The sequence below is a fragment of the Myotis brandtii genome, unplaced genomic scaffold, assembly GCF_000412655.1.
Source record: "Myotis brandtii unplaced genomic scaffold, ASM41265v1 scaffold374, whole genome shotgun sequence".
NCBI classification, from domain to species: domain Eukaryota; kingdom Metazoa; phylum Chordata; class Mammalia; order Chiroptera; family Vespertilionidae; genus Myotis; species Myotis brandtii.
This window is the reverse complement of record NW_005364372.1, coordinates 3,172,011-3,235,383: the sequence shown is the minus strand read 5'-3', so window position 1 is coordinate 3,235,383 and position 63,373 is coordinate 3,172,011. Positions and strand designations below refer to the sequence as shown.

Here is a 63,373-nt window from a genome sequence, read left to right as displayed (position 1 = left end):
TTTGCAACCATAGTAAAACAAAGACTTATATTTTTGATATTTATTTTATATATTTAAATGCCATTTAACAAACAAAAATCAACCAAAAATATGAGTTCGTGTGTCACCTCTGACATGCGTGTCATAGGTTCGCCATCACTGGTCTAGGATATAATGACCTGCAGTTAGACAACAACTGAAATTGCCTATCTAGGAAGGTGGAAACCACATCATATGATCAGCAGTTAGTAGTGTAAATGTTTTTCAGATACTTGCAGAATTATAAAAGATGGATTAGTTGTCTCAATCCATATAATGCTGATGGGTAGCATAATATATCATAATATATGACCTGGGTCAAAGTTACTAGGCTTAAAATTCTGAGGAAGTGAATTTTGGCTTAATAAAAATGAAAAACTAAAGAATTGGCATTTTAAAAAAATGTGGTTCTGTGAGTTAGTGCCTTGCCACTAAAATTACTCAAGGACAACAGGATGATTCCACGCTAGGTGTTCTGTCAAATGTATTTTGTTACTGCATTAGAATTTTGGCTGGATTATATCCAAGTCCCTGATTATCTTACCTGGAGGCCCGGTGCACGAAATTCGTGCATGGGGGGTGGTCTCCTCAGCTCAGCCTGCACCCTCTCCAATCCGGGACATCCCTTTCACAATCCTGGACCACTGGCTCCTGCCTGCCTGCCTGGTCACCCCTAACTGCCCTCCTGCCCCTGCTGGCCTGACCGCCCTGCACTGCCCCCCAAACTGCTCCCTCCCTGCTGGCCTGGTCACTCCTAACTGTCTCCCCTGCTGGCCTGGTCACCCCTTACTGCCCCCCTGCCAGCCTGGTCACCTCCAACTGCCCCCCCTGCCAGCTTGGTCACCCCTCACAGCCCCCCGCCAACGTGGTCGCCCCACGCAGCCTGCTTGTTCAGTCATTTGGTCGTCCCCCACTAACCTCCCTGCTGGCCTGGTTGTAGGCAGCCATCTTGTGAGGGTGTGATGGTCAATTTGCATATTACCTCTTTATTATATAAGATGTTCTCTTATTTGAGGAGTCTTGGTTCTGAATTCTTTCCTAGCCAGAACTCAAGTACCGAGGTTGCTGAACCCAGGTCTAGTGTGACCCACAGGTACACCCAATGGGTCAATTTGCATATTACCTCTTTATTATATAAGATGTTCTCTTATTGTTTGAGTCTTGGTTCTGAATTCTTTCCTAGCCAGAACTCAAGTACCGAGGTTGCTGAACCCAGGTCTAGTGTGACCCACAGGTCTAACACCCAATGTCCTTTCAGGGTGGTGACCTCTACTGATTGATCAGTGCTAGGTGAGGGGTCATTAGTCCACGCAGCTGGTCCTGATGTCAGCAATGGCGTCGCTTGGTCTGGTTTTGCCACATGTCTGGGCCTGGAGCTAAAACACAACTGAGGCCTAGACATTAACTCTAGTTCAACCAAAACTCTATGTCTGTGGTCAACAGACCTTAGGCTTTATTCCTAAGACTTTTTGACGCTGATCAGAGCCTCCTTGTCCTGAGTACTGAATGTTTATAGGACTGGTAGTGCATGGGAGGAGGAGGCAGGTGAGTCAGGGTGCTGATGGGTCCAGTTTGAATGGGCCAGCTGTCTCACTTTCCCCATCCCACTTGCCAAGGAACTTTCTTAGGTTTTTACTCTCCTGCCTCAATATACTTGCCCTCCTGTCCCCGCGGCCCCAGCTCCCTCCCTTCCCCGCTGCCCCGGCTCCCTCCCTTCCCCGCCGCCTCAGCTCCCTCTCTTCCCCGCTGCCTCGGCTCCCTCCCGTGTCCTCTGCTTCACCTCCTTCCTGTGTCTGCCGCCTCGCTCCCTCCCTTCTCCGCCACTTCGCTCCCTCCTGTCTGCACTGCCTCAGCTCCACTCCCATCTCTGCTACCTCCGATCCGTTCCCTTCTCCACCACTTGGCTCCCTTCTGCAGTGCTTGGCTTCCTTCTACACTGTCTTCAGTCTTCGCTGGGCACCTGTGTATGCAAATTAACTGTCATTTTTGTTGAGTTAATTTGCATACACTTCTGATTGACTGGTGGGCATAGCGAAGGTACGGTCAATTAGCATATTTGTCTTTTATTAGTGTAGATGTTTCTATTCCTCACAATCAAAGAATCTCTGGAATAACTAAATGTGCAATGATGAGTGTTTGCTGAAATAAATTACAAAGGAGTTTGTGCTACATGCTCCAATTTTTACAGGTAATACACACACTCATATAATTAAAAAAGAATCTGGATGTATAAATCCCAAATATTCAACTTCTTAATTTGTAGTGTAGAGGTATGATGATAAGGAGAAGTTGGGAGGATTAAAGAAATAATGACGGTGCATCCTAAGCACAATGACTGGCCACTATTAAATGATCAATAAATGATCAATATAAATGATCATATCTAAATAAATGATCAATAGTATATCCCTTTTTGAGTCTGTGATCAGCACTTTAGTTATAATATGCATGATTCAGCCTAATTAAGGCTGTAAAAGCTAAACTTGGGAGCAGGAGCATATGACCTCCTTGAATAAATAGCAAGGTGGAGCCCTGGACTTAAGAGGAAATTTTTGGAAAAGAGTCTGAATAAAAACTGCAGAATGCCTTGGCCCCATCTCTGGGAATGATGTTTTGTTTTGGTATTATTAGCATGATTAATTTCAACTCCGCTTCAAGGTACTGTTATTATAAGCAATCAACACATATAAACATTTGATTCAGCTTAAAACACATATTTCAATATAGTATCCTCTTAAAATATTTTATTGATAAAATTCACTGTATATGTGCACTAGGTATACTGAGATACAAGTGTGCAATTTTATTTTTCAGTAGCAAGAATTAAAATAGGTTCAACACAAACTGGTTGTTTGAAGTAATTAGTAAAATAGAGTGCTTCTGGGGGAAACACATGTTTAAAATTTGCCTAATGGGTTTGGAAAATGAAAAAACAAACAAATATCTGAACACAACACAAATCAGTATCCACCAACTATTGGTTGATGCAGACCCCTTGTAACTCACAAATACGCCAGCAGATGGCAAACGTGAGCTTTAAATTGGTAAATTTCACTTTACCGGAAGTACTGTAGGAATGGCAAGAATTCAGGCAATTATTTACTGACGACTTGTTTTGAACTACAATCCTTCAAAAGAGGACTTAGGATCAACTTTTGACTCTGAAAGCCCTTCTCACTTCCCCATTAGATTGTTGAACTTAGAGATGTATGCCATGCTCACAAATGTAGAAAAGAAGTATTACATTTTATTAAACAGGCTGTTACTGGAAACACACAGAAATGAAATAATTCACATGTGTCTGTCTATAAGATAAGACCCAACTTCTTTCATAAGGTTACGTTTTCTTGGTGGTGCTCAAAGTCAGGTCCCGGACCAAGGTCCTGGGTATCACCAGGGAAGTGGTTAGAAATGCACATTGGCAGGCCCCTCTCAGGCTCACTGACCCAGCACCCTGTTCACCGAGCCCGCCAGGCCATTATACTACCTGCTGAAGGGCGAGGACCAGCACCTAAAGGGTCCTGACTTACAGGACAGGGGCCCTGAGTTGATCGTTTTTATTCAGATTGATGTAAATGCAGTGATAATGAACAATGCAGTTGATTATTTCTTTCATATAGTTCAGGGTGCCAACTCAGTAAATTTTGCAAAATAAGGAACATAAAACACTGCACAATTTATATAGACTCAGAAAGGTAGAATGCCATTATGTAATTTCCACACATTTCTTATGCTGAATGAAGAATTTCACTTTGTATTCCCCTTTGGAGTACACAAAAAGGGTCCACATTATGGTAAATTTTGCATTAAAACTTAATGAAACAAGTAAAACTAAGAAAAAAAATATGATTCTTTCCAAGGAGTATAGAACAATCTTCAGGAAGGAAAAGAATTCTCTATAACACATGTGTTATTCTCATTTGTACTTGCACACGTGTATGTTCTACTCTTTCTTAGGCGTAGCCAAATCCTCCTATAATTCTTCTGTCACTGAAATAAGACCAACGACTGTTTTCTATGAACAAAAAATGCTCAGGCCACATTTCGCTTGTAAATAAGAGAAGGTATACAACAACTGTTTACCTATGTGGTAACTTTATCCTAAACACTACTCTTTTTGCCTCAATTATCTTATTATTTAAAATTTCCTTTTTATTCAGAATTTTTCAAGGAACACATAACCTACCAGTTCCCATCAAAGTGTTTATTCTTCTTCAATCCAGAAGCAACCTTTCCTCTTGTCCATAATGTGTAAATACAATTTTTACACAGTTTTAATAAACTTTAAGACATGGACTTTGATAAAATCATACCCATGTTTTAGCTTCACCTGAAGTTGCAAGTATCTGTCTAGATATCTATCAATCAAGGAGGCAACTACATAACCCTTTTGGATGAAAGAGTCTAATTTAAAAGGATTAGCTTAAGTGATAAAATCAATTCGGATGTTCGTTTGTGTATGTGCACATGTACATTAGCTGTGAGAATTAATGGCGGTTGGGAAGGGGTAAAGAAGGTATCAGAAGTGGGTGGGCCATTTTCTGAGGTTATGATGCCATCTTTGTTGTTGTTAATCCGCACCTAAGGATACGTTTCCATTGATTTTTAGAGAGAGTGGAAGGGAGGGAGAGAGCCAGAGAGAGAGAAACAATGATGTGAGAGAGACATATCAATTGGCTGCCCCCCACACAAAAGTCCCAACCAAGGCCAGAATCGAGCCTGCAACCGAGGTATGTGCTCTTGACCGGAATCAAACATGGGACCCTTCAGTCCACAGGCTGATGCTCTATCCACTGAGCCAAACAGGCTAGGGCTATGATGTCATCTTTATGTAGTTTACTAGTGGCCCGGTACACGAAATTCGTGCACATTAAAAGGGAATTAATTAGAGGAAATATTTTAATATTGCTATTTGCCCTTTCTCTATAATAGAAGTGTCAGTGATGAAATAAAATTAGTAAAATGTATATGAAAATTTCCCTCTTGTCAGAGACTGGGGCGTGCCGCAGGACCCAGAGTCAAGTCCTCGCCCACCCGCGCACGCATTGAAATCGTGCGAGACCCAGACCCGGCTGGCCCCACCCCCATCAAGCCCAGCAGGGCGGGGGGTGTGCAGCCTCAGGTCCCCCGTCAAGCCCCGCCAAGTGGGGGGCGCAGCCTCAGGTCCCCCAGCCCAGCCTCAGCTCCCCTGGCCCGGCCTCAGGTCCCTCAGCTTCAGCATGAGGGCTTGAGGGCATGATGGCACGAGGGCGTGATGAACATTTGCATATTAGCTCTTTATTATATAGGATACTGTCCTTTTTAAAAATATATATTTTTATTGATTTTAGAGAGATGAAGGGAGAGGGAGAGAGAGATGAAAACATCAATGATGAGAGAAATCATTGATCAGCTGCCTCCTGCACATCCCCCACTGGGGATCCAGCCTGCAACCTGGGCATGTGGGCCTGGCCAGAATCAAACCCAGGACCCTTCAGTCTGCAGGCTGATGCTCTATCCACTGAGCCAAGCCAGCTAGGACCTATCCTGTCCTTTTATGAAAACTGGGGTCAGCATTTCTCATCAGGCCCTATTTCCTTCCCAATTAAATCTGACTGCAATGGAGTTCCAACACCCCTCTTTCAAGGTTTTCAAACTCCAGGAATCTGGCCAATAAAATTAACCATGGTACTTTCAAGGGTGCCTGTGAAAATTCTCATTTACTTCCATGTCTCTAGCTCAGTGCAGCACAAAAATAGAAAACCATTTTCTTTTTTATTTTTGGAATATTACTTTAAAGCTGGAGTTTAATAAGCCACCTGCTGGCTGCAGAGTTTGTGTGGGTGTAAACTCACAGGTCCTTGACATTAAATGTATTCCAAAGAACATGGTATGGGAAATATGAGGGTGAAAAGTAGATATGAAATTTAGACACAGTGCATTTGGATATATAATTCCTTCTCAAGTCATTAGACAAAATGCAAATTAATGGATCATATTCTAGACTCCCTCATAAGAGTCCACAGGGTGTTCTTAATACTTCTGTGCTTTGGAAATTATTACAATAATGCATCTATCTTTATCCAGTAGCAAAGACTGGACCTTCCCAGTCACAAAAGAATGCAACAGCCCGGGCTGTGTGGCTTGTTGGTTGGGTGTAGTTCTGCACACCGAAAGGTTGCCAGTTCAATTGAGGTCAAGGCACATGCCCAGGTTGCAGGCTCGATCCCAGGTTGGGAGTGTGCAGGCATCAGCCAATTGATGTTTCTCTCTCTCATGGATGTTCCTTCTCTCTCAAAATCAGATTAAAAAAAAATTTTTTTTTTAAAGAATGCAACAGCATGCAGAACTTGACCAGGGAAGACTAGATGAAAGCCACATTTGTCAGTAAAATAAAGGTCTAGAACCAAGAGTCACACAAAAAGGTATCAGCCTGCAACCTGGGCATGTGGGCCTGGCCAGAATCAAACCCAGGACCCTTCAGTCTGCAGGCTGATGCTCTATCCACTGAGCCAAGCCAGCTAGGACCTATCCTGTCCTTTTATGAAAACTGGGGTCAGCATTTCTCATCAGGCCCTATTTCCTTCCCAATTAAATCTGACTGCAATGGAGTTCCAACACCCCTCTTTCAAGGTTTTCAAACTCCAGGAATCTGGCCAATAAAATTAACCATGGTACTTTCAAGGGTGCCTGTGAAAATTCTCATTTACTTCCATGTCTCTAGCTCAGTGCAGCACAAAAATAGAAAACCATTTTCTTTTTTATTTTTGGAATATTACTTTAAAGCTGGAGTTTAATAAGCCACCTGCTGGCTGCAGAGTTTGTGTGGGTGTAAACTCACAGGTCCTTGACATTAAATGTATTCCAAAGAACATGGTATGGGAAATATGAGGGTGAAAAGTAGATATGAAATTTAGACACAGTGCATTCAGATATATAATTCCTTCTCAAGTCATTAGACAAAATGCAAATTAATGGATCATATTCTAGTCTCCCTCATAAGAGTCCACAGGGTGTTCTTAATACTTCTGTGCTTTGGAAATTATTACAATAATGCATCTATCTTTATCCAGTAGCAAAGACTGGACCTTCCCAGTCACAAAAGAATGCAACAGCCCGGGCTGTGTGGCTCGTTGGTTGGGCGTAGTTCTGCACACCGAAAGGTTGCCAGTTCAATTCTATCTTTATCCAGTAGCAAAGACTGGACCTTCCCAGTCACAAAAGAATGCAACAGCCCGGGCTGTGTGGCTTGTTGGTTGGGTGTAGTTCTGCACACCGAAAGGTTGCCAGTTCAATTGAGGTCAAGGCACATGCCCAGGTTGCAGGCTCAATCCCAGGTTGGGAATGTGCAGGCATCAGCCAATTGATGTTTCTCTCTTATGGATGTTTCTTCTCTCTCAAAATCAGTTAAAAAAATTTTTTTTTTTTAAAGAATGCAACAGCGAGCAGAACTTGACCAGGGAAGACTAGATGAAAGCCACATTTGTCAGTGAAATAAAGAGTCACACTGAAAAAGGTATTCTGGGTGAGGGGGACCACTAATTAGTGAAAGCAGCTCCCACTTTCCCTTGACATTTCTCACTGGGATCCCTGCTGTCTTGTACCATATCCATTTAGTGTGGTACTCAGAGTGTTAGTTCTGCTTGAATAAAACCTTTTCCTTTGATGTCTTTTATGCAGGTAGGAAGACTAAATTAGGCACTTCAATAAAAAGAGACAGGTATTACAAGGAGTAATCATATCTCACATACAAAGGAAGAATTTTGTTCATGACAAAATTAGTTTTCTCTATAGCTTACTGACCCGATTCCCTTCTGAAGCCCAAGGTAAAATGGTCTTGCCCCAGCTTCTAACTGACAGCTCCTGCCTATCACCAAGGATCTCCTAGACTTTCCAACTTTTTCTTTTTACACTAGGGGGATAGGAAGCTCAAGTTTTCTCTTTAGTTATCTGAGATCCTTCCTTTGAATTCCTATTTCCGATTTGAGTTCATGCCTGTTTGCAGGTGGCCAGCATTGCTGGAGCTGATCCTGTCACTGGGTGCTGCTGGCTTGGTGACCAAGGCTGGACTTCCCTGGCTGATGCAGGTGGAAGGCAGCTGTGAAAGTCCTGGGTGCCTGGAGGAAAGTCAGTGGGTGTAGTGGTCAAAGCTTGGCAACAAGAGAGATAAAGTCTCAGGTTCAAGTTCCAGAGGCCAGAAACTGAAATCAAGACAGCACCACAGAACCAGAAACTTGGATGTAAGGCCAAAAGAAGCAGAACAAGCAAATATGGGATGGAGTTGTGGTTTGTTTTTTTGGACCTAGGTGTATACAAGGTGCATGGTTCGGTTGAATGGCTTTAAAATACATGCCTACAGCCAGAAATTAGTTCACCTTTTAGGTGAAATATTGATGTCTTCCCACATTTTCCTTATTTCATATTAAGTAAATGTTATTACTATCATAAAGGGATATCTACACTTATAGACAGACAACGTATGTTAAAATAGCACTTGATAAATGCTTATGCTTTATCTGCTGCACCACCATCCTTTTTACTGATAGATAACAATAAGCTAAAAAAATAAAAATAAAAAGGATAACAATAAGCTAAAATTACCACTATTCACTCTACCTTCACCTGGAAACTTGACATTCTCTCCCAAAGTTTGCTTTATTTGAGAGAACATAGAACCTTTATTTTATTTCATTTTTCTCTGAGGTTGATGTAAAAGTATTACTATACCTAGAAGGCAGAGAAGACAGAGAATCTCAGATTTCAAAAGACTTTGAATTGTAATGAGGGCAGTGGACATCTAGACAGCATAGGGCCTTTTGAGTATCCTATATAATAAAGAGGTAATATGCAAATTAACCCTCATGCCCTCACAAGATGGCTGCCTATGACCAGGCCAGCAGGGAGGTTAGTGAGGGACGACCAAACAACTGAACAGCAGGCTGCATGGGGCGACCAGGCCAGCAGGGGGGTTAGTGAAGGACAATCAAATGACTGAACAGCAGGCTGCGTGGGGCGACCAGGCCAGTGGGGGGCCATGAGGGGCAACTAGACTGGTGTGTGTGGGGGGGAAGTTGGGGTGACCAGGCTAGCGGGGAGGGGGGCAGTTAGGGATGATTAGGCTGGCAGGGGAGGGCAATTAGGAGTGACCAGGTCGGCAGGGAGGGGGCAGTTGGGGGTGACCTGGCAGGCAGACAGGTGAGAATTAGGAGCCAGGGGTCCAGGATTGTGAGAGGGATCCCAGAATGGAGAGGGTGCAGGCTGGGCTGAGGGGACCACCCCCCTCCCGTGCACGAATTTCGTGCACCGGGCCTCTAGTGTTTATATGATAAGGTTGAATATTACCTCTTTGCTTGGCTAATTTATTATGAAGGACAGAGTGAGGGATAGTATTGGCTGGTAAAGCCACCCACAAAGAAAAATTTAGCTTTTAAAAAAAATCTGGGCAGTGACCTTGGAGGGCCCAAGACATGCATTTCTTCCAGCCCTCCTTACCTCTGCCTGAGTAAGGTGGGGACCAATAGATTAATAAAACAAGGAACAGTCATGAGTCCTGATTCCCTGTGGTTAGAGAAAGGTTTTTTGCAAATTTGAAAAGATTTTAGCTTCTTCTGTAAAGCTTCAGCCAAGATCTAGAGGCAATTTTCAGTAATATAGCACATTTTGAATTGTTGGGGTAGGGCTTGCAATATATTGTATGGCAAAGAAGCAGAACTTTGGGTGTTAATGAAGAAAAAATTTTGAAATCAATAGTTTGTAGTTGATGTGAAATAAATAAATATGGATCCTGGTTCTTAAAGCTTTCCAATTAAATAAGGGCTATCTGCCTATAATTAGTTGATATAGATAATATTTAACTGTTAAAATATTGAAATTTTTTTTTATTAGTTCTGGAGTTTGACTTTTCAAAATATATTGCTTGGGAAAAACATTCTTGATAAAAAGACTCGTATTCAGTAAGTAATTTTGCTGGCAAAAAGATTTTAAAAAAATCCTTCTCTGTAATTTTATGAGGCATCTACATTTCCAAGCAATTTCTGAATTGGTTTCCTCTGCTATCACTAACCGACAACCTGTGATTTATGGATTTGGAATAATTGAATTTCTTGGCTGTCACATACTTTGAGTAAGAAATATTACATATGTTTCCAGAAAAAAATGATTTAAGGAAGAAAAGATTGAAGAGACGCCAAGTTCTGAAACTGTATTTGGAAACTGTGTTCTAACCAAATGGTACTTAAGATGCTCTCTCTGACTTTCTGAAACATGTTTGCTAAATAATCTTTGAATAATTTTTGAAAGTAGGTTTGAACATAAGGTTTCTAAGCATGCTACTTTTGAGCTAAAATAAAGAGCGGAGAGCAGCATATTGTTGTTCTCACCTTTCCAAGCGCAACAAATGTAGAATTTTTTCAATAACGCATGGAAATGGGCTGAATAAATTTCTTCAAAAATTGGGGCTACACATCTCTTTTTACCTGTCAAACACAAAATATTTAGTGATTTAGTGAAAGCTTGCCATGAATATAATTTTTTTTAAAAAAACATGAACCCTCTAATGCAACTTCTCAACTTTATTGTGGTTTTGGTCTAAACTGTATTTTTGTGAGCTCAGTCCATGGATTGAACTGGTCCATCGACTTCAAGTTCCATGGAGTATCTTTTCATACGTTCTATTATAGGAGTCATTGGTTGACAGTGGCAGAACCTGTCTAAGTCCTGAAGGTTAGGAAGCAGTTCCCCTCTAGTGTTTTTGACTAGCATTGTCCCACAGGACTTTCTGAGATGATGGAAATCTGCTGTAACTGTTGTCCATATGTGGCTATTCAGCCCTAAGAATGTGGCTAGTTGAACTGAGAAACTGAATATTTGCTTTGTTTTAATTACTTTATATTTAAATAATCACATGAGATAAGATAGTGGCTATTGTATCAGATAACATAGGTCAACCTTAGAACAGTGAGTTTATGACCCTGAGCAGTTCAAGTCTACTTTTGTGGGTAGCATTAACATTGGCTGCTCTGGGTAATGTTCAGAGGTTTCCCTGGGTGATTCTAAATTATGGGGCAATGGTTCCCTATCAAAGAGACAGGTCAAAATTTGCTAGGACATTTTTGGCTGTTACAACTGGAGAATCCTCCTGGCATTAGAGGGTGGGGCCCAGAGGTGATTAATGGCCTGAAATGTATAGGACAGTCTGCCGATGAATTACTGTCCACCTCAAATGCCAGTAGCAACCAATTTGACAAACCCAAATAGATTAGCAGAGTCCTCTAAATACAGACATTCCTTGACTTATGTTGGAGCTACATCACAATAAACCCATCATAAGTTGAAAATATCATGTGAGGAATGCATTTAATATACCTAACCTGCTGATTATCAGAGCCCTTAGCCTAACCTACCTTAAATGTCCTCAGAATACTTAGATTATCAGGACATAACCCCACCGTAAGTCAAGGAGCAGCTGTAATTGCCTTCCTCTTTCTTCTCACCAGAAGCAAGAGACACATTGGGCATTTTGTAAACATGATGGGATGAAAAACACAAAGCATAATATCTAAAAACACTGGCAACATAGTCCTACACTGTAGAGTATTGGTTGTTTACCTTCAGAACCACGTGGCTGATGGGGAGATGAGGGTCCCTGCTGCTGCCCAGAGTCTCCAGAGAGGATCTTCCTGCTACACTGTAGAGTATTGGTTGTTTACCTTCAGAACCACCTGGCTGATGGGGAGATGAGGGTCCCTGCTGCCCAGAGTCTCCAGAGAGGATCTTCCTGTAGGAGAAGGGCAACATTCAAACCTCGAAGTACAGTTTCTAACGAATGCCTATAGCTTTTGCACCATCGGAAAGTTGAAAAATCCAAAGTCCAACCATTGAAAGTCAGGGACCATCTGTACTGTGGTTTCATTTGTGAGCTCTCCTATGATCTCAGTCCTACCTATAGGTCATGCTATCTCTTGTGATCCGATCTTGTTTTCTTCTGCCTCCTCAGGGACCTCATTTTCTAATTATGCTCATTTTGTCTTCTATATCCAACCACTCCCTCTCTATCTCTAGCACATTCTAATCTATCCTATCTCAAATAATATCTTTTCTTACTTCCATATACTCAGGCTGGGACCATCTCTGCCTTCTGTCCCCTGCCAGCCTCAGAACAGAACATTTATTCACCTAGCTATCTGAGGAAATTACTCTTTTGTTGTTGTTGTTAATCCTCACCAAGAGGATATTTTTTCCATTGACTTTTTGAGAGAGAGAGAGGAAGGGAAGGAGGGAGGGAGAGAGAGAAACATCTATGTGAGAGAGACACATTGATTGGTGCCTCCTGCACACTTGCCCTGATCAGGGTGGGGAACAAACCTGCAACCCGGGTACGTGCCCTTGACTGGAAATTGAACCCAGGACCCTTCTGTGAGCAGGCTAACACTTTAGCCACTGAGATAAACCAGCCAGGGGTAGGAAATTACTTTTTGTATTGTGATGAAAAGAAAGCCCACACCATATGTAGTTTCAAAAGATGCCATTTTTATTACATAGACATATCAATAGAGTCATCATACCATATTCTACTTTTAAACAATTGTATATATTTGTGTGTAGGTGTGTACACATACACACACATATATGGTTAAAAAATTTAAAGATGAGTCCACTTTTAATCTTCTATGCTTATAATAACTGCACCTTTTGCAGCTAGTCTCTACACCACCACACCAGTTTCACATATTCTTTTTCTATTTTAGGATCACATTACTTTTTCCCAAGGGTAGGCTCATAGTAAAGCTGTAATGCAGTCACTTAAAAACACTCTAGTTCATAGTTCATTGTATTGTGAAAATTAAATTTTCAAGTACTGCAACAATGTCTTCCTAACCCCTATCTCAAAAAGAATGACTACACATCCCAAATATATCACTCTAAGAAACTGAGACCTGAAAATGTTGGGTTAAAATAACTTACATTTAAAGATATAGCTCTCCTTGGTTAAATACACTGTAGACTATTTGGAAAATTGTGATGATTGTATTTCTTCTTAACTCTATGTCAAAGCAGTGGGATGCCTACTTTTGTCCTTTAAGTGTGATTTCATAAATTATTTCAAAGGCAAGAAAAGATCTTACTGATGTATTATAACTGCGTATTGTGCAAAGATGTCTATGAAGAAATGTAACCTAAAGTTAGAGTTGGTGATTATTCTTTCAGTACAAGACTGTATCCTTGGATAAATTCAGTAGGACCACATACACACAAAATATCTGCATTGTATAGTTTAGATTTCCAGAAACAAAGATCATGCCTGCTTGTGGCATCCAATGAACAGTGCTAATGTTGATTCACTGTCTGAGGTTGCATTTATGGCAACTTCTATAATCTACTGGATAATGAAGTTATCCAAATGAGTTGGGAGACTTCAAAAACTACACTGCACAACCATAGTCCAGTTGTTTCTTTGACTGGATACAGCCAGACATTTTTAATGAGCTGATTTAAATATGGTAGGTCATAATTATGTTGCTCTAAAACTAAAAGACCCTCAGATTTCCATTAGCTGGAATTATTATTTTCTTAGCACAATTAAAACCCATATTTTGCTTTTAATTTATAATATGTTCTCATACTAGATATTAAAGGTGTTAATTTACCTAGGGTTCAGTAGGCAAGTCATTAAAAAATCAGTTGAAAATTTATTAGCTTTGGGGAAAAATAAAAGTATGCAATACAGTGAGAGTTGTATATTTTAAAATATGAGTTCTTTATCTGCTGCCAGAGGTTATGTTCTCATAAATATTTTCAAAAACCATGCTATTTTCTTGCCTATACATATTGTCTCAGGTTGCTATTTTAACATTCCATCATGGAAATATTGAATCTTGCTATGTAAATGTGAGCCTATCCTCTTATTTTCTTCTACAGAGAAGTCTTTCAGGTTCTTTGGATATATGTGTTCTTAAGAAAGGTTTGTCTGTATTATTCTGGAATTATAAAACAAACAAAACACTAAATTAAATTATGGCAAAGCTAATTGTAACTTCATCATTTGGGCATACTTCTCCCATCCTTTCATATAATTTAATTGGGCTGTAAAATGTTTAAAATGTAAATATCATGAATAATCAACAGTAATTATGTGGAAGTACATAATTTAAAGTTATGCTTATAAATCAGTATTAATAATTGTTATTACATAAATACCATAATAATAATAAAATAGCCAAATAACTAAGTAATTTATCTTTATATTACACTGTTCAGATCACTCAACTCTATAAATCTCAACCGCAATAATTTTTACAGCAGACATAATAAAAAGAATGAAAATGAACAAATTAAGTAGAAATTAAAATGTGATTTTGGGGTATAGAAAAGCCTTGAACAATTGCTTTCCCACCTCTGTGGGAATGGAATCTTGATAACACCCCACAATATCACAATTTCTTTTCTACTACCTACTTACATTCATGATGCTATACATATGTGCTGTATATATTTTCAATATTTACAGTATACAGTATATACGCACATACACACACATAGTTTGTTTTATTCTTAGGCTCATTCATGAACATGCAGATCAATCTGCACAGTATGATCAATACATGTTTATTTGCCTTAAATGATATTTATTCATTTACAACTTTTCACTCTTGTGCAAAAATGCAAAAATATCATACAGATTAGTGTTCTCTCTCTAAAAAAATCTTTTTTTATGGTTTATGTTATTTTGTCATTTACAAATAAATTATGAAATATAGTTCATTCACAAGTTGAAAATAATTACAATGTTTTTACAACAAGGCATTGCTGAGGTTTTGAATCATGGCTTTCTTGAAGCCACTGTCTTTCAAAACAAAGACATCAACAAGTTATTGTTATTTTTGATACTTGCACTTTTTGAATACTTATACGAAATAGGTGATAACAAATCTAACACTCATGCTAGTCAAATAATGTTTGTATAGAAGAGGAATCTTTCAGTTTCATCTTTTCCTCTTTTTTCCCCACTGAAAAGTCTTTTTTAGAACCATCTGGAAAGTGTTGAAATTACTGTCCTAGAACATTTCTGGACAGTTTTCACCTAATAAAAAAAGCTGAAGACACAAGAGAGGCAAAATAGAGAAAGAATAATTGTAGTGGGTGCTCGGGAGAGATAACAGCAAATGCAAGAACTGTTTCAGTTTCATCTCCTAGTCCTTTGGTATTTCCTTGCCTCGTGAAAATCCTAAAAAATGTTCAGTTCTTTACAACATTAATTATACTCTTCCGTTAAATATCAGGTGTGGTCCTCCATTGCTCATGTTGTCTGTCATTTCCTGTTAGGAAAGCAACATGAATTAATTAACATTTCTTTCAGAGTAAGACATTGATTTGATTAATGGGTTTGCAAAACAGACATTTCAAGCCATTGAAAAACTTGCTGAGTTTTGGGGAAGGTCGAGGGTTGATATTGGTGTTGCGTTTGAGGAAATGAAATTTCATGGCATCTCGGGCACATGAAAATGCTGAAGTGACAGCCTCTGAGACCAAAGTCTTCTGCCCTCAAGAACAGTTCAGTCTCTCCCCGGCCCCGTTTCCCCGTTCGTTCCTTAACTCTCTTTTGGAAAGGCCTACCTAGAAAGAAGAAGATGATTATATGCCCACATTTCTCCAGTGCAGGCTCCTTTGCTGAGCATGTCAACAAAGGGCCAACGAGGGTTACCTTCATTCTATAGAAAAGTGCATGGCCTTTTTGCTAAGAACTGAGAAAGGCCCACGCGGGGACTGAAGCTTATTTGTGATTGTAAATCACAGTGGAAAGAGTATGTTCACAACACTGTTACTCATTCAGTTAAAAAAATAAAATTCTTAATATGTGTTTGTAGGGATCAATTATTCATAAGGAAAACTACATGGGAAGGCAGTAACATTTAAATATAAAAGATGACTCAACATAATAAGTTCCATTTGCAGTGATAGAAAATATGTTAATTTGAGAAACATTTGGAAGCTTTCAATTTGTGTTTTATTAAACATTAAACTCTTCCCTACACAATAAAAGGTAGTGAGGAGGTGTAAGGCCCATTCACATTTATAATGGCTAATGCACCAGATTATAAAGAATATTTTGGCAAAACTATCTGAAAGTAGATGACGACATCTTCCCTCATTTGAACAAGCCTATTTGCAACAACGTGGTAAAGAATAATTCAAATGGAAATTATCTTCTCAATGATTTCAAGCCTATCAGTTATATCAACTTTTGGTTTGGATGAATTAACAATTACGAAGTAAAGCGTTTGCTATTATAAACTTTAGAAATTCTTTCAAATATTTATTTGAAAATGACAAGTCATCCATACCTCATTTTTAGTCTTTATTTCTTTGAAAATTCAATACAGAAGGTAAAAGAGTGAACAGGCTTGCTTTTTTGGATTGGGTGGTTTTGAAAGATGCTTAGGAGGAGCAATGAGGGTCTTGAAGTTAGGAATCGGTCTGGTGTTTGAATCTTACTTTTGAAAACTTTGCTGTCTTTTAGAGGATGGGTATAGAGTTTCTTCCAAGAGGATTGTGGGAAAGGAGACACTAGGCATTGGGGACCTTGCCTCTCACATCAAGACCTGTCTTTGCATGTAACATGGCCCGGCCCCTTCCAGGCTCTAGGGGGTTGGTTATCTTGTTCCTGGGCAGCCATTATGTCTCCCCCAGTAACATGGCAAGAAATTACTAGAAAAAAAAAGCCTAAAAACTCAAACTCCTTTAGGATAAGGCTCTGATAGGAAGTGGAGAACATCCCTCGAGCCAGCAGCTAGCCTCTATGGTCTGGTGATGGTTCAGCTAATTGAGGGGCTGGCTCTGTTAGTGATATATGAGGTGGAAGTAGGTCTAAAAATACACTGAGATTATTGAGCTGTGGTTAAGTTAGTAGATAAGAAACCTGATTTGAGGCTTCATTCAAGAACTCAGTGTTGGTGGCAAGATAAGTAGAACTAATCCCTACAAAACAAAACAATCTTTAACAAAATTTACTCATACACCTTTTTTCTGCTTTTCCTACTAGAACAAAAATACAATTTCCTAATGAATTTATAAGAACTAAGTTCCTTAGATTTCCTATCTTCTCCTAAAATGACTTTGAATTAAAAATGTAGCTTCAAAACTATTTAAAAATTTAATCTAATTATAATCTTTTATTGCAGGATTTAAAAATCCAGTTTTTAGAAATATTACCAAAAAAAAGAATTTTCTTAACTAAATTCATCCTAATACAGATACAATAAAATTATCGATAAAAAAATAACAGTGAAAATCAGTTTTTAACTGGATGAGTATCTTGAGCTTATTTGTAAGTAGGCACATCCAACTTAACAAGATTATACTCTAACTTTGGGCCTGACCAAATGGGAGTATTTGCAAATGGACATACTTTCTGCAGTTGGACCACGGTAGCTATGTGACCTTCTGTAGTTCCAATTCTATTGTTTAACCAAACCAAGAATGGCGACTGCTTTCAGCAATCCAAAGGGAGCTAAATTTGAAATGCATCACAGCAGATAATTTTACAAGAAGAAAGTTTCCCTACAGAATGGTTACTGTCTTCGTGCCAGACGTATCTGCTCATGCAATGTTGGCAGGAGGCCGATGCAGTTTGTCTTTATCAGATCCGTCTACGATTAAAAACAAAACTCTGGTCTGTGAAGGATGAGACTGAGTCGGAATCATGATGTAGCAGAGAATAAAGGAGTCGGGAATCATCCAAGCAGCAAGGTGTTTGGATGCTTAGAGGAGGCTGAATATTTTAAATACTCAACCAAGTTTCAAGCTGCAAAATCTGCCATGTAGGTTATGGCAGGTCCTCAAAGTCGCTCTCATGAAAGCGGTACTTTGAGGCACCACATCCAGCCTCAGTCGAGGCTGATCTGCTGACACCATGGCTTCCTGGAAGAGGCAGCACTTTGGGCAATGACATTACAACATGGCAACTCCCTAGAAATTCGCGTACCTTGTAGGTAACTCTGGTGTCGGGGGCACCACCGGGCAGCTGGGCAAGTCGGTTATTTCAATAGCCCTCAATCTCTAATATAAATATAACAATTATACAGTAAATATTGCACACACATATACACAAAAAACTACATCACACTAGCATAAAAAATAGAGCAGGAGACAGCCACTATCCAAATCTATACTAATAAAAGGATAATATGCTAATTAGACCAGGAGATCTTCCGGGAGACTGGCCAGGGAGGGCAGTTGGGGGCCATGAGGCCGGCAGGGGAGGGCAGTTGGGGGCCATGAGGCCAGCAGGGGAGGGCAGTTGGGGGTGAGAAGGCTGGTGGGGGGGGCAGTTGGGGGCGAGCAGGCCCACAGGCAGAGTGGTTAGGGGCGATTGGGCAGGCAGGCAGGTGAGCAGTTAGGAACCAGTGGTCCCCATGGGATCGGGCCTAAACCAGCAGTCGGACATCCCCCTAGAGGTCCCAGATTGGAGAGGGTGTAGGCCGGGCTGAGGGACACATCCCACCCCCCATGCACAAATTTTGTGCACCGGGCCACTAGTATATAATAATAATCTACTTTGAACAACCCATTTCTGTACATGACCAGTCTTACTATTAACTCTTTTTTGAAGGACACATGTAAATCTGTTTAAAACTGCTTTCTTGAAACAATTTAAGAGCATTTATTCAGCTTATCGGGATGTAAACAAAATAGAAACACATAAAACTACAGAAGAAATACCTTTTCTTCAAAATAACATTATATAGAAATACCCAGCACTAATTCTTGCAATTCTTTCCTCTATTCTGTGGTCTTGCAGTTTTATTTCCCTGATATCAAGTAAAATATGATGTAGCCATTATCTTAGTGAGTTTATGTCACAGATACTTGACTTTCCCTTAATAAATCCAGTAGCAGGAAGTACATTTTAAAATATATGCAAATATAGTAGAAACACAGACAGCTCACTATATCATTTGTCCTTTTCTGTGGTAAATGTAACTTCCTGATTGAATGGGTTTCATGAAACAATTATGCAAGGACCACTGTTTAAATTACAGGCAAAGCTACCCAAATATGCATGAAGTGTAGATGAGAATTAAGTGAAGCTTTATGTGAATTGTAATTTCTGCACTGATAGGCAAGGCTTTTTGTCGCCTTATTAAAAGGCCCTTTTATGCTTGAAACCCTAATTTACATAATCAAATGCATCTCCTTACAAGCACAAGGGTGGGCTAGAAAGGCGAATTCATCCGCTTTCTAAAACTGGCGTTATTGAGTTGAGAGTGTATTTAGTGTTTTTCCTCAGTACAACACATAAAAATCCTTATTTATTAGGCATTGAATATTTTATGAAATCGTATTTTAGGAGCTGTGTTTTTTTGTATAGAGAGGCTACAAAAGTAGGTTGAAAATAAGTGTATCCAGAATTGCAGAGAAAAAAAGTAATAAATTCCTATCCTTAATCCAATGGGACCAACATTTCACAAAATCTAATTTCTCACTTTCTCATCTAAAGCAACCAGTTGGTTCACCTAGATTTGCCTGCGGTCTTCATCACATAGCAGCCGCGAGAGAAAAAGGTACGAGACTCACTTTCTCAGCCATCTCATGGGAGTGATGCAGGGAATGCTCCCTCTCCGAGAACATCCTCCTCTGTTCATAGCTGGCCAGGCGACAAGTGAGCCATGAAGAGAGGGTGCAGCCCCCGATCCCAATGCACGCAAGGGACATGGAGGCCAGATGCAGGGGGTAGAGGGAAGAGGTCTTTCTTGTCACAGCCCGAAGGAACTGAAAGTTCAGGATGCCCCCGATGAGGCCACAGATGCAGCAGGCGGAAAAGAGGATCATCTGGTGAGAAGAAGGGAGTGTTAACGTTGAGAAAGGATGGTTGAACTACAATAAAGATGTTTTTGGTGCTTCTCACAGGACAGGAGCTGTGCTTTCACCAAGATTCTATGTCATCGGACTGAATGGAGAGGGTATAGATCACAGTGTTCCCAGAATTAAGCGCTGACCATACAGAAGCCAGGGACACATCTTATGAAAACTCTGAAGTAGCAGAACTGGTCTTCTAGGTAGATTCAGATTTAACTAATATTGATTTAATATCTACGATGTGCTACTATGCTAGGAACTTGAACAGATACCTCAATGAACCCATCCAGAAATCCTCTGAGAGAGGCAGGTAACAATCTTACTCAGGGACTGAGCCTATATTTTCTGACTCCAAATCCAGTTTCACTATGTGAAACCCCCTCGCCCCCAAAATATCTAAATACCTTTTCATTGAACTGCCATTAGTTCCACAGGCTTCAGATCTTTATATTTCTTTAGTTTTGTGATCTGAGGAAATTGAGTTGACTATTTAATTTATAAAAATTTTATTGTGTGTGTATTTATTTCCCCAATAGGAGCTTCAGGGACTCCCCGTGAACTGACCCTTCATCTTACAAAACTTGTGTTACTATGTGGCACCACAGTGAAGCCTACACAGTAGGTATTCCCACAATACACTTGAACTGGCTGCTTTGGAGAAACTCAGTATGTGGTTTTGCTTTTGATCCTCCTATTGGCTTGATGTGGGTCTCTATTAATAGAACCAAAGTGTTGTTGTTTTTTATTCAAAGTAAATATCACAAGGTCTCTGGTAGAACTAAGTATAATGCCTGCTGTGTAGCAAATGTTTTGTGAATATTTAATAAATTTAATAGAATATTCTAATAGCTTTAATAATTTTATTTTATTTTGCACGAGTATCTAGGGTTTTCATGATAACTTACAGTATGATGCTAATTTAATTATCTAAACTTATTTCCATATTCTCCTGGCATAGCGCCTATTCTTGTCACCTCTCTTATCCATCGATATAGCTTGTACATTCCTACCTCAACAATATGTTCATTTCCTGATAATAACTTTGCCTTTTTTCCTTGGACTCTTAGATGGAAGGCCCAAATCCTGTCCTATTTCTCAGAACATTTCCATGACTTTACTGATCTCCTCCTTTGGCATAAATCCTCAGAGCAAACAGCTGTACAACTGACTTGAGCATTTAATTCTACAATATCAGGTGTTTTGGCTGTTGACAGTTGAATCTGGCAAGCACGTATTGAGCACCTAGCATCTGTTAGGTCTTGAGTGAGGTAGCAGTTGGCATTATAAAAAAGAACAGCTCATAGTTATTCCCCTTGAGTACATTGCAGTCTTGGAGAAGATCCAACATTTCCACATGGAGGTGAATGGGTTGCCCTCAGAGTAGGGAGCAGGGCAATTTAGCCCAACCGGTGGTTTCAGACAAGACTTCCTTGACCATGTGTCATCTAAGCTAAGTGCATGCAGTTCCTAGTAAAGGGTAAGGCCATGGATGCATGAAATAGCACAGTAAAATAGCATGATAGGCAGAAAGAACTACAAGTAGTTCCTTTTATTTCTCTAACTTAATTCAGCATTCCTTATTGTCTGTCTCATGGTACTTATCAGCAAGGCTAAAAATCTAGTGATGGATGAGTAAAATATTTTATAGCGATTAATTGTAATACTGAGTATCAATTACCAAATAATTGAATCATCCCAAGTGGGAACCTATAGCTTCCAATTCAGGTAGAACCAATCAGTTATATTTCATTTTTAAAGTATATTCAGGAAATGCAGTTTCTTGATAATATATTTTCATGTTTAGTCATTCTCAGAAAACATGAAAAGATATTAAATTTTACCTTTTTATGAAGTCATTACTGTTAATTAAGAAAAATGGCAAATTCAATTGTCTATTAGAGGAAAAGATATTTCTTCTGATGTTTTTCTTAGTAATCCTTTAAAGGCACCAGACTTTATTAACAGGCGCAGATAGAGCATTCTCACCTAGGAATTAAAATGTAAAACCTATACCCAAATTTATGCACATTTGCATATAAATTCTTTGGTTAGTATCATCCTGTCCCTCACCACCCCCTCTTCCTCTGAGATTCAACAGTCTGTTCCATGGATCTATTTTGTTCATCAGTATATTTTGTTCAGAGTAGGGAGCAAGGGAATTTAGTCCAACCAGTGGTTTCAGACAAGACTTCCTTGACATGAATGAGATCATGTGATACTTGTCTTTCTCTGACTGGCTTATTTTACTTAGCATAATACCACTCTTCAGGTCCCACATGTCTAAGCAATGGGGCCTTCAACCTTTTTGTCCCAATAGATATTCTCACAGAGAAAGATGTGATTAGAAAAGGAGTTAAAAGAACTGCACTACTGCCTCTTCCTTGTCCTCCTCAGATAACTGGTCTCCGCGTTCTCACAGAGAAAGATGTGATTAGAAAAGGAGTTAAACAAAAGAACTGCACTACTGCCTCTTCCCTGCCCTCCTCAGATAACTGGTCTCCGCTTGGAAACTCCTTTTAGGCTCAAAGATCACTTCCTAGGGTCCATGTATAGTATTCATTTCTCCAAATTTTAAAGGTATATTTTCCTATTGTACTCAATGAAATACACCATGCCTTTTCCTTCTTTCCAAACTCTCATAAAATGCTGTGGAAGGCAGCGGGGAAGCCACATTCGAGCACGCAGAAGCTGTCCCCCAGCCAACATCGGAGTTAACTGGGAGCGTGTTCCATACCCCGAAGCCCAGGATACACCATAAAGCATCTGAAAACACTTACATTTGCATTCACAGCAATAAAAAAATAAAAGAAACATCTTTGTGAATTAACTGTCACTATAACAACACAGCTGTTTTGCTGCTTTGTAAAATTAACTTGACAGTCAAACAAAGCCAGCAATGCTTAGGCCCAGTTCCATATTTAAACAGTTAAATTTCCCATGAACTCAAGTTATGTCTTTTTCAGTTTATGGAAGGATTCATGCGAATGTTTAGGAGTCTATAAATTGGAAAAGTGGATACTGTCATCCACAGAAGTCATAAAGGCTGCATATTCATGCATTTAAAGAGTATATCAAAGCCTTTCTTTTTCTCTCTTTCTTTCCTTCTTTCTTTCTTTACTCATAATCTATAATAGTCTTTTTTTTAATCCTTACCCAACGATATTTTTCCATTGGTCCCTAGATAGAGTGGAAGGGAGAGGGAAAGACAGAGAAATATCGATGTGAGAGAAACACCTCTATTGGTTGCCTCCTGCACAAGCACCAACCAGGGCCTGGGCCTGGGGAGGAGCCTGCAACTGAACCATGTGCTCCCAACTAGAATCGAATCCGGGACCCTTTGGTCTGCCAGCCGATGTTCAATCCACTGAGCAAACTGGCTGGGGTACTAGTAATTGTGATGTTTTTCTTTGAAAATAAAAAAGCCAGGATTTATTTGTCAGTCCTTTTGCTACCCTGTGAATGAGTCACATTCAACATATGAAAGTTGACTAGTCACCATTTCCATATCTGAGTTCTGACATTTCAAATACTTCAATGCACAACGCAAACAAGGCAGAAACTTACGATAAGTCCAGATTTTTTTTTGGCGCACAATATTCCACATATGCCACAAAGAAGAAACTGAAAAGGAAAAAAACAACAATCATTTCACATCCAAAGGTAAAAGAACGCCTAGTTTTTAGCTTATAGTTCACTCATGACATTTGCTCCAGGGAAGCTGGAAAAATTTATGCTCCCATTTAAAGCTGAAAAGGAACATCCTCCATTCCAGAATAGGAAGGGATAAAAGTGTAAACGCTAATGAAAGTTTGGTTTTGTCAGATTGATATGGGTAATTGTGGGATCTAAGCAAAACTTGAATCAGTTTTACCACCAGCCAAAATTAGGAAGTAAATGAACTTAGAGTCTGTTCCTCCTGTTTCCATTCATTGTCTTCTTGTCCTTTCCCACTTTCTCAGGGGGAGGAGAGGTGTGATACAATCATTCCCACTAAGCAATCAGAAACCAATGGGCTATCCTACAGGTAGGAAATCTAGCACTAATGAAAAGATAAGGCATCAGACAGGGACATGTTTTTCTACAGAGACATTCTTTATACCTCTCAAACTATGTCAGGTAAAATAGCTACCCCCTCCTTCTGCCAGAAATACTGTCCTTGGAGATATGTCAGAAGAACACAGGGGATGAAGCTACAATAGCCCCCCCATCCACTGGGGACACATTCCAAGACCACCAGTGGATGCCTGAAACCGCAGGGTTCCAAACCCTATATATACACTTCATTTTGTCCTTTTCATACATACCCATAATAAAGTTTCACTTATAAATCAGGCGCAGTAATTTATAACTAATAATAAAAGAGAACAATTATAATAATACTACAGGCCCAGTGCACGAATTCATGCACTGGTGGGGTCCGGCCAGCCTGCCCCAATTGGGGCCAATCAGGCAGGGCTGGCCAGGGGGAGGGGCCGAAGGTGGTTGGCCAGCTGGCCTTACCCCCTGGTCAAACTCCTGGTTGAACTCCCAGTTGAGGGGACAATTTGCATATCAGGCTTTTATTATATAGGATACTGTAAAAATTATGCAAATGAAGTCTCTTTCTCACTCTCAAAATATCTTATTGTACTATACTCACCTTTTAACTTAAAGGAAGCACTTTATAGCTTCTCTTTGGCATATCTGAATTGCCAGCATCACTACTCTGGTGCTTTGGGGCCATTATTAAGTAAAAGAAGGGTTAGTTGAACCCAAACCTTTGATATCACAACAGTTAATGTTATTTCATCACTTTACTCAGAATGAGGTGTAGATTAAATTTATAATCTTTTTACTTTTGGAATTTTCCATTTAATATTTTCATACAACAGTTTTCCACAGGTAACTGAAAGAGCAAAAAGCAAAACCATGGATAAGGGGGGGAATATTATATTGATGGCATCTAATTTCTTGTAAGAAAATACATGGCTGACCTATTTGCTTTGCAAAATTAACTGCATCAATTTACCTATCAATGACAGTTGTCAAAAAACGGTAAATTGTTTAAGTTAGATAGAAACAGGGCCATTTAAATTGCACATTTATGTATAATTCTGGTTGAGAGGAAACCATGTAAATAAAATAATCATTCATTAATAAATAGTAAGCTTACTAAGGGCTTTCAGATTAGCAAAGAAAGCTTTGAGTTATTTTAAGACAGCTTATTGAATTTGTTCCCCACATAACGTTTACCCACCTTAGATGAAATAATTTTCACTGAAATTTACTTCTACAGAAATACACTCATTAGTGAATAGAAACGAGCTTACATTTTCCCCCTCAAGATAATGAGCTGAATCTCAAATGAGCTTTAATACTTTGATAACCTTTAAAGATTTTTATATGATTTTATCAAAACCAGTAAATTTTTTAAAAAGAAGCATTATGCTAAGCGAAATAAGCCAGTCAGAAAAAGATAAATATCACAAGATCTCACTCATTTGTGGAATATAATGAACACCATAAACTGATGAACAAAAACAGATCCAGAGACAGAGAAGCATCAATCAGACAGTCAAACCTCAGAGGGAAGGCAGGAGAGGGTGGGGGGAAAGGGGAGAGATCAACCAAAGGACTTGTATGCATGCATATAAGCCTAACCAATGGACACAGACACCAGGGGGTGAGAGCATGAGTGGGGAGTGTGTGTGTGTGTGTGGGGGGGGTATTGAGGGGATAAGGACACATATGTAATACCTTAATCAATAAAGGAAAAAAAAGGTGTAGAAAAATAATAGGAAAACACAGACAAATGTTAAATGTTGACTAATCGATATGGGAGAAATCTATCTCTGGTTCAATAGTGCATTTTCCTGTGTCTGGATTAAAAGTTTGGTGATTTACTTTGCTACCACCAATTCTTGAATGTTTTTATTCTACTTCAGTCACCGGTTAAAATGACAACTGGACTCTTTTAAAGGTGTTATTTTGTAGTTTAGTTCACAAAATGCCAGTGTGCTGAGCAATTCCTTTTTTTCTTCTTCTTCTTCTTCTTCTTCTTCTTCTTCTTCTTCTTCTTCTCTTCTTCTTCTATCATGTCTCTAGGGATTCCAAATATAAATTATCTGTGTAAAATGGGGCAAGTTTATCAAGTTGGAAAGCCTGCCTGATGACAGTGATTCTTGGCTATGTATTAGCTTTAAAAATTCCTGATACCTTGACCAATTAAAAACCAGAATTTCCAGGTTGGGACTCAGGCATCAGTATTTTTAAATCTCTCCAGTATTTTAAAACCTTCAGTGTGTTCTTAACGTCAGCATTGCATGCAGGGTGCTCGCCAGTGCTTTATCAGCAGAACTGCTCACTTCAGAGCTCACCGCTGAGGCATCAATGTTCCCCTTAATTACTCTCAGCCAGATATGAACGAACGCGAAGCTACGTAAAGTGCTCTTCAAGGGAGAAACATCAAGTGCTTGTTTATGACATAAGGTCAGAGTGTCAGAACTGTTTGGTCTCTAATGGATCTTAAAAATAGAGATCCTTATTTCATTATCTTTTAACTTATTCTACCCAGTGCCCTGCTTTCATCATTGTAAACAGGTTTTCCCCCTAGGCCCCTAATCTTTTCAAAATTTTTAGTTAGTTAGAACTAGAATTGGGCAGGACACACTATTATGTGGAAGAATCTGGCTAAATTTATATTGGGAATTGAGAAAGTAGGCATAAGAAGTCACATATACAAATAATCATCATTGTAACAAGTATTGGAAAGGAATAGATTGACATCAAACAAGATCAACGACAAGGAAATAACAATTGAATTAAAATATGGGCAAGAGGTCTGAACAGACCTGACTAAAGAAGATCTGCCAATGTCAAATAGAAGAAAAAATATTCAACATCATTTGTCATGAAAAATTATGGATTTAAACAACAATGAAGTGGCACCACACACCTATTAAATGGCTAGAATACAATAAAACAACAACAAACAAACTGGCGATATCAACTGCTGGTGGTGTAGAGCGACAGGAATTTTCATTCCTTGCTCCTAGGAGTGGAAAATGGCACAGGTACTTTGGAAGTGAGAGTGGCAGTTTCTTACAAAGCCAAACACAGACTTTCCATATGACCCAACAATTGTGCTTTTCGGTATTTATCCAAAAGATATAGCTGCATGTCTGCAAAATGATCTGTGTCGGATTATTTATTTTAGCGTTGTTAGCAACAATGCAAGGGGAGCAATCCCAAATGTCAATCAATAGACAATGGATTAAATTCAATGGATTTCTTTGTATCTATTAAAAAATGTGAGAAAACTCTCTATACACTGATCTGGAAAGTTCTCCAACCTATCTGGTTAAGTGATAAAAAATAAGCTGTAGAACTGTATGTGTAGCAAGTGGGCTTTATGTGTAAAAATGCAAATATAATTTACATACATATTTGCTCTTACATGTATAAAGTAATTCTGGAAAAATATAAGAAACAATGAGCTGTGATTACCTTGTTTGGAGAAGTGCTGGAAGCTGAATGAAGGTGGCTAAATTTTCATCGAATACTTTTGGTAACTTATGTTTGAGCCATGTATAAGTGTTACTATTCAAAAAGTTCAATGAGTAGCCTTCTGTTTGTTCAAGACAAAACTATTTTTGAGGTATTAGGAAACAATTGCCCGTCACTATTCATCCTTACTAGTGAATGACTCCCAACCTTGTGTATAGGCAGGCAAGATAATGGCCTTAGGGCTGAGATTGAAGAAACACCAGCAGAACTCCTTGACTCCAAAGTACAGGCTGCCGTCGTCTTGGACACATTCTGAAAACGTATAGATTGGTGAATGACTCAAAGTTCCATACTCCTTGTGGGTATTTACAAAGAAAAAAACGAATGAAAATTCCCTACTCTATATGTTTTTATTTATTTTTTAAAATATATTTTTATGGATTTTTAGAGAGGAAGGGAGAGGGAAAGGGAGATAGAAACATCAACAATGAGAGCTAATAATTGTTCTGCTGCCACCTGCACATCTCACACGGGGATCGAGCCCAAACCCGGGCATGTGCCCTGACTGGGAAGTGAACCGTGTCCTCCTGGTTCATAGGTCAATGCTCAACCACTGAGCAGCACTGGCTGGGTATCTGTTTTTAGAATGTGTCTTTGGAAAGGAGGTTGGCCGGACATATTCTGGCTGTCTAGGAGTTCTGCTTAGTTTTCTTCAGTCCCAACATGTAAGGCCATCACCTTGTCTGCTTTTACACAGGTTGGTTTTGCATGTTTAATGGAATTGAGTTTGGAACCTGCTAGGGGCAGAGCTTTCAGGCACAAATCCAAAAGTGCCATAGAGTAGCTTACAGGAATTGAGGTCATCCTTCTGGAATAAACAGAGCTTATCACGGTGAATTGAGATTGAAAGCTGAATGTGGTTTATTCTGATTTAAATATGACAAATCATAAACCACTACATATTAAAGTAGATGTGGCTTCATCTTCCATGACCGACACACTTCATCTTTATTCAGAAGAGATTTTGTAGTTCTACATGTTCATGATAGTAGCAGAAATAAAGCTTTTCTTGTCCAAAGCATTTTAAGTCCCTCAACTCTCTGGAAAAAAAACAAATGAATTGAAAAAGGAAATTTTACTCCATGAGGGGCAAATCAATGAAGAAAATAAATTTTGGAGCAAAGAAACACTTTTGAACCTCACATTACACAGAAATACAATTGAATGTATTATTTCATTTGCCATAATTGGTACTGTTATGGTGAGAGAACTTCTATTTTCATATCTAACTTTGCCACAGCTACTCAGATAAAGCTGTGCTGTTGAAATAAAGTTTCTAGATGACATAATGGAATTTGAAACTGAATGAATGAGTTAGTAGATGGATGGATGAATGTGTTTACAATATACGTGGGGAGGGAAAGAAATTAATCAAATTTAGCCAATTTCAAGATACATAACTGGCTGTAATTAGTCTTTTCACTGAATAAAATCCAATTAACTTCTTTTTTGTTTTTCTGAAGTACTATGGTTGATCAGATTATGCTAATTCTCTTCTCAATGGTAGCATTTTAAAATAATTTGAATGGTATTGACCTTTTAAATGTCACAATCATAGCTTTACGGGTTTCAAAATTTCCTTCTCAAACCTCAGACGCTCTTTATATGTCAGCATTAGACCTTTTGAAACAAAAATCACTGAGAAAGATCTTACCTTGGCACTGAGTGATCATTGACACATTCTTTTTGAAGGTGAGAAGTCACTTCCCAAACTAGAAAAGGTTATGATCTTTTAAAAAAAATTTTTAAAAATTTTACTGAGGTATAATTGATATACAACATTATGTTAGCTTGTGTTCTTAATTATGTGAAACAAGATGACTTGGGAAAGTAACCTATGGGTATATTTCCCAGCTGTCGATTCATTTTCTCTGGGAACACCAGGATTGGCTTCAGAATAGACACAAAATAGCCTTTTCCACTTCCTGAAACTAGAAATTGGGCAGTGTCTCAGCAGCACTCTCCTCTGAATGCTACTGCCTCGCATTGGCTGTTCTGCAGTAACTGTGCTTAGTGACTATAGTTCCATCTCCCCTATAATCACCCTTTAACCTTGATGCACGCATTACATCCCAATCCCACTCAGAAATTTGATCCTGGAAGAAATCCAGGTACTTTTTATTCAGTCAAGATCAAATAATGTAAAACCAATCACTAAAAGCTTTAGGGCGTTAAAATGTCAGAATACAAATTTTTAAAAATTGCTTTGTTACTTTGTGGGTGTGTTTTTTTATTTTGTTTTGTTTTGTTTAAGCCATTAGGTACTATACTTGGCAAATCAAACCTGTCTGAAAGCATAGGACTGACTTACTTTTCTAGTTTGGCTTAATGAGCTGGCTCCACCATAAGCTGCCTGGAGGTGGGACCCACCACAGGAGCAGCAATGGACATCTGATATCAGACCTGAACACCAGGTGTAGCTGATGAACCCTGTGTTTTCTCTTTCCTGGAGGGTTTAAACTCTCCTAGAAAACACTGATTTCTCCATCCCCAGGGACTAAGCCAGTTAACAGAAGCACCCTAACAGAAGTAAGAGTGTTTTGTTCATACATATTTCCATCAACCACAGGAGAGGAAGTTGATGTTAATTTTTCTGGATCCTATTGTAGACATTTTATGCCTTTGCCTGGCCAGTTTTACGTGTTTTATCTCTGACAGGTTCATTTTCCCATCATAGCACTGGGGGTATATTTGGGCTTTAAAGATCCTTTAAGCTTTTTTTTCCCCCCTTTGGTTCCCATGAGGGTGAATCATTTTTGGTGACCAGAACACCAAGATTTATAAGTGAAGGTGGGGCTACCAGTATTCCATATGGAGCCTCCAAGGAATGAGAGAATTGCTTTTCTAAAGGGTGTTAACAAACGGGAAGTTTTCTTCCCCAAATGTTTCTTAGTCATCTCATTCTCTCTCTGCCTCCCTCTATCTTGTAAGAAAATCAGGACCAGTTGATCAGAGTCTTGCAAAATAAACACAGAAAATCTTTAATTGCACGGTGTGATTCAGCATTATAATTTATATTAGTTAGCTAGGCTTCCTCTGTTCTCAACAGTTCTTATAATAAATATTTTGGATCAGGTAGAACATTATAGTTTTCTTTTTGAATATATTTATGCCAGAGCCTGTCAGTACACATACGGGGACTGTGAAAACCAAGAGGTTGGAAAGAGTCAACCAGAATAAGGTGTTTCCAAACACCAGGGGTAACCAAAGAGTTGCAGAACATTATTCATAAACTCACCTGAAATTTCCTAAGGGAAAAGTGTCCCTTCTCTCCACAAAGCTATTTACTAGTAGTTAAGTTCAAACTGGTTTTAAACAAGGGCAAACATGCATTGCATCTTTCCCGTACCTGGTTCAGGTAGATTGCCTAAAAACTTGACAAGGCAAATAGAGAGACTTGTAAGTCAAATCTCAAAAAAGGTCATTGGAAAACTTATAAAAATTGAAACTGATCATAAATTTCTCATTGCCTTAATAATCTGAAAATATCTTACAAGAACATGAATCAGGCTGTTAAAACAAGCATATTCCGGGAAATGAATCTGGAGAGAGGTTTTTGAGGCCTAAGTTTTGGAAGCAATCATTGTAATTGAAGTGCCATAGTGGTGTGGAAGGTTTATAAACGTAACCTGGTAAAGGGTCCAGGGGGGATGCCGAGTTTCTGATGTGTTCAGAATACCTCTGAATGGTGGTTTCTGAGCCTCATTGATTTGTGTTATTCACACGATGGCTTTCGGCTTTCTCTGGATAAAGAGGACCATCATAAACAATTGGAACCCACCTTCCAGGCTTCTCCTGATTCATTACTCAGCAACTTTATTATGCCAGTGTAGCTGTATAGTCACGTATATGATTTGGTAGTATTATGGGATGATACTACAGTGTATAAAAAATAACGTCTACACACAAAAGAGCCAGACAACCTGCTCTGGCACTTAAAGGAGCAAAAAGATTTAATCTGACAGGTTTCCTATTTCCTGGAGTTAAGGTGTGCTTTTACTGAAAACCGCACAAAGATTTCAGGAAGAAATAATAATGTGGCAAAAAAAAGGAATTTTGGAGCATAAACATACACTTCGGATATAGTCCTTGAAGAAAGTATGAAATGCTGCACTCTCCAGCACAAAGAATATTTGCCTTCCTGGAAGAACATGCACAGGAGGTCTTAGTAGATGGGCCTCTCCCTTCACCATCCAGTCCCTTTTTTGATTCTTATTTACTGTAAAAATGTGACTCTCTGCAACTTATCTCTGATGAAACAGAAGACATTTTCATTTTAGGCTCCTCGGTGTCCGGGGCTATTTTTCCAAACGGAAACACTTTCTTAAGTATTCTGTTGAGATCAATTCTCAAATTTCCGCAGTTTACTTTTGCAATAGTTTGTAACATTTATTATTTGGGTTATCCCTCTCAGTATTTCTGGGAAGGCTGGAAAAAAACACCCTCTTTAACATTTCCACTTTGTGGATACAGGAATGTGCCAAAAATCACACAGCACGTCAGTGGCATAAGTTCAATGAGAGCTGAAGATTGGGGTTCCCAAATTATTGCTTGTTTTGTGCTAACACCCTGTTTCACAACAGCTCTCCGTATATTAGGAACATCTCACCAAAAATATTCTTTTGATAGAGAAGACATAAAATGTTCCCAAGGAAACGCTTCCAGAGAAACCTTTCTGGAGAGAAGAACAGCTATACTAGTGTGCCTGTCACCTGAGTTTTAACCTTCCCCTTGAAATTCTGTTCTGTCTTTCCTCACAGTCACTCTCCTCCTATTCAGCCTCAGGTTATGGGCTGTATCTCCAGTTCCATTGTGGATAAAGCCTAACATTAAATAAATCCTTTTCTGTTTATCTCCTCAAGACAACTAAGATAAGCTGACATTATTAAAAAAAAAAAAAAGCTTGGTAGGGGTATGACAGCAAAATTAACAAAGAACGTGTAAGATGCAGGGCGATGGTCCCTTCCCTGCTGCACAACTCACCCAATATGCAGGCTGTGTTCTTACCACGTCTTGTCTGAAGGACCCAGTACTGATGGTTTCAAGAGGATATCAAACCTGAGGAGACAAAGGGCCACAGGCCTCCTCCAGGATCACCTGCTTCCAACTGAGATCATCCTTTGGAGTATTCCATGAGTTGATTTAATGAAAATGGTGACCTCATTGCTTTTCACTCTGATCTCTATCCAGATTTTAAAAAATTGAGTACCTCACAGTTCTTTATTTTTATTGATTTTAAAGTGCTGAGAACATAAAAATACCTGTCCATTGATCACATGATTGGTCAAAGATAAGCTATGCAGAACAGGTTACCTTGTGTGCTGTAGCGTGTACCAATTCATAGGATGAAGGTAATAGTACCAAAAGTTGGGTTCTTTGGACTATCTGGGACATGGGGGTAGTCTAGAATGTTGACTATTGTTCTTGGATTTATATTCTAGAACTAAGAATAATGCATATGAGTTACATGGAGGGAAATTTTCACTCATTACCAGGAAAATTTTTCTAATGAATAGACCTGTCCACAAAGTAGCTTGGGGGCCTCATAAAATTAATGAGGTCCCTTTGGAGGTGTTCAGGGAGTGACCAAATGACCACCTCTTGGGGTACAGAGGACAGGTTGGTATAATTCTGACAAGGGGCTGAAGTAGGATCCTGTGAACTATACTGATGTTCCGGTTGAGGGTAATATACCGCATGGCTAGATGATCAATTTTCAAAGAATTGGAGTTTAGTGACAAAAATGTGACTCTAAGCAATCCATCTCTGATGAAACAGAAGACATTTTAATTTTAGGCTCCTCAGTGTCCTGGGCTATTTATTTTTCTGACCATAAATTAGTCAAGACAATATATAAATGTATGGAAGTACTGCTTAATTGAGGCTGCTGAAAATAGAATGCCAGATAACAGTTTACTATCACTGCAAAAATAGCCTTGCTATTTTTACCTTTCCTTTTACTTAAGGTTAATAATAGATGACACTTTATGGTTCCTAGTATATAAAATTATAGTTGGCATCCATATATGGGTTTTATTTTGCAGGCAACTTTCCAAAGAATTAATTCATATTCTTTAGAGCACAGTGTGAGTTAGGGGAACTAAAAGGGGATTTACTAGTAATTGCCTTGCCCAGAACCTCAGTAGAAAGTAACTACTGCCAGAGCTGATTGAGAATGTAGAGGGTTTTTTTGTTCCTGTCTTCTCTCCTTAGTTCTTCTCTCTTTGGAATTAGAGAAATCATATAATATCCCTCTTACGGTTGGCAAAGTTTGCTGCTGTGTTTATTTTACTTTCTTAGCTCCTACCTCTTTAGGGTTCGGTTGGATTGTATTGACAATTATTGTATTTACAATAAATATTTAGGTTTAGGGAATGTAAATGTAGTGTAATAGGCATGGTAATAAGAATGGGCTAGCCTGGTAGGTGTGGCTCAGTGGTTGAACATCAACCTACCAATCAGGAAATCACAGTTCAATTCCCAGTCAGGGCACATGCCTGAGTTGTGGGCTTGACCCCCAGTAGGGGGAGTGCAGGAGGCAGCTGATGAATGATTCTCATCATCGATGTTTTTCTCTCTCTCCCTAGCCCTTCCTCTCTGAAATTAATAAAACTATATTAAAGAAAAAAGAATGGCCTAATATTTACTGAGCACTTGCTAGAGACCAGGCCCTGGGCTAAACACTGTACATACATCATTTAATTTAATCCTCATATTCTACTTAGAAAACGGATCCTGAGACCAATCGTTTCACATTATGCAGCTGATAAGCGGCAGACCAAGTATCCAAGCATTGGCCTTTCTAACTCTAGAGATGGAACTAAATTAGGATTCTCCAATCATTGTTTCACCTCCAAGTCTCTCAGCATTCATTGCAGTCACGTTGCTTTTTCCTTTCTGTACTAGAGGAAGCTCCTGAGACAAAGATCAAAATAAGCCTTCGATTTCTCTTTTGACAGGAGGATATTTTGGCAGCGTGGTAACAGAAACCAAAGACAGCTTTCCATTTAATGAAGATCACAGCTTGGGCGGATATGACACAATGGGAAGAAATGGAATAAGGGTGGGTCCACCATGTAATCACTAAATTGTGACAAGGGAACTTTCCCCCCAAAGGCTATGGATTCCAGTCTCTAAAGAAGCATTTTCCTACCACTTGGTGGCAGTAATTACCAATTAATATACAGGATTGTTTTTCAATTTACCACTAAAATACCGGTCTTTATCTCCTCCAGCTGGGAGAGATTTTAAAAAAGATTTCTCCCTTCAATTAATCAACCTTTTAATGAACCGCATTTACTTCTATGAGTTCCTCTCCCATGCATATTTATAACGCCCTCCTGCCTCTCCTAAGTTAAAGTCCTCTGCTTTCTCTCTAGAATAACGACCATACATAATTACAATAGAAAAGTTTCTGCCATTCAACCTTATAGCTTTAGAGGTGTTGATTGCGTGGCTGACCAAAACATGGTGATGAGAGATCTTGGGGAAAAGGGATAGGTGAGCTTATCAAGGCATAAACGGAAGAGAATTTATACTCATTGAGTACTAACTTATAAGTATTGGTTTATAATAACCAAGGAACTTCAAGAATGTTGTCTCAATCGATAAAACCAGTTCATTTTACAGAAGAGGAACTAAGGTTCAGAGAAAAGTAAATGATCTTGTCCAATATATACTTGGATGGTGTTCATAAATGGCAGAATCAGAATTTAAATTCAGATCCGTCTGACTCTACAGCGTGTGCACTCTCTGCTGTCTCATGCTGACTCTCTAATAATGGTATTATCATGTCAAAGGAAAGAAGCAGTTAAGAAAGACATCTAATTTTCAAGCTCGAAAGGGAATATCAACATTCTAAGGATGCTCAACTCTCTAATGCAGAGACATGAAGAAATGAGTTTATCTTGATAAAGAATACATTTTGTTTAGCTTTGAGGTAAGGTAGGAAGTTGGAGAGGTCTACTAAAATGAGAAAAAGCAAATATTTTTTTAGGAGGTATAGATTGTATGGAAGTATCCTGAAGAAGAAGACTGGGCTAACTAACTAAAATTTAGTCTTTAAAATCATGTTTTCTTAGAATGTGTTAGGCTATGATAAAATGCTTATAACACTTATGTTATAAACACATTTTAATGCCTATAACACTTATGAACACATTTTAATTTTAACATAACAGAATACAAAATATTATGTACTTTTTTATATTGCAAAAATTATTATTTTGATACTAACAAAGCTAAGGCAATATATCACAACATAAACAGTGATTATCTCTGAGTAGTGGAGTGATTGCTGACTTTAATGTTGTTTTTGCTCTTTTTTATTTTCCCAATTCTCTATAGTGAACTATATAAAATAACAGAATATTTCATTTACTATTTCGAGAACTTTGTTCTGGTTACATTATATAAACCAATGATTATGGCTTTAGCCTTTAGAGGAATTAATGAACATGAACAAGATGGAAAATAAGCCAGCAGAGACAACCCTTCTTAAAAACACAGAAGGACATAAAGTGTAATATGGAAAGAACTAATCAAATATTTCCCTCTCTGGTTTTAAGTTCCCACCATGTGAATATATATTTGAATTAAGTCACAGAATCCCCAAAGGGCATTCACTTAAATTCCAACATATCAGTTGGGTGGGTTTTACACACACAAAAATTAGTATCCATGTGGGGGAAACAACATTTTCTTGTTTATGTGTACGTCAGAACCTTGGTAGTCATCCAGGGCAGTGCTAAATGTCCTAGAAACTTCTGTTTCCAATGAAAGAGAAGGTCAAGGGGTTTGGGGAGTTGGCTTTGTATTCATTAACTGCTCCTCCAGATTCTTCTCTTCCATTTATCTTCCTTCCTTTGTCCTACTCCCTGTTCCTGCTTCCAAATAAACAACATTCACAAACAATTCTCCTACTTAGTAAGCTAGGATGTCAGTGACTCATAATGTGACCAACATCACTATATTATTTGCATATACTTGACAAGATTCTGCAGTTTGGATCAATCTTGTCCATTAAGAAAGGCAGTCCTGCCCTAACTGGTTTGGCTCAGTGGATAGAGCATCAGCCTGCGGACTCAAGGGTCCCAGGTTTGATTCCGGTCAAGGGCATGTACCTGGGTTGTGGGCACATCCCCAGTAGGGAGTGTGCAGGAGGCAGCTGATCGATGTTTCTCTCTCATTGATGTTTCTAACTCTCTATCCCTCTTCCTTCCTCTCTGTAAAAAATCAATAAAATATGTTTTTAAAAAAAGAAAAGAAAGGCAGTCCTTTTCATCTTTAAGTAACTCTGATCATCAGAAAGTTCTTTCTTCTATTAAGCCGGAAGCCTTTATCTCTGTATCTACCCATTGTCCACATTTTAAGGCAAGTACGCCTTAACCTGTGTTTTCTCTGGGGCAAACATGCCCTGGTTTCTTGGCTATCTTCATGATCACTCCCGAATGTTCTGTTGTGTTTCTCCTTAAGAAAAAAGTAACTGTCTGGAAAGCAAATAAATAAATTGGCAGAACTTTTTCTTTCAACAAGATACTTCTTTTAGGCAAATTTCCAGATCATTGAGGTCCCTAATGATCACTATGTCTAGTCCATAATATTTACCCTCCTTAGGGATATTTGTAGAATTAATACGTGTCCTAAACTAGTGGAAATTTGCTGTTGGCTGATAGATATTTTTAAGCAGTGGCCTTCTGTTGTTAGATATTCCAGGCCACTTTCTACTCCCAAATAGGACAACAGAGGTTAAAATATATGAGATCTACAATGTTTAGACCTTTATAAACAAATACCATCCATTATCCAATTCCCTTCCTTTACAGATTGTTCTATACTTTACAGAACTCAATCAAATTAATGTCATTCCCTCGGAAATAAAGTGAGGCTTGCACAATTTACACCCAAAATACAGCTTCAAAATCTCCAAAGGAGGAAATATCGTGTATTATATTATTTTAAATATTTGTTTTAAAGGTTACAGTTTCCCAAAGCTCATTTCCTTGAATAATGTTTTGTTTTCAAAGGTGTCTGAGAGAAGTAACTCTAATACTTAAAACAAGGTGAGGAGAATGGTTAAATGTGCAACAAAATTTTAAGTTTTACACTCATTTCTTGGGGAAAAATAAGGAGGCATCTGAATAGAGAAAAACAACATCATCGTTATTTTGGGGTTTAGGGTAGAACTAGGAAGAAGCAGGTTGGCATGTTTTTTCCTAATAAATCATATGAAGAGGAAACAGAAATATTGGAAGGAAACATATAGCAGACAGATAGCATGGTGGTTGTGCATTGACTAGCAGATGAGATTAAAATGGGAAGAAGGGGACTCTTCACTTTTCAGGTAGAGCTGCTGGCTACTCTGAAGCCTTAGAGGAGCCATGTTTATGCTTCAGGTCACTTCTCACCCTAAATAAAGGTCAATCTATGAGTGCTGTCCACTAAGTCCTGGGTTGTAGAGCCAGCTCTTCATAGACAGGATTTAAAAGAAATGAATCCCGTCCTAACCAGTTCGGCTCAGTGGATAGAGCATCAGCCTGTGGACTCAAGGGTCCCGGGTTCGATTCTGGTCAAGGGCATGTACCTTGGTTGCGGGCACATCCCCAGTGGGGAGTGTGTAGGAGGCAGCTGATCGATGTTTCTCTCTCATCGATGTTTCTAACTTTCTGTCCCTCTCCCTTCCTCTCTCTGTAAAAAAAATCAATAAAATATATATTAAAAAAAGAAATGGATCCCTATTAAAATACCAACAGCATATTTCACAGATCTAGAACAAATACTCCAAAAATTTATATGGAACCAAAAGAGACCCCAAATAGCCACAGCAATCTTGAGAAAGAAAAACAAGGTTGGAGGGATCACAATACCAGATATCAAGTTATACTACAAAGCCACTGTAATCAAAACAGCCTGGTACTGGTATAAGAAGAGGCATATAGATCAGTGGAACAGAACAAAGACCTCAGAAATCAACCCAAACCATTATGCTCAATTAATATTTGACAAAGGAGACAAGAGCACATATTAGAGTAAAGACAGTCTCTTCAATAAATGGCGTTGGAAAAATTGGAGAGATACATGCAAAAAAATGAAACTAGACCACCAACTTTACACCATACACAAGAATAAAGTCAAAATGGATGAAAGACTCAAATGTAAGTCACGAAACCATAAAAATCCTAGAAGAAAACATAGGCAGCAAAATGTCAGACATCTCTTGTAGCAATATGTTTGCTGATACATCTCCTAAGACAAGGGAAACAAAGGAGAAAATAAACAAATGTGACCACATCAAAATAAAAAGCTTCTGCACAGCAAAAGAAACCATCAACAAAATGAAAAGGGAGCCCACTGTATGGAGAACATGTTTGCCAATGATACATTTCATAAGGAGTTAGTATCCAAAATATATAATGAACTCATATAACTGAATAAAAGGAAGACAAACAATCTAATTAAAAAATGGGCAAAGGGCCTAAATAGACACTTCTCCAAAGTGGATGGCCTAGAGACATAGGAAAAAATGCTCAAAGTTACTAATCATCAGAAAGATGCAAATTAAAACAACAATGAATTATCACCTCACACCTATCAGAATGGCTATCATCAAATCAACAAATGACAAGTGCTGGCAAAAATGTGGAGAAAAGGAAACCCTAGTACATTGCTGATGGGAACGCAGACTGGTGCAGCCACTATGGAAAGCAGTATGGAGTTTCCTAAAAAAATTAAATATGGAACTCCCATTTGACCCAGTGATCCCACTTCTAGGAATATATCCTAAGAAACCCTAAACACCAGTCAGAAAGTATATATGCACCCCTATGTTCATAGCAGCATTATTTATCATAGTTAAGATCTGGAAACAGCCCAAGTGCCCATCAGATGAGTGGGTAAAAAAGCTGTGGTACATTTACACAATGGAATACTATGCAGCAGTGGCAGCAAAACAAACAAACAAACAAACAAACAAACAAACAAAAAAGGACCTCTTACACTTTGAGACAGCATAGAGAGACCTGGAGAGTATTATGCTAAGCGAAATAAGCCAGTCAGAGGGAGACAAGTATCACATGATCTCACTCACATGTGTAATCTCAAGAACAAAATAAACTGATGAACAAAATAGATCCAGAGACATAGAAGTGTGGAACAAAGTGAGGAATCTCAGAGGGAAGTCGGGGTGAGTAGGTGGGTGGGTGGAAAGGGATTAACCAAAGATTATATATGCATATATGCATAACCCATAGACACCGAAAATAGTGTGGGCAAGGCCTGGGGCAGGGGTCAGGTGCAGGCTAGAAGGGGTCAAGGGGGAAAGGAAGGGGCTTCTGTAGTACTTTCAACAATAAAGATAAATTTTACAAAAAGAAATGGATGGAGGACAGCTTAACTGTAAAGAGTACAGACTTTGGAGTCAGGAAGGCATGGGCTTTAAATCTGGCTATGCAACATATTAGTGGGGCTTCAAGCAGCTCCTTAAACTTCCCCATCGATAAAATTATACACTATAGGTATCCTAATACTTATAGTGCTATTAGAAGGATTGAACTAATGCTCATATTGAACTTGTTATGATTTCTAAATACCCAATAGAGCATATATAAATGAGTTACTCATAATTATAAAAACTATAATATTTTTGAGCATCTGATAGATACAGACCAGTGTCTGAATTACTGAAAAATTAAAAAATATATTTTATACATTCTTTTTTTTTCTTATTTATAGAATCTTGCCTTATGCCAACCCATGTGTATATTTGATTACATTGTCTCCTTCATGGAAGTGGGTTGTTTGACATCAAATCAATATGTATCCAGGGATTTGGGTATAATAATTCCCTCCAGCTTCTTCTGGCCCTGCTATGCTGAGCTGCAATGATGAAGACTTTAAGGCTTATAAGTGGACTACACTCTCTAGAAAGTAATGATCAAATGTATTAATTTCTATTTGATACAAGGGAAGCCTTTCAAGTGGTCCTGATATTACTTGCCTCTAAATGTGATATTTCAAAGCAAAATGTCATGTGCAAAGTGGGTTCATGTTACAAGAGACCAGAGAATGACACAGGATGTTGGTCATCATGAAAGCTTCGTCTATTTTTAGCTCAGCCTACAATCAGGCTGCAATTCAGTGTGCTCGCAGCCAGAAGCTCAGCGTCACTGAATAGATCCACAGGGATTACTGTCAGTTCCAAACACTCAGAAAATAACTCTCAAATCTGCTTCTACTCATGACTTTTTATTACTCTTACTACTATTCTCTCAAAACCTCAGAGGCACTTTGGATTCTGCCCCCCTTTCCATAGCATTCCCATCAAATCAATGATGGTGTGCCATTAATTCTACATCCACAGCGACCCTGTTATTTCGTTCAGGCCCTCACCAGCCCTGGATTATTTTAGAGACTCTCCCTGGCTTCAGATTCCCCTTTGTCATTCTAAGTTCATTCTAAGCATGATTTTTTCCTTCGTTCATTCTTTTCAATGTCTGTACACGCTTCTTGGCCTGTAATCAGGGCCCAGATGGCTGGGTCATAAACATTTTCCCTTTTTATTCCCATTCCCACTGGAGTTACCCTTCATTCTGATTCTAAATTTTAATATGAAAGATGCACATAAAACCCCCTGGCTCTAACTCTTTGCACTGCTGACTAGGCAATTATTCCTAAAATACTCATGTTACTCCTATCCGCAAAGCCTTTAAAACATGTTTAGTACCTGTCTATTTCTTTAAAAAATATATAATTCAAATTTCATAGCATAGTACTCAAGCTCCTCACAGGTCAAGCCTACCTCTCCGGGCTCTCTTCCTCCTACACATTCTGTGCTCAGAAACCGACATGCTCTTTACCATTCTCAAGCTTTCCGCGGATCATGCCTCCACCCACCTAAAATGCCTTTCTCTCCTCACCTCCCATCAGTCCCTCTCTACTTCATTTTCTCAAGCTTGCCCCCAAAGAGGCATCCTCCATGAAGCCATCTGTCCCCCTCTTCCCTTTCTTTTGTGCATCCATGGAATTAGCATACATGACGTTCTATATTTATTTGTTTTTATTTTCTTTACGTTAGTGATTAAGAGAGGCTGATCTAGAGTCCAAGTGGCTGGGTTTGAGTCATGGCTCCATCATTTTCCAGCTGTGTTACTTTGAGGACATTCTCAATTTATGGTATCATGGTGTTCTCTTTAATTAGGTGCATGAGAGTACATCCCTCATAGAATTGCTGTAAATATTAGAGAAAACAACAGATGTAAAGCACTTAGGAGAATTTACGTGCTTAATATGCAAGATCATTTCCCCCACCGGCTATAAAGACCTTAGAGTCAAATTCCAGCATATGATCTATCTTCACATTCTTAGCAAAGTGCTGCATTTAAAGTTTACCATCACTATCTCACTCAGATCAGTCCTGCTAAAGGAACCACTAGGTAGGAAAGCAATGAAAAGAGAGGGAAGAGCAGCAGAATTTTTAAAAAGGGGAGATTATGTGATAAAAGTGTTAGTAATATTATAATTGCGACTCTAAACAGTAGAACACAGAAAGGAATCTTGTACAAGCAGCTGACAAGGCTCTGGCTACACACTATTGAGAAAAAAGTTCTGCACTGTAGAGCGGAACCCCCAGGCTCCCATTCAGCCTGCCTTTGCCATTTACTTACATTAGGCCAGTCCATGGGCTTGATCTTTAAAAGGAGGGAGTTGGATGGATGGGGTTTGTGAGGTCCTCCCAGCCCTGACATTCTCTGATCACTGATCTCCATGGCCCTGTTTTCCTCCTACTCAGACATTTCTCTAGTATCTCCCCTGACACATATCATAGTGCTGTGACACTAAATACATATTTATTCCTTTTATACAAGTGAGGAGATTAATTCAAATACCACACGATTATGAATTTAAAAGAGGCAACCACGTGAGAGAGCTTAGCTTTGGCTGTGGGACATGGCAGCTGCCAATAAATGTTTACTTTTTCATTCCACTTGAAAATTCTTTTTTTTCCTATTTTGAAAATTCTTTCTTAAACATCAAGATCCAGTGTAAATATTAACTTTTTTTGTGAAGCACTTTTCAACTTCGCTATACATTCCTAGTCAAAACCTAACAAAGTATATGATACTCATGTCTGTATATTTGTCACTCCATAAGGTATTTTTTTTAAATCTTTAATACTTTAGCACTAACACAGGACCTTGCATATATAAGAAGTTCAAATGAATATTTGTTGATAATCAGATAAATGAATGAATGAAGTTCAGGTTAGTAGGAGAAGTGGGGGAAAAACCTCTCCTCTCCCAAATGCTTTTGGTACTTGCAAAAGGACAACTGAAATCCTGTTTTAAAAAAAGTCAAGCAAAGGCCCTAGCCCAGTAGTCGGCAAACTGCAGCTCGCGAGCCACATGCGGCTCTTTGGCCCCTTGTGTGTGGCTCTTCCACAAAATACTGACTTCTGCGCATGGGCCACGAAATTTCAATCGCACTGTATATGCGCGCCCGCACGTGGTATTTTGGGAAGAGCCACACTCAAGGGGCCAAAGAGCCGCATGTGGCTCGCGAGCTGCAGTTTGCCGACTACTGGGCAGTTTGGCTCAGTGGATAGAGTGTTGGCCTGCAGACTGAAGGGTTCCAGGTTCGATTCCAGTCAAGGGCACATGCTCGGGTTGTGGGCTCAGTCCCCAGTAGGGGGCGTGCAGGAGGCAGCCAATCAATGATTCTCATCATTGATGTTTCAATCTCTCTCTCCCTCTTCCTTCCTCTCTGAAATCAATAAAAATATATTTTTTAAAAAGTCAAGCAAAGTACAAATATCACATGATCTCACTTACTTGTGGAATCTAATGAACAAAATGAATTGACCAATACAATAAGACCCAAAGCAGGGAGGCAAGGAACAGACTGACATACTTTGATGTGGGGTTAGGGGGAAGGACTTATATACCTACTAGAGGCCCAGTGCACGAAATTCATGCACTGGTAGGGTCCCTAGCAGCTGCTGGCTGCCGGCCGGGTACTCCCTCCCTTCTTTACCCCCTGGTTGAACTCCCGGATGACCTCCTGGTCTAGGGGACAATTTGCATACTACGCTTTTATTATATAGGATAGACATAGCCCATGGACACAGGCAATAAAGTGGTGAAGATCTGGGGGGCTGGTTGCGGGGAGTAAATGAGAGGTTAACGGGAAACAGCTGTAATACTATCAACAATAAAAAATATACCCCCCCCCCAAAAAAAAAGAATCTGTATTTTAAGCCTTCCTGAATTTCCTTCAAAACCTAAATTGATCACTAGTTCTGTGGGTTTGGAAACATTCGCAAACTTTAAAAAATTAGCTTCAATTTCTTTGGAAAAGCACCGTAGAGAACACACGACTATTTTTGTAGAAAGTTGTTTCCTTGAAACGCCAACTGGAAGGAAACCCCTCAAATCTGTTAAAATGCTTATTATATCTCTGTGATGGCTTAGCGGTGCCAGTAATTTGAGATCATCCTTATTCAGTTCGGGGCAGCAGCCAAATAACTGCATTTTCCTTTTGGCTGAGCACTTATTTTAAGGATCTGTAATATTTTGAGGCATCTGTGGAAATCATGGTGGACCAGGACTTGGACTCGTCCCGGTTCTGTATCAGCTGTGCTAGTTTCTGGGCTCCAGTTTGCTTATCTGTGAAGTGATGAATTCTGAATAAATTATTCCTAGGTCACGATCCAGATTTATTGTGCAAATTATAATTCTCAACCGAACAGGGAAAGAAACATTTTAATGATATTTTCCTCAAACCCGACTTCTATTTCTTCTTTGCCCTAGCTATCAGATCTCTGATGAGTCAGAAAACACAGGGGCCATCAGAAAGGCCTCTCACCACTCACCCTGAAGTGTGAAAAACTCCACATCTTTACCATATTCATCTTGCTCTCTTTTTATTACAATAGAAAAAGATAAAACTTATCAACATGAAACCTCCACTTCAGCTCTAAATTCAATCACACTTCACCTACTCAGAGTTCCTCTCTCTTTGTATTTTCACTTTCTACTCAATTATTCACCAGCGTTCAAAGTGTTCCAAAATCTCCCTTAAGTAAAAACCTTTCTAGATTCCAAGTCTTTTTACATCTGGTGCTCTATTTCTCTGCACAGGCCCATCTTCCCTTCACCAGGAGGTGTCTACACTGAGCTATTTCCATGTTCTTATTCCCATTCTCCCTTTAGCAGACTTCAGGCTGCTTACACGCCCATTGTTTTATTGTAACTACTCATGCTAAGGTAGGCCATGACTTCCACCTTTCAGTCCTCATCTTACATGGAAGCCCTCTCCTTTGGGCTTCCTGACCACCATACTCTCTTGGTCTTCAACGTATTTCTCTGGTCAAAAATTCCCAGTCTCTTTAGTATCTATATTCTCATCAAAACTTTTAAATATTATAGCAACAAAAGGCTTTGTCTTGGGTGGTTCAATTAGTCACATGGTTCTAAATACATTTACATGGCCTGGCTGGTGTGGCTCAGTGGTTGAGCATTGACTCATGAACCCAAAGGTTACTGGTTTTATTCCCAGTCAGGGCACATGCCCAGGTTGCGAGCTCAATCCTCAGTGGGGGGCTTGCAGGAGGTAGCTGATGGATGACACTTCTATCTTTCCCTCTCTCTCTAAATATCAAGAAAAACATTAAAAAATACATTTACATGTATTTAATGTATTTATACACTACTCCCATGTTCCTATTTCCAGCATAATCCTGTCTTCTGAACTCTGGACCCATCTAACAATCCACAACATCTCTCCATTTGGATATCTCACAGGCACCTTTAACTTAATAGATCCTTGATATCTCCTCCCCTTGTACAGTCACCCCCACCCCGACTCCACACACACACATACACACATAGGAGTTTTACCTTCTCTAAGCATCTAATTTTCAAAAGAGTAAATGGCATCCTATCAGTTGCTGGGCCCCAAAATCTGAGACTCATTCTTGCCACTTTACAATGGCATCTAATCAAACATAGAGTCTTGTCAACTCTGTGTCTCAAATATCTGTGTTTTCTCTATTTTTATCTTATTCTTTCACTCTTATCCATGTAACCATTGTATCCTACATCCTAGTAGCCTCCTAACTAGACTTGTGACTTCTTAACTTGTCCGACTCTAAAATGTTTTTCTAAGCTGCAGCCCCAAGTGGCTCCTATTATAATTAAGGGGAAAATGAAAGTACGGTAGCATGTGTCCTATTTGAGTGTTTCCCATGGGCCTCCCCACCTCTACTAGGGCCTTCTATATTTTCCTGCTTACTTGCCATGTTCTAGCCACCCTAGTCTTCTTTCAGTCTCTCAAACACACCAAGCTTTTTCTATCTCAGGGTCTTTACCCATGCTGTTCCCTTTGGTTACAGTGGTTCTCAACCTTCTGGCCCTTTAAATACAGTTCCTCATGTTGTGACCCAACCATAAAATTATTTTCGTTGCTACTTCATAACTGTAATGTTGCTACTGTTATGAATCGTAATGTAAATATCTGATATGCAGGATGGTCTTAGGTGACCCCTGTGAAAGGGTCGTTCGACCGCCAAAGGGGTTGTGACCCACAGGTTGAAAACCGCTGGTTTAGAACATCGCTCTTCCTCCTCTTAATCTGGGTAATGCCTCATTCTCCTTCAGAAAGTATTGTTTTCTTAGCAATGCTTCCCCTGCTTCTCTTATTATTAATACAGTTAAATTCTTCATAAGCCTATATTTCTCTTGTTTAACAAGTCACAACCTGTACTTATTAATTTGTGCATTATTTGTTCATTGTTTATATTCTTTTTTAAATTAAGCTTTAGAACGCGGTTCTCAACCTGTGGGCCGCGACCCCTTTGGGGGTCGAACAACCCTTTCACAGGGGTCGCCTAAGACCATCAGAAAACACATATATAATTACATATTGTTTTTGTAATTAATCACTATGCTTTAATTATGTTCAATTTGTAACAATGAAATTGGGGATCACCACAATATGAGGAACTGTATTAAAGGGTTGCGGCATTAGGAAGGTTGAGAACCACTGCTTTAGAAGATCAGGGATCACGATTATTGTATTCACTGCTAGATCCTCCAAATCTAACCCAGAGCATAGATTATATGCTCTGAGGAATAATATTTGTTGAATGTATTATGTCTTTAGTCTTAGCCCTGGGAGTCCTGGGCTCTGAGCTGTACTATCTCACAACTCAGCTCTTTGGATTTGTTCTGCCTTTGTTATATTTATTGCTCTCCTCAGTGGCCTCTGCTCTCTTCTAATTGGATCTCCTATCTCCAATTCTTCTGTCTTTTTAGCCTAGTGTTTATCTTAAAAAGAAGTAACTTTTTCCTAAGTAGGCACTTCTCCAAAGAGGACATACTGATGGCCAAGAGACATATATATGAAAAAAATGCTCGACACCATTAATCATCAGAGAGATGAAAATTAAAATGACAATGAGGTATCACCTCACACCTGTCAGAATGGTTACCATCAATAAATCAACAAACAACCAGTGCTGGTAAGAATGTAGAGAAAGAGGAACCAAAGTACACTGCTGGAGAGAATGCAAACTGGTACAACCACTGTGGAAGACAGTATGGAGTTTCCTCAAAAAATTAAAAATGGAACTGCCATCTGACCCAGTGATCCCACTTCTAGGAATATATCCCAAGAAACACCAATCAGAAAGGATATATGCACCCCTATGTTCATAGCAGCATTATTTACAATAGCTAAGATCTGGAAGCAGCCCAAGTGCCCATCAGTACATGAATGGATAAAAAACAAACAAACTGTGGTATATTTTCACGATGGAATACTATGTAGCTTTAAAAAAGAAGGAATTCTTGCCATTTGAGACAGAATGGAAGGACCTGGAGAGTATTATGCTAAGTGAAATTAAGCTAGTCAGAGAAAGACAAATACCAGATGATTTCACTTATTTGTGGAATCTAATGAACAAAATAAACTGATGAACAAAATAGGTCCAGAAACAGGGAAGCCTAGAGCAGACTGACAAATCTCAGAGGGAAGAGGGGAGGACTGACGGGAAGACATTAACTAAAGATCATATATGCATCTATGCATAACCCAAGGACACAGACAATAGTGTAGTGGGGTGGGGCAGGGGTCAGGTGGAGGGGATTATTGGGGGGGGATGAGGAGCATCGGTAATACTCTCAACAATGAAGATAAATTTTTTAAAAAGTCACTTTTCTATTTATATTTCTCTCTTTCCTTAGTCCATGGAAAACCCTGCTAATTAGGCAGTGTTCATTTTTCCTCTTAAACTAGAACAATTTCTTGTTTTCTGCCCCCAAAAAGAACACTGAAGTAAAGCAAGGCACATAGATCCATATACCATGTTTCTGCCACTCCAGAGAATTCTGAAAATTTCCAAAGTTCAACTGGAAAAGGGTAAATGTACATGTTTATCAATAAAGCCACAACATCTCACAAATATAATCACCTTCACAGAAAAATAAAATACCAAGAGGATAATATGTACAACAGATAAGTTGGTGTGATAAGCAGTCCTCCATTACCACCAGGCCATCTTGGTGCTATAGCAGATAGCATGGGCTCAAAGGCAACCACAGCAAACAAAGAAATTAAACCAAAAGTACTCAAGGGAGAGAAGGAAATAAAAACCCCACAGTGGTAAACGGATCACAGCAGGTACTGAGAGAAACCTTTTTAGAGACTGTAAAGTAACTGAATGAAACCAGCAACACACAAGAATGAATTTTAGAAGCAATTGTCAAACATGCCTGGCCATTTCGGAAAGCAGGCCAGTTACGGAAATGAGCTGCAGTTGATAGAGGGGCATGGCATGTAGCTGATTGGTATGCCAAGCTCTTCTAAATGAATCCAAGTTCAAAAATCTCAGGACCTTTTTCCTGGCTCAAGACCCAGACCTTTCACTGCACAGAGAAAATCAGCCCTGATCCTCAGAATGCCTTTCCTTCACATGTCCCCCTCAGTGATCATGGAACCCAACCTTTCTTGTAGTTAATTCATGATGCGTTGTGTCCAGTTCAATTCTGGGTTATGATAGTTTTTCTTTTTAAAAAATAATCTGTTGAATATTTTGAGTATGCTCACTAAATAGGTTCTTTGCTGTGAGAGTTGTGTCTGCTCCAACAGTAGCAAGGAAAATTACAACTAAACTTGTGAATTTGGGTCAGTGGGAGTTTGCATTTGAAGTATGTTTAAGTGTCAATTGTCCAAATAAATCTTAGGTATAGTCATTGCTCATGTTAGTCCTTAAAACAAAACAAAATAAATGTCTCCTAGATAGCAGTAACAGAATCGGAAGGGTTTATCTCCTGAATCCCAATTTTTTGTTATTTTATTTTAATTATTGCCAAATACAATAATTAAATAAATTTAAAAATTCAAACTTACATAAACATTTACTTTGAAAGGCAGTAAAGGAGGATGCAACCAATATGGAGCCTCCAGGTATAGATAATGTTGTCAATTACATTCTCTTTACTGAAGTAACTTAAACATTTTATATACATTACACTCAGGACCTGTGTATGATATATTTCATAATTAAAATTCAATATAAAATAGTTCTATATAACTTAAGGTAACTTTACAAATTAGGTTTTCCCAGTTTGCATGATTTTGTTTATATTTTTATGTTTAAGATTCCTTCATGTCATATATGAGTAAAATTAACTTAGGTTTGTCATATATTTGGGTAACATTCAAAAATAACGCTGGCAGCTTGATACATGTGGAAAATATAACCAAGTTTACAATGTGGAAGATGGATTTGGTGAAGAGGATAGAAAAAAAATAACCTTTGGCCACATGCCAACTATGAGTATATGACTTGTGACTGGTCCTCCCAGAGTTGAAAATGGCCAGAGACTCCAGGGGACTAGAGGACAGAGCTTCTGCTCTTCCCAGGAATTGTCAACACCACAAATGAATGTCCATCCAACATGCTTGGCCATTTCGGAAAGCAGGCCAGTTATGGAAATGAGCTACAGTTGACAGAGGGGCACGGCATTGTGAACACGCCCCCAAGTCAGGGCACTAGCAACCTGAAGGCAGCTTATATTGCATATGAGTGACAATTGTGAACTTCCTCCAACGAATTGCCTATCTCTTCATCTCCCCCTCACATACACACATGTTTTCTTCCAGTGGTTTAGGTTCTTAGCCTACTCCTGTTGTCGATATCACTTTCAGATCTTAAGTCACTAAATCCTAAACCCTTTAGGTTCTCATCCCTCAATGAGAACCTCATCTGCTGAAATAACATGGTATAATGAAAGCAGATGAAATTCATAGGCAATGTAGTATACCATTAACATAAGCTGCCATTTCTGTTATTATTGACATCATAATTATCACTATTATTTTAATTCCTCAGAGTAATTCATGCAGGAAAATACTTGGCAGGAAACAAGTTAGAGCGAGAACTAAGATACCCAACAGCCCAGCCAAAAATAAAGAGAAAATCAAACACAAATCTCAATTTAGTAAACAATAATTATTCTTCTTTATCCCAATATTGACCTGGAAAATATCCCTGGAACACTAAATCGCAATTAACTACTAATTCCCCAAATTGGTTATGAAAAGTACATATTTTCTAAGAGAGAGTACATGACCTAAATGTTACCAAATCTTGAGTCTAAGGTCAATTTCATCAATGGTCTCACAATAAGCTTCCTTTCAGATATGTATACAAATAAAATGTCTATAATACATAAATAGAAACCACATCCAGAAAATGGAGAAGTATGGCAAAAGCATGCAGCCATTGTTGTGGACCACTCGTAGTTATTGAATACCTAACATATATAAAGCCCATATAAGTATTACGCTTGATTTTTAGAACAACTCTGTGAGATAGGGAGTAGTATTGCTATCTTACAGATGAGTTAGCTGATTGCTCAGTGAGATAATGTAACTCAAACTTAAAAAAACTGTGAAATTCTAGAGCTAGAATTTGAACCCAAGTCTTCATACCTCCACAACCTATTTTCATTTCTTTGTGTCATGCTGACACCTCCAGTGAAATAAATGTCTCTTATTTTTATACTAGAGGTCTGGTGCATGAATTTGGGGCTGTTCTCGCACAGTCCTGATCGGGGCTGATTGGGGGAGGGACCACGAGAGGTTGGCTGTGGAGTGCGTGAGGTTCCTCCATCTGGCTGGTCATTGTGGCCGATCAGGGCTGCAGGAGGTTGGTTGGGGGGAGGGACTATGGGAGGTTGGCCAGCCGTGGGAGGTTGGCTGTGGGAGCGCACTGACCACCAGGGAGCGGCTTCTGCGTTGAGCGTCTGCCCACTGGTGGTCAGTGCACATCATAGCTACTGGCCAGTCATCCAGTCATAATGGTTGCTTAGGCTTTTATATATATAGATGTCAGGCAGCTGTAAGAGTAACTGAACAAAAGGAACTTACGATCTTACAAATCCATTGTCAAACAAGGAAGTCACTTGAAGTTGGAGTTAGATTTATGATGGTAGATTTACGCTTCCCTCAAGTTTCAAGATTTCCTTCAAGTAGTTCTTTTGATCCAGGATACACATCTTGGAACCAAAGGCTGGTGTTTTGCCTTAAAACTGAGCAGCAGTGCCTGGCTTAACTGCCTTCCCCTCATGATTATCAAGTTTTACCCAGCAGAGCTCACCAAGCTTAGTCGAGAATCAAGAGCATACTTTTTTGTTGTTGTTGTTAATCCTCATCTGAGGATATTTTTCCATTGATGTTTTTAGAGAGAGTGGAAAGGAGGGGGAGAAACAGAAAGAGAGAACATCGATGTGAGAGAGACACATAGATTGGTTGCCTCCCACACGCACCCCAACCGGGGCAGGAGCCTGAAACCGAGGCACATGCCCCTGATGGGAATCGAACTCTGGACACTTCAGTCTGCAGGCTGATGCTCTATCCACTGAGCTAAACCGGCTAGGGCTTTCTGGATACTTTTAAAGCTGGTCCCATTCTATTTAAATGAAGTAGAACTTTACTCACCAGTTTTTATATAAACATGGCTTTGCCCTAACAAGTCCCGTCTCCTCAATTCCCCACAAACTATTTTGTTGTCCCTTCCATGATCTTACACATGGTGATAGCAATCTTAGTGCATCTTATCTCCTCTGCCCACTGGAAACCTTCCCTATCTCCAATGCCTGGAAAAAGTTCTCCCTGCATGAGGGAGTCATCTTTGACCGCCACTGATAACCTCTCATTTTGAATGAACTATGTTTAAATATGTTGTTTTGTGTCGTCCTGACTTGCCCTCATAATATTTAACAATTAGTTGAGATGTATACATTAGTCTTATTTTTAAAGCTAAAGCTTAAGCTTCAAAGGTAGGAACAACTTAGTTGAATATCTCACTCTCTTCTAAGAACAGGGGTTTGAGTTTGTTGATCAGTTGACTATGCCATTCTCTTCTGGAAAATGGATACAAACACTGATCAAGACCTGGCCTTTATGCCATCCTGCCTGACTCAGATAGTCAGGAGTGGGAGGAAATAATGAGAATAATAGCTACATTTTCCAGGCCTCAGCGAATGACTTTTCCTTAAAAATTTCCACACAATGCAACAGAAAAAGTACATATTTTGAAATAAGACTGCCAGGCTTTAAATACTAATTCAGCTGATTAAATAACAGTGGGCACTAGATAATTTCTTTTTTCTACCCAGACTTCATAAAAACTAGCTTCTTCACAAAGTGGGTAAGATTAGAAATAATAATGTATATGAAAGCATCTGAATCATAGTTAACTACTAATAAATCATGCCTGCTATTATTTCTACAGGATAAATAGCTCAAGCCACCCTGTCTCCCAAGGTGATATACTTAATCACTAATATTTTCTTTTAGCCTTGACCACATAATTTTGTCCAATATTTAACGGACAAATGGAACTTAAAATTGCTTCTCAGGAGTCTAATACCAGAGCTAAAGATCATGAACACTAATTAACATTATAAGAATCATTATTGAAATATAGATACTTCATTGATATACCTGTTAATAATACAACATATAGTAGACACTGCTTCAAAAGCTACATGGGTAGTTCAAGCAAAACTATACAAGCCTCTAAGATATTAGGTATAGTTATTAGAAGTATTAATTTGTACATTTATTTTAACATTATGACAAGATGTACACAGTGTTATATGTTTTTTTGAGGACTTTGTTTTATGACATAAATAGTAGTTATGATATCCCCAAGTTGGAGTTGCCTAACTTAGATAATTGGCTCATTTATCCAATTACTGAATGTTTTTATGATAGAGTTTCTATCACCCTCTCCACTTCCAAAAGAAAGCAGCTATTTCTCCATTCAGTTTTATCTGATGTAGATATTTTGGTACATTTTTGAAGTTGCTAAGGTATTTACCTGAATTAAATCAATAGCTAACTAGACAAATACTATACATGAAAAAAAAAAAGGATGAGTCAAACTAGAGTTGATTCAGGGACTTGGAGAAATGTTGAGAAGCAGTGTCCCACTGGTGTGCTGTGGGTTCCAGACAGTCATGGATCACATGAGGACAGGAGACAAAAAGAGCAGCTAATGCTCCCTTGCTCTGTGCCAGCGTGGTCCTGCCAGCTTTGTAAGCATTGCCTCAGCTTCACTGCAACTTCACAGCAGCCCATGAAATCATGCTGGTATTGCTCTCCTTGACTCAGTGAAGATACATAAATTACCCAGTGCCACAGTGACACTGAGAGAGATGTATGAATCCAAACTATCATTCAATTTGAGTAAAGTGTTTGTACATTAGATCTGTATGCATGAGGACTGTGTGGTTTCGAACATCACAGATGAAAGTAGTCACATAGTTTCTTCTCCTTGTCTGTCTCTCTCTTTATCCCAGAAAGATGATCAATCAGAGATCTTATATACTATCATCTAATTATTCTGGCATTGTCTATTTGGTGTATTGAAATACAGATCTATCTGCAGAGTGACCATCTGGCAATTTGACTAAATTACTAAGAAAATGAAGTATTTTGAACATATATATATATATATACACACACACACACACACACACACACACTAATAAAAGAGAAACATGCAAATTGGTGTCACTCTGCTACGCCCACCAGCCAATCAGAGTGACTATGCAAATTAACCCAATGAAGATGGCAGTTAATTTGCATACACAGGCATGGAGTGCAGCTGCAGCAGAGAAGCCAAACCTCGCTGTGGCTGGAGGGGAAAAGCCTAGCCTCGAGGCTTGGCTTCTATGCTGTGGCCGGACCAAAGGCCTGGGTCCTGGGTGCTGGAGGAAAACCGGTGCCAGCAGCCAGGGGAAGGAAGGCCTATTGCGTGAATCTTAGTGCAACAGGCTTCTAGTATATATATAAAAGCCTAAGTGACCATTACGACCTAACTACCAGAATGACTGGATGACCAGCCAGTAGCTATGATGCGCACTGACCCAGACCTTGCTGCTGGGGCCCTGAAAGCCCCAAATCTGGTTTACCTGTACCCAGGACCCAGATGGGAGGGAGGAGGGAGCCTCATTCCTCGTGGAATCAGCCGTTGGTTAGCTTGCTGCAGTAGTAAAATAAAAGTTTGTTCACCTCAGAATTGAATGACCCAACATTATTTGAACATAACCTAGATTTTTTTTTCCTCCTTTGGTGGGTGTATTCTAGTTTTTACTGAATTTTCAAAACAAGCACTTGAGCTGGGATGTCTGGGCTATGCTCTTACCTACCAATCAAATTAAGTATTATCTCAGGGCAAAGTAAATGTACAAAAAGTGAAATTGCTTGGCCATATTCAAAGCACATAATGGATAATCTGACTAATAATTAAGTCAATGCAGAGAGCCAGCTTGAACATTTTACGCAAAACCATCCACATGAAAGACTGGCTTTATTTAGATTGCTTGTATCAAACAAATTGTCAACAAGTAGAGGACTGAAGGTGACTGAGGTTCCTTGAATAATAACCACATTTCCTAGTAGTTTGGCTTGGCTAACTTATTTAATTGCCTATTATCTAATTTCCCTAATCTAACCCCAGTAGATAACAAGTAGCACTTGAGAAGAAGAGTGTATAACAGATGGGAAAGAGATTCTTTACCTGACCTCTACAGAGTTTATAAATAGGCTTTATTATATCCAGAAAATTGATCAAATTGGTCCATATGTTCAAACAATACTATTTATGCATGGAGAAATATCTATGAGATTACACACTAAATTTACAAGTGTGGCTAATTTAGATAATATGATAGGAGAAAGAACTTCAGTTTTAATTCTTTCTAACCCTTTGAAATGAGAATTTATTAATTAATTACTTGCATAGTTAAAATTAATTTAAAACAAGGTATAAATATACAATTGTAATTTTTTCTTAGGATGGGATAGTGCTTTTATATATATTTTGACTCTGGCAAATGACGATATATTATCTGGTCAGAGACACACTAGCTTCAAATTTTGTACATTTGAAGTAACTGAGGGATTTCTTTCACTTGATTGTTGTTTTTTCCCCCTTAAACGAATAGGGCAGATTTAAATATTAAAAATAAGACTTTGAAGCATCTATAATTCATATATGGCACATCATCTGTATTGCTATGGTATGGATCAGAATGTACAGTAGATGAATTTTATCACAATCTTAAAATTGGTTGAGTTGTTGCCATGGTGAATCGGGAATCCACACAACAGGGATGTGCCTTGATTATGTTATACATTTCACTCACCTAAATTATCAGATTTATTAAGCAGATAAAGTTATGATACACAAAGAAGTATGCTCCAGAAAAATAAGCAATAAAAAGTACTCAAACTTTATATCATGTAGATAAAACATTTTGGATGTTATAAAAGACTATGTTTATATGTGGGGTGAACAGGGTTTAGAAAGTTCTTTTAATAGACTTAGTTTCTAGAATGATCATCAGATATACACAATGGAATTTACCAGGGGACGTATCAACTACAACTCAGAATCTTGACAGGTTGTTCTGGGCATGGCCCTCTGAATCTCTAGATTTCCAACTGTCAACCTAAAGCAACAAAATAAAATTCTCTTGGACCCATGAATCTGTGTCCTAGTAAATATAGTCCACTCCCATCATAGATAATGCCCTGGAGACTAAGAAAGGTATCTATCACACAACAACGTGGAAACATAGCCTTATCTATTCAATGCCCCACTAATATATCTTACACATCAATTCTATTTCACATGACAACGTTTTTTTCAAAGCAGTTTACTCAATGGTTCATTGTTATCTGACAGTTATGTCTTCTTGTATGCTTTTAATGAGGTGACTGTATATCAGCTATAAAAAGGAATCAAGAAGAAGCAACATACTACAAAGGCATTTATAGCTTTCTTTCTCTAAGTCTAAATGATTTTTTTTCCCTTCTAAATGCCCACATCTTTTAAACTGATCGCAGACGCACCCTTTGCCTGATTATAAAACAGTGACTGAAAATAGTCTGTGCCCTTCTAAATGCCCACATCTTTTAAACTGATCGCAGATGCAACCTTTGCCTGATTAGAAAATAGTGTCTGTATAAGTATCAGTTTCATTGATTTTACTAGTAAGTCCTTTATCTTGGTACTATTTTATTTTTAAGCCATATTTTTATTTATTTATTTAACATTTTAGGGGCATATAATCAAAATAGGTGTCCAGATTCTTAGTGCATTTGACCTAGACAAAAAGCTTATGATGTTGGGTTCTCTATATAAGACGCAATCTTTTCATAGTACAGTTTTTATTTTCATTGACTTCTAAAACTTAAGTCAGAAGTCTTGTAATAATGATATTAATGTGTGAAAAAAACTTCATGGCACCAATCAAAACACACTCTGATTATAGACTATGGTTATCCTGACAGGTTATTATAAAATATCATCCTGTGTTCATAAATAATACAGCCTTTTAATTCATAAAATACCAGAGAGATTCATAAGTTTCTGTCTAGTTTTCCTTTGCATCTCCCTGGAGTCTTTTTAGAAAGTAAGAATTGCTATTATTATTATTAATTTTTTTTAAATATTAAGAAATAAATTCATTGCCGTGAACTGGCGAACAACCTCCCGTGATCTGGCCCCAACCACCCTTCCCAACCCTATCGCTCCCTCACAAACCTACGACCCAGAAAAATAGTGGAGCCTGTTCTTCCTGGGACATAACCCACCCCGTTCCAGGTTTTTGCCTTCAGTCATGCTGCCTGAAAGGTTCTCCTTCCTCATGCTCTTCTCTGCCAGTCTGTGCACCCGGTATTAGCTGCTCACATCTATTCAGTGCTTACTACATGCTGTGCTTTTTACTAAGAGCCTTATTTCATTTGTGCCTTCTCACAACACGATTTTACAATGTCTGAGGAAACTTTGGCTAGTCAACCAGATAGTAAATGGCAGATTCGGGATCTGTACCCAGGTAGACTCCAGCTTTCACACTGTGCTACATGACTCAACACTGTGATACATTAATTCCCAGTAAAGTTGTAAGATCAAGAGAAAAATAATCATTCTCCCATGGATGTTTCATTGGCCGTCCCCACCTCTCTTCCCTTTACCTGCCCCTGCATCTCTCTGAGGCCAAACTCTAATGTGTGACTGATAAAGTTAGTGATGTATCTATCCATCATGTTTCCTTTACTAGACATTCTGATTCATCTCAATAGTCTTTGTGTTATATAGTAAAATGCCTTGCACATGGCAATCCCTCTATAAATGTTGGTTATATGAATTCATCATTGGCAGAATGAAGAGATAATTCAGACTGTATCAGAAATTACCTCTGAAAAATAATTTAGAAACTCAATTTAGCAAGCCTATAATTTGATAAACAACGATGACAACTTGCTATTGATTCCTTCACAAATTTGCTTTTTTAACTTGAGTTCATAAAAGTGACCAACTGTTTGGGCATTCTAGTTTCAAATCCATTCATTCAATCACATGTAGTTTTTAAAATTTTTTACTGAATCAGAGAATAGAATTCAAAACTATTGTTCTAGGATCATAGGTGAATTTTGGCTACTCTAAAGAACCAGTTAACATGGAAATAATTCTTTATGATAATGACTATATATATAACTGTTTTATTTGCTTTTCACTAATCTGATTCAAATTTTCATTTTCTGTATATACACATACATCAACTCATCTAGGTAATAGTAAATAGTTTGGGAAGAGGGATACAAATCATTTAGTTATTTTTCTTACATAATTTCAAGTAAATGTAACTATTTTTTAATTCTTAAATACAAACAGGATACTTCAATACTATTTAGAGACAACTTAAGTTTGTTCACTCAACCTCTTACATGTCAGAGGGGAAGTGATTTGAAAGTAGTTGAGGCTTCTCCCTCTTAAGCCATCAAAAGATCACATTTTCTTCCTCTTGCTTTAAATGTTGACATTACATTTCATTTTGACAATTGCCTGATAGAAGTTTTAGAGTATAACTATTTCTGTTAATTATAGTAACTACAACTCTCAAAATAATCACTACTACATATAAGACATAATGTCAGATTTAAGATTTGCCTTTAGACTTTCATACTTAAACTTAAAATATGCATTGATAAACTTGTATAATAAAGAAAAAGGTAATTATTCAGAGGTTGGTAGCAAGTTATTATTGAATTTAGAACAAGGATTCTTGGAGGAATTCACCATTAGATTGAACACCATTCTTCTTTTAACTCCTGCAATTTAAAAACATTCACTTCACTTTGAAAAATTACAATATTAAAACAAATTTTCTAAAGCAGAATGCTTCAAGAATGCTAGAATTTTAAGAATGCTAGCATTTCCCTCAAAAAAATGAATTACTTTGGAAAAACTTATTTGAACTCATAAATGATCATCTTTTTCTCAGTAACTTAAAGCACAAGTAACTAAGCCATGATTGTTAATTATGCCCATGGATTATCAGGGGTAGAATAACACCCCATAAATTATCTAAAGTAAGATGGAGCTAGAGACCCCAAAGAATAGAGCAGCTTTATACATTAAAGGAGGAGAAAAGTTGATTTTCAAAATTAGGCCCATACTAGGAATAGTGCTAAGTTACTTTATTGATTCTTGGTGGAGGGATGGGTCTCCAAGGCTCTCCTGGAGACTCACCCAAAGTAAATAAACAACAAGCAGCGCTTTGGGTCAGCCATCTGACCTAGAGAAGATGATGACATTTTCTCTGAGCCCTAGGCACTCTTTGAGCTAAGTTATTCTCCAATTAGAATGCTGTTAAATGCCACACCATTTGTTGTTCAACTTATTGCCTGGAACTTGCAAGAGAGTTGTTAGAGATGAAGTACAGAAAGCTAGCATGGGAAAATTCAGAGAAGTGCTTTTTTTTTGAGGGGGGGCGGCGAGGGAATAAAATGCTCCTTTTACTCACACCACATTTCTCTTTTTGTCAGACTGGTGTTGCCTTTAGTGTACTCAGACATAAATGCACAAAGTCTACCCTTGCTTGTTCCTGGCACACAACAATGATGTAACACCTTCATTTTGATTTCCCTTGTCAACGAAACAATCTGCCCCTGACAGGTGTGACCACGTCAGCACTACTGGGCAGTCTTCTGCAGACTCAGCTGGTGACAAGGCCCCCCTCCCCAACTTTAAACAAAGGCATTTAATTTGGTCTTGAGCCCAAGGTAAGGAAGAAAAAAAAAACGGAAAAAAAAACAACAACAATTGCTGGGCTAAATAAAAAGACAACGTAAAGAGGCATAGCCCGCCAACATGAACCTACATGCAAGCCCGGGAGCTTTAGGATTTCCTTCCCAGGGGAGCAGGCGACTAACGCACGCACACTGACCATCACCTTACGGAGGTAAAGAGAGTGAAATGGCTCAACGTACACACACCCCGCTCCATACCGGGGACGAGTCTCCGAGCTGCGGCTTGTGCTGTCGGAGGGCCAGGCTGAAGCTGACCGCCCCCACGGCCACGCTGGACACCCCCAGCCCTATCTCCAGCACGGAGAGCACCAAGAGGCTCCCAATAATCTGGCCGCTGGTGCACATCCTTCCTCGGTCATCATTCCTTCCAGCTCAGCGTGGGAAACCGACCATCCACCTTCTTTCTTCCACTACTCCCTCCCCCTTCCTCCCCCTACCAGACCCCAAAACTTTTCCTTCTTCACCGGCGGAGCACTATCCACGAGGACTGGATTTCCAGGACCGGAGACCCGCTTCCTTGACCGGGCCAGAGGCAAGACCGCGGCTCCACTCCCGGGCCCGTTCGAACAGGGATCGCAGAAGGAAGGATCCGTGGTCGGAGTCCAGGAGGGAAGAGGAAACAGGTCCCAGGGTTTCCAAAAAGGAGCAGCCGGGAGCTCCCAGTGCCGCTGGCGAGGCGCTGTCCAGAGTTCTGCCGCGTCCCGGTCTCCGCAGGGAAGCCCGCTCCCTCCTTCGCCTCCAGACGCCGGGCTCCCCTTCCCTTCCTTGCCAAGGAGATGAGCTTTGCTTCCCGGAGATGCGGAGCCAAACTGCGCGGAGCCTCTCTCTCTCCCTTGCCCGCCCGCCCCTCTCCTCGCCTTTGTTTTCGCGGTAACACCAAGTGCTCCTGCCAGTCCCCGGTTCCCCAGGCTGAGCAGGCGGAGGAAAGGAGATTCAGCACCACGTGCCTCGCAGTGGCTGTGCGGCCAGAAAAGGCGACCTTGTCTGATGGCCTTTCCCAGTCCGGGCTGCTTCTCCCTCCTCCTCGTCCTCTCCTTCCCCCTCGCTCTGGATCTGCTTCTCTCTCATCGCAGTGACCTCATTGGGAGTGAAGGGGTTGATGCAGGAGGGAAATGCTTGGTCTGTTTGTGGGTCTAGAACCAATACTCTTGGCTGGCCCTGAGTTGGTCTCGTTCTGGGACCCTAAACTCAGCGACAGGAGGGATCCCCACCTCCGCATCTCCCCCACTCGCTCCCTTCTGGGCTTCAATCCAGATGGAATGGGAGGGGATGCATACGTCAATGGGGCTCCTTCAGTGTAAAACCCTTCTGCGCCTACGCTGACGGAGGGTAGGGTGGGGGTGCAGTGGACAAAGAGAGAGCACAGGGGATGGAGAAAGGCCAGACCCCTAAATTCAGTAGGACTCAAGGACCCTCACCATGGAGCTCCTCTCTCTGGAAGAGCTAGACTCAAGGAGCATCCACTCCCTGTCACCTTTCTTGTCTGGGGGTGAGGGACATGCAATTGGCCCGGCCACACTTCGGTGGGGATGTGGCCCGCAGACCCTTGCTGCCCCTGTCCCCTAGGAGCACTGCTACCGCTTCTAGGATGCGTTTCCTGATGGAGCACGGCGGGCACCCTGTGTGCTCATTGGAATTTGAGAGATGTGTACATTCAAGTACTAACTATATTGGAAAGGATGCTGCCAAAAACAGATATCTGGCTAAATGACAGACAACTGTTTGACTGTCTGCCCTCTGAGAAGCATATGGGCAGGGGCTGACCTGCACTTGGGTATTTTTGTGATGTAGTCTGATGCATCGGGGACTCTAGAAGCCTGCAAATCGCTGGGTCAGGAACCTGTTTTCATGTCTCTGATTTTACCCCCATGAAAATCACATGGTATTTCATCAAGGAGACCTAGGACAATGGAGGAACGAGAAGGTGTTTTGGGGTGTGGATCATCTTTCTCAAAAAGTGGGTGCCCCAGTGGGAAATGGATTGAAGGAACATAGTAGAAAGGAGGATTGATTTAGACACATTAGCAAGACCAGGGTAACTTAACCTCTGAATACATGCAGACCAGTGCAGTGCGGGCACCTTTCTCTTTAAGAGCTTCTTTTTTAAAAGCCCCAGTGATGAGAACACTAAAGCTGAGTTACATACCATCTACAGCAGAAGCAGCAGCTTCTGTTCTCTTCAATTTGAATGCATCGGGCCTTCTTTCATATTTTAATTCAATTTTACACTATAATTTACTTTTCTTATGTGATGTTTATATTCCACATTTAAAAAACTGAGTTTTCTTCCCTTACAAATAAAATAGAAAGGATGGAAGAATTATGTTACTAGGCCTTAAAGTGTCTTCCGTTATTATGATATTTGGAGAACAACTAATTCATTGATGTTGACTAATTAGTGGATTTACTTTTTACTTATTAACAACTAAATTCACCAAGCAGTCAATTGTTAGAATCCTTCAAGTGGTTTGTGACTTTAATGAAGCATATATTATTTTATTTAAATCTTGTAGAAGTCATCTAAATGATCCAATTTAGATGTGGAAATCATGAAGCATCTCACTACCTAACTTTGCTTTGTCTTAAGTCATTGCTGTTCTTCTTCTTTTTTTGTCTTCCCCATTAGGAAGAGAATAACAAGCTATACTTATTATTAAAATAGAACACAGACATACAGAAAGAAATATAACATATAAAGGGAAATGAATTTTGTAGAGAACATAGAGGTAGTGTTAACAATAGATGAATTTCACAGAGAGAAAGAAATGAGCAAATCATGTATTATGGTTAAATTTTTGCCTCTGAATGTGATAGAGGGAATATATTTACTTAAATACCCCAAAGTCTAGTCATATGCTTCAATATAATCAATCTTGATTGATCCTTTATTATTGGTACAAAATGTAAACCTTTTGAAAATCGAATGTACATGAAAGAAATTAAATTCATCTTCATGTATTACTTACTACCAATAAGTGACACTAAAATGGAAATATTCATAGGGATATAATAAAAAACTATCACCCACAGAAGAAATTACTGTTTTGTGTTTAAAAACATGAGGATCAATGTTGTTAAAACTTTCAAAACAATATGACATTGTCTGCTCTGGGAGACAAAGTATATGTTGCATGGTCTCTTAAACGATGTAAAGATTCCCCCTCCCATAGTAAATGCAAAAGCAGCTAAATTTAGTTCTTAATGATGGAAATCACAGCAAAAATAGGTTCAAACTGGCATCATACATGTCTCAAAACTATCTGTTAGAGAAAGAATTATAGGATAAAATAGTAACTCAAGAAAAAACTAAATAAGTACATTGCTATCCAAATACCAGTGGCTCTACAATTAGAGGTTTTAAGTTTTCTTATGCTATGGTACACTGAAAGAGCTATTCTTGAGATTCATTGACACATTGTTTAATACATCTTCAACAAGAGCAATAGTACAAAAAATCTCAAGTTTGCCACCTGCTGGCTTATATATGACACAGTGAATACAAATGTGTGGATAACTTCAAAGTAATTCTTATTAAACATAGCAGTTAACCAGAATAAAATCCTTCACAATTTCTCTCTTCAAGGACCTAAATTCTGCCAATAAGTATTTAAGAATTCTGAGATCCTTCTGTACCAATTTTATCCAAATAAAATTTATAGACATTTTAACATATGAATAAAGGAAAATCTAAGATTTGATAAACAAATACCACCTGTCTTAATATAGTGAAGTAAATTGGTGAAATAATTCAATCACTAATATAGGATTAGTGACTGAGAAGGTCAACATTTGAAACTGATTAATTTTGAAATCTGAATTAGTGTTCAAGCTATTATAAACTAAATTTGTATGGTGACCATAGCACTGGACTGAATGACCGAAGTAGTATTGAAGATTAAGGAAAAGAAAAATCACAAAATTGTTATAAACCATTTAGCTCTTTATAAGTGCTAAAAATATATTTAATAATTGAAGATTAAGGAAAAGAAAAATCACAAAATTGTTACAAACCATTTAGCTCTTTATAAGTGCTACAAATATATTTAATATTATACTACAAGAGGCCCAGTGCACAAAAATTTGTGCACTCAGGGGGGTCCCTAAGCCCGGCCTGTGCCCTCTCGCAGTCTGGGACCCCTCGGGGGATGACCACCTGCTGGCTTAGGCCCACTCCCCAGGAGATTGGGCCTAAGCTGGCAGTCAGACATCCCTCTGGCAGCCCGGGAGCCCTCCGGGGATATCCACTTGCCAGCGGGAAGCAGGCCTAAGCTGCAGTCAGACATCCTTAGCGCTGCTGAGGAGGCAGGAG

The 63,373-nt window shown here is 39.1% G+C and overlaps 1 protein-coding gene across 5 annotated transcripts; it reads right to left on the bottom strand.

Moving 5' to 3' along the window:
* Window positions 1-14,677: 14,677 nt before the first annotated feature.
* On the bottom strand, window positions 14,678-59,522 carry TMEM196 (transmembrane protein 196). Of its 5 annotated transcripts, none has more exons than XM_005872309.2 (5): window positions 59,245-59,522; window positions 23,416-23,472; window positions 19,570-19,824; window positions 17,978-18,051; window positions 15,257-15,311 (listed from the first exon to the last, which is right to left on the bottom strand). In XM_005872309.2, the coding sequence occupies exons 1-5, from the start codon at window positions 59,407-59,409 to the stop codon at window positions 15,305-15,307; spliced, it is 558 nt and encodes a 185-aa protein (XP_005872371.1). In that variant the 5' UTR covers window positions 59,410-59,522; the 3' UTR covers window positions 15,257-15,304. The 5 variants fall into 5 exon arrangements, with proteins under 5 accessions (XP_005872369.1, XP_005872370.1, XP_005872371.1 ...); XM_005872305.2 differs by having other exon boundaries at window positions 59,251-59,522; XM_005872306.2 differs by having other exon boundaries at window positions 59,263-59,522.
* Between the last annotated feature and the right edge of the window lie 3,851 nt (window positions 59,523-63,373).

What these genes read in the sequence shown, in the direction of transcription:
- TMEM196 (XM_005872309.2), bottom strand. Translation starts at nt 59,409, where the DNA reads ATGTGCACCAGCGGCCAGATTATTGGGAGCCTCTTGGTGCTCTCCGTG. An exon ending in CGGTATGGAGCGGGGTGTGT is followed by an intron (nt 23,473 to 59,244) that starts GTACGTTGAGCC and finishes TTTCCTTTTCAG; the next exon opens with TTTCTTCTTTGTGGCATATG. An exon ending in CCCATGAGATGGCTGAGAAA is followed by an intron (nt 18,052 to 19,569) that starts GTGAGTCTCGTA and finishes TATTTATATTAG; the next exon opens with AGATTGAGGGCTATTGAAAT.